Source organism: Corvus hawaiiensis, chromosome Z (genome assembly GCF_020740725.1).
Source record: "Corvus hawaiiensis isolate bCorHaw1 chromosome Z, bCorHaw1.pri.cur, whole genome shotgun sequence".
NCBI classification, from domain to species: Eukaryota; Metazoa; Chordata; class Aves; order Passeriformes; family Corvidae; genus Corvus; species Corvus hawaiiensis.
This window is the reverse complement of record NC_063255.1, coordinates 10,825,601-10,887,449: the sequence shown is the minus strand read 5'-3', so window position 1 is coordinate 10,887,449 and position 61,849 is coordinate 10,825,601. Positions and strand designations below refer to the sequence as shown.

Sequence of the window (61,849 nt, the reverse complement as noted above, 5' to 3'; positions counted from 1 at the left end):
GCTTGTTGCAAAGCTCTTGGGTTTCTTGCTCTCAATTTCACCATGTCCAAACATGTCATCAGAGATCCTGACAGTTTGTTTCAGGCAGTCTGAAGCCATACCGTAACTGCTCACTGAAGACTTCCATGCTCTGGTTTTCGGGTTTTGCAGAGCTTCAGTACACACAATCATTTCACACTGACATCACTTCCATGAGACGTCTTGGTTAAAAGCTGCACTGTACTGAGTGCGTTGGTGACACCCCGTGACATCCTGCTGAACTCTAACACAAACGGCTTCGAGGTCTTTGACATTTGTCTTCTTAGCACCAATGCCTGTCCTCACTTAAGACTAGCAGGCCCCAATAAAGTGCTACCTCTGTACCAAGTTTTGCATAGAGAACATTAAGTAGCAATGGTAACCAGCAAAAATTGATAGAAACTAATTACTATGGGAATGGCAAAAAGGTCTCAAGATTCCCACCTAATTTTAGAATGTATAATTCACATAACTAGATCATTTATCCAAGTGATAAACATGATGCTTTGTGCTCGTAGCACATTTATATTGTTAATAAGCTCAAGCAAGCCCTTGAAGAATTTCACTTAGGTTGCAAGTTATGCTCAACAGCAATCAGAAAATTTGTCAACAATATTGGATTTTTCATTTACCTCACAGGGTAAAACTTTGATTATCATTATCATAGTTTGCCACTTCAGCAGCTGTGGACCGTAACAGAGGAATTACCTGTGACAAGATTAGGTCTTCAAAATCAGTAGGTTTATATTTATTTTCTCATGACTACAAAAGATGGGGTATTTAGTTGAACATAGGCTCAAGAGGGTACTCTTGGCAGTCACACTTACAAGCAGCAGATTTCCAGCAAGCCAACCAGAACACCACAGACACTTCCCATCCTCCTCCACACTTAACATACAACAAACAGGAACTTGTTGCTCAAGCAAGAGCAGTGCATCAATTTGCATGGCTGAACATCCAACTGCAGTACTGGAAAAGGGGTAAGGAGGCTTTTAATACAGATGAGCCTTCCAGCCACATTCATGTGAAAGATACAATCATGTAAGCACAACTTCAAAGTAGGAAGAAGGGGCAAGAGAGCAGAGCAGCTGATTAAACTAATTTTCTTCCAAGAGTAATGCTTGCCAGACTAAGGCATGACACCTGTCTTGTGTATACCTCAGGTACACATTTTTTCTTAGCCATTGCATGATCCTTTCAGGAATGTTGATTGGTTGGTTTGGGTTTTTTTTTCCCTCAAGACAAACCCCAGAAGAGCAATAAAAACTTTAATGCTAAGTGCTATGTAGGTTAATGCAACACCCCACTTAGTGGATTTAATTTTGCTATGATCCAAGGGAATTAACTGTACAAAACCTCTTACAGAGGCAAAAAACTTCAGTAAAAGCCAAATAAAGGTTCTCTCAGGGTGCGCTACACAGAACAGTTTCAGAAGGAAGCTACAGTATCATTTTACAGGCATTCAGATCAGCTTGATGATTCAGCCGCACACTAGGTCTGTGCAAGAAACGGGCAGCATTCAGCCAAATAAGTGAGCTGACATTGCACACCAAACTAGCACATGACTCTAGAATTAATACAATTAAAGATGGGAACATGCAGTAACTGACAAGAGTCTGTTTGACTAAAGAACGTTACTTCTGTGTTTGCTTTAAGTTGTTGGGAAATAATACCATAAATTACAAACGTAGTGATCTGTAACATTTGGAGACTAGGATGAAGACTGATGTATGCAAGTTCTCCCAGAGCAACACTGATAGAAGCCAATAAATGATGTGGCTGGCACAGCATTCCCCTGGATGAAGGCATACAGAGTACACACCATTCTTCGTTCATTAACCATGTAATAGAAAAACTCAGGTTTCCTTGCCTGTTGAAAGTAAACCATTTCATTACTTATAGAAGATTGTACAGAAGGTTTATTATTCCTTTTTGAAAAGAACTTGCTTCAGATCTCCCTCAAACAGTAAGAAGTTCCTGTAAGTCAGTCTTTAATGCTTCCCTCTTCTAAGGACATCATTTTAGCAGAGAGCAGTTCCAACATCAAAGTTCAGTGAATGCCACTCTAATAACCAGAAATCAAACTGCTGAATCACCTTCTATGTTCAGAACCTATTTTGATTCTGGTACCACGCTGTGCCAGTAGCAGGCTGTAAGAAAGCAGCTGTTTTATATTTTGTCAGGGCACCACCTGAACTATAAACAAAGTAGAAAGCAGGTAGAACAAAGAACATCCATATAAGATCAGGCAAACAGAAATATGACACACCTGCAATTTCTACTAATCATTGGCATTCACATACCTCTCCAAAATAAATATATTTCACATATATTGACAATGAAGTTAAAATTCCATTACAGATCACACTTATCCTCTGATTTTACATTTGGCATTGAAAATATGGATATCAAATGCTCTAAACTCAATACATTTCAGAGTAAATACACAGCCTCATATTAAGAGGGCTGACTGAATTTGATACTGTCCTATATAATGTCCTGAATAATGACATTATGAATAATGCCATGACATTATTCCATATGACTCTAGATTCTGGAAATCATTTCATAGTCCTTAATCCCACAGACAAGAAGGAAATCTTTGGTAACTATTTTCCACTGTTTTAGCATTACTCTGAATAATTTCCAGTTTTACTCCCCTTCCCTGGTAACTGTAAAGTGACAAAGTGAAAGAGGCAGAATGTACATCTCCTCTTTTGAACTTGAGGAATGTCTGACAGGTGATTACCATACTGTTGACCATCAGATATTATTACAGATATTATTAGCTACAACAAATGCATGAAGCTCACATACAATAAATAAAGACCTCTGTTTCATATTTTCTGGGCATAAATACAAATATTTATTTTGCATATATTCAAGAGCAGAAATATCTACCTCAAACAATACAGTGATGAAAGACAGGTGGAAGACCAAATATTCTGCAACACATTTTAATAAATTTAGTTTCTCTCAAGTATTTTTATAACCTACACTTCCTATACTCCTCAACTAATTATTCATGCTTGCAAAATAAGGGCATATATTTTTGAAATCACAGTAATTCAGTGTCATTCTAAGATGCTGTACCAAATACAGTCTTATAACTTCTGCCAGTTTCTACAGGACCTGAAGCATGTTATACTTTCTTTATTTGCTACAAACTCAAGCTTAAACTAGCTGAATACATCTGTAGTAACACTCATGATACCATCCTTGTTAGCTTTAAACACAATTTTGACCACAGACTCTAAAACTGTTAGGAATCTGCTAGATAAGGGACAAGTTTAATCTCTTTTGAGTCTTGTTTAATCAGGTCTGATCTATTTTTTCTATCTCTGTAATTCCATTAATTTTTTCCATTACTAACTACTTCCAGCTCCACACATAACCATTTTTTCCCCTCTTTTTTTTTTTTTTTTTTTTTTTTTTTAACATTAGGAGTCAGTTTATAACCAAAGCAAGCAGTAAGAAATCCAGTGATCATCAGGCCTCATAATCTCTGGTCAGAGGACTAATTTGCTGGAAGCAAGTTAGCTTTCTTTCTAGAGATCAAAAGAGCCAGCAGTCACAAGTCTGAGGGGGACCTTCCAAGACTCTGCATTTTCCTTACCAGGTGAAGGAGGCAGAGGAGGGGAAGGTGCTGATCTTCCCTCTCTGGTGACCAGCAGCAGCAGGACATGAGGCAATGGAATAAAGCTGCATCATGGGAAGTTCAGGTTGGACATTAGAGAGTTGGACTTGCTGATCCTTACGGGTCCCTTTCAACCTGAGATATGCTGTGATTCTATGAATATATACAGTTCATTTGAGCCTGCCAAAATTTCTCTCTTGGCTACTTTCCCCAAGAATTTGTATGAGCTTATTATAAATATTATCTATTTTAAGTGTTATAGTTCAAGAAAATTTGCACAACCTGCACAACTCAAAAAGTCTTGAAGCTGTTAATAATGATAAAAAATTATCAATCTCTGGTGTGCAAAACTGCTTTTCTTAGACAATACTGTATTTTTGATTAAAGCTAAAGACATTTCCCTAGTTTAAATAACATTAAATACACAGAGGAACAACTCTCTTGTGTTTAAGAACTACTTCTTCAACTTTGAATATAAATAATAGATGTCTCAGAGCTACTAAAGCAGAGTAACTATGTGTATCCAAGACATTACTTATTCTAGTATGTTCAAAGTTTTCAGGTATTTGGAGATGTCAGGCTAGCACAGTTTCACAGTTACATATATCAGGGTAGTTAGCAAATGTTGAAGGAATACCACAGGTCAAAAATAATTCCGAAGTGTATCATTACAACCAGCCTGTTCTCCAGCAGCATACACACTTACGCACACATCTTACAAGGACAAAAAGAGCATGCGGTTTGAAGAAAAGAAGCAACAGAATCTACTGTAGCAACCCACAGAATCTATTTTACATTTGCATTACGTATACATATATGCACATACACACAGATATATTTATATACTAACCCAAACCATCAGAACAGTTGTGGCAGTGCCTCTGAAAGACAAAATCATATGAGCTTTCCCTCTTCCATCAACCACACTGTTGACACACAACACTCTTTCTGTTACTCTTCCATTAATTTAGGAACAGAGGCATGTCTCTAAACAGTAAACACCTTACCCCATCCATAGTGGTAACAGTGGCCTTAAAAACAGGTAGTGCTAGGCACTGAAAGAGCACAAATCCCACATGAATTCCTCCACCAGAGATCATTTTATCATAACCATTCCCTAGATAAAAAGTGAAACATTTTTTTGCTTCAACATAATTTATGGTGTCACTCAGAGTAAGTGTTTCTTTTTAAACATGGAAATATTCAGAAATATATTGGATGCACCTTCATGCGAAGTTCTAAAAATTTGAATGCTTTTTAAGTTTTCCAAGCCCTGAGAAGAACAGTGAGAGGTAGCACACCCCACACTGGGCCACTCTCCTTGAAATATCTGAGAGGGATTTTATTTAAACAGGTTCTAAGCAAAAGCAAAAAATAAGGAAATTGAGGTCACTGTTCCCTCAAATAATCAGATGCCTTGTCTTTCACCAGTCTTCAGACCAAAGCACTTTGCAAGGTGTGGGGAAAAGGCCAGCACAGCAGCCCCATGAACTACAGAACAGAGCTTGGGGGTTTAGTGCCCAAGGGAATACAGCTTGAGGAAGGGAAGGGCACGAGGCTGTTCAGAGGCCAATCCAGGCAGCAGAGAGGCAGAGGCTTCCTGGGCCAAGGGCTTGCCGACTGCAGTGAGGAGGCAGCACCCCACCCGGTTCAGCCCAGCCCCTCTTCCAGGCTCTGCAGTCTCTCAGTTACTTGCCCAGAAGTCCTGTCTTTTCTGTCCCTCACAAACCAGCTCCCAGTGAGAGTATGCAGAGTATGAGAGAAACAAATGACAAGAAAAATGCCACTAGGGATGTCTTCTGCTCCCCACATATTTCATGATAAAATCAGGTTGCGGAAAATAAAAAACCAAACACTAGAAATCTTCCAAGAGAAGCATGTGTCACCCCCTTTGTAGCAGCTTCTATTTTATCAGCTTGGTATTAACAGAAATACACCTGTTCCATCTCAGCAACTGATAAGGTCAAAACCGATTTCACTGGATATTTACAGAAAGAGTGGGTAACAATTTCTGGGAAAACAGTGACTACGTATACATCTAGCTTTTAAAACGGGTGCAACTAAAGTAAGCTGCAGCAGTGCCTGAAGTACAGAAATACAAAATACCATTTATTTTATCAAATGCATTAACATACAACCATTTGGTGTTTTGTTTTGGTTTAGGCTGTTCGGGGCTTTTTAATTTTTTTTTTTTTTTTACGGGAGACATCTTGAAGGCTGGGTGACATCTCCTTCACTATTAAAGGCTGATGCACCTGCCCACTTGACTAGGTCTGAGAAGAAGCAACACTTAAATCATAGCTGGGGGTTGAAAAGAAGTAAGGACCAAGCAAGCAAAGGATCTAGAGAAGGGGATGTCTCAATCTCACAAGCCTTTTTCAGTCCCAAAGCTGACAACATGGAAAGCATTGTATTTCACTCAAGGCATGAACCACCATCTCCTCCACTCACAGGTTAGCTACCAGAATACTTTTGGTATTCTTAACAGAGCGGTTCCTTTGATGAAAAATTGCATCTGACTCTCAACTATGCAGGAATGAATAACAGTACATATCCGATCAAAACACTGACTTCTTCTATAAATCAAACCATTTTGGGAAGAAAACACAATTTTGCTTTTTATGTTCTATTTTTTTTCATAAGACATAAGATACACAACAGCAAAATATTTTACTATCTGTAAGTAGACAGCTTTTCACTTCTAAAGTATTCCAGTAAATGACACTTTTTTTTTCTGTGGGGTGGGGATGGGGTTTGATGGGTTTTTGTTTTGTTGGTTGGCTGGTTTGGTTTGGGGTTTTTTTGGTTGGTTAGCCAGTTGGTTGGTTGGTTGGTTTGGTGGAACACAGTCAATGACAGAATGAACAGCCTATCATCTCAAAAGGAGAAAATGTCTTTAGTCAATTATTCTTTTAAAATATTCAAGCTAACAACATTCTGAATATTGTGTAAATTTGTTTTATTTTACTGTAATAGGCACTGAGGTACTAGCTTTTTCCAGGCAGGTAAAGAGATGAAGAAGGCTAGGGAAACAATATAGCGGAATGTAGCACTTTTATAACTAGACAATATAAAATACTTGATGATTGACTGTCAGATAGTAGCAAAATTTTGTTAAAGATAAAAGGAAAGCTTACTGTTTTCCCTTCATACATGGAAGCTCTTTATTATTTATGAAGTTCATGAAGGGTATTGCTGGACAAAATGTTGAAGCAAGTGCTTCATTTCTCTAACCAAAAGTACATAGTTTCAGGATGATTTAACTGTACTTTCAAAGCTGTACGTCTGCATTTTAAGTAATTAAATACTAAAATGTAGTTTAAAAAACATCTTTATTAAAATGTAAGTGTGGGTTTGATCCTTGCTGCCTTTGTTTCAGTTTGTTTTATGGGCAAAACCTATTTTGCAGTGAGGCGGAAAGCATCAACTGATAAGAGGCAAAACCCCAACAAAATTTTTGTAGCGGAAAAGGACCTGTGGGTGCTGGTGACAGCAGCTGAACATGAGCCACTGTGTGCCCAGGTGGCCAAGAAAGCTAGTGGCATCCTGGCCTGGATCAGCAATAGTGTGGCCAGTAGGACCAGGGCAGGGACTACCCTCCTGTACTCAGCACTGGTGAGGCCGCACCTCAAATCCTGCTCTGGGCCCTGCAATTCAGGAAAGATACTGAGGTGCTGGAGTGTGTCCAGAGAACGGCAGTGGAGCTGGGGAAGGGTCTGGAGCACGAACCCTGTGAGGAGCAGCTGAGGGGAACTGGGGATGTTTAGCCTGGAGAAAAGGAGGCTCAGGGGAAACCTTATCACTCTCGGCAACTGCATGGAAGGAGGTTGTGGCCACGTGGGGGTTGGCCTCTTCACCCAGGCAACCCGTGACAGGAAGAGAGGAAATCGTCTCAAACTGTTCCATGGGAGGTTTTGGTTGGACATAATAGTGTTTAACCAAGTATTTAACAAAATATTGTTTCAAATTACTTCATGGAGAGGGTGATTAGATATGGGAAGGGGCTGCCCGGGGAGGTGGTGGAGTCACCGTCCCTGGAGGTATTTAAGTGAAGACTGGACGAGGCACTCAGTGCCATGACCTGGTGACATGGTGGTGTTTGGTCATAGGCTGGACCCAGAGGTCTTTTCCAACCTGTAAATTGATTCCGTAAGTTCTGTAAACACAGGGTCACGCTAGGGACTCTTCCCGAGGACACACAGGGCTCTGCAGACGCCACACGCGTCTGTTATGAAAGACCTTTCACGCCCACACAACCCCAGAACTGCAGTCCCAGCCGTCAGTGGGCGCAGGGTGGGGTGGGGGTGTCCCGGGCCGGGTGTCCGAGCGGGGCAGGGCGGCGGCGGCACCGCCGGGCCCGCGGGCCCCGCTCCCCGGCAGCCGCAGCCGGAGGCGCGGCCGCTCCCGCCCCGCCGGCTCCGCGCCGCTGCGCCTGCGTGGAGGGGCCGCGCGCGGGCCGGCGATGGCGGTGGCGGCGCTGCGGCCGCGGGTGGCGGCGCTGGGACGGCGGCTCGGGGTGCCCGGGGCCCGCGGTGAGCGGCGCGGCGGGGGTGGCACGGGCGGCACGGGCGGCACGGGCGGCACTGGGACACGGGCGGCACCGGGACACGGGCGGCACCGGGGGCACGGGCGGTACCGGGACACGGGCGGCACCGGGACACGGGCGGCACCGGGGACACGGGCGGCACCGGGGGCACGGGCGGCACCGGGACAGGGGCGGTACCGGGGGCACGGGCGGCACCGGGGGCACGGGCGGCACCGGGACACGGGCGGCACCGGGGGCACGGGCGGTACCGGGGGCACGGGCGGTACCGGGGGCACGGGCGGCACCGGGGACACGGGCGGCACCGGGGACACGGGCGGCACCGGGACACGGGCGGCACCGGGACAGGGGCGGCACCGGGACACGGGCGGCACCGGGACACGGGCGGCACCGGGACACGGGCGGCACTGGGGACACGGGCGGCACTGGGGGCACGGGCGGCACCGGGGGCACGGGCGGCACCGGGGGCACGGGCGGCACTGGGGACACGGGCGGCACTGGGGGCACGGGCGGTACCGGGACAGGGGCGGCGGAGTAGAACATGTCCGCAAGCGGCGTGTGCGCTTGGGAGCATCAGACCTCCGGCCGCGGGTGGCCTTAATTTAATCGTGAAAGGTGCGGTCTGACAGGATGACCGGCCTGTTCAAGTTCTGTATAATTCAGCCGCTCTGGTAGGTGCCCCAAGGATGGATAAAACCACGTGGAAAAGGAGATTGAGTAAGGCTCCTGCTGACTGCTCATCAGCGCTAAGGGAGCATTGTATTCTTCCCTCAGATACCTTCTTAGCAAAAGGCTCTGCTACTCTGGACAAGTTGAAGGACCTCTGCAACGAAGGGAAAGAACATCCATCCACGCTTTTTCAGCTCTATACCCAGGTACTTTACTATGGACATCAAATTCCCTTTTAAGAAAATCTGTGTAGGGTTTTGGAGAGGGTTTGGTGTAATAAAAGGGTGGAGCAGAAAGGCATCTCTGCTTCTTGAAGTGTGTGGTGAGCGTCTGTGAAGCACAGGGCTGCTTTTGACTTGGATAACTTGGAGTCAATAATAATTGTGCTTTTACTTCAGGGACAGGAGGGGGTTTATCTTTACCAATCCTTCAATACTTCTAACTTGCACCTTTTGTAAACTAAATGTTAAAAAAACCTTTAAATTGTAATATGTTATAAACTAACGAGCTTTCTAAATTACAACACTCCACCATTTGATTGACGGTAGCATTTCTACTTCGTATATGTTCTTGTTTTCATAGGCTGTTCTAGACATTACATACTTTGAGGAAAACCAGCTTGTGGATGAAGATTTTCCAGAAGAATCTTCCCTGCAAAAACTTACAGAACTTATTTATATTCTTTCAGAACCAGAAGACCTAGTGAGGGAATGCAGCATAAATGAAGAAGTGAGTAGCCAGAAGGTGAATTATTTCATTATTTAAAAATAAAAAATCTGAAATGGAATAGTAGTGTTTGTATTTCTGGTGGGCAGAACTTTTGCATTAAAAATGCATTAAAAAAACATTTTCAAGCCTATTTGGTATTTAAATAGTGATTCCTGAAAATATTGTTTGAAATATCTTGTGTGCTCAGAATTTCCCTTGTTAACATCTCATGATTCCACTGGCAGTTAATGATGATTCCATTTCACCTACAATGTTAGGTTAGGCTAGGCTTGTCTCTCTGCATGTTGCTGTCAAGTACAGTCCCTAAAGTAAGAGATTTACACACTGTTTGCATACGTGACAGTGCATAGGTGTAATTCTGATTTATTTCTGTCTTAGACCAGTTTGTTGGATTTTATTTCAGCCCATCAACATCCTTGGTGCAGAGTTGTTAGAATGTCTTTACTGGAGAAAAGGAGCCCTGCTTTACATGTATTGCCATACAGCAAAAGAAAGGAGTGAATGGCTACAAGAAAACATTGCCACATTTAAAAAGGTAAAGGAGATGAAAATGTTCTATGAGCTTGTGAATACAGCTTTAAAGTTTGACTCTTCACTTTTAAAATATGGCTGTTTGGTTTGTTTTGTTTTTCTTTAATTAGGATTTTGGGGACTTCATAGAAAGAATTATTTCTGCCTATCATTAATTTAACTGGAACTTGTTTTTTCCTCAATTTTTTAACCATACTCAGTGTCTTAATGATGGAGTTCACTACTTAATGAAGATGCTTAGCTTTAGATGCCCTCTTCAACTAGACGAAGATGTCTCACTTCCAGATAAAGACACTGCTACATTACTCAGTGAAGGTAAAAAAAACCCAAAAAAACAACTCCAAAAACCCCCACAACCCACTCCTCTTAGTAACTGCTTTATGCAGTGCTTTTTTGCGTGTTTTTATTGTTTGACTTAATTTGTATCCAAGACCTGACACTCATTTTCCTGGTGTTTATGAGTGCACTGGAGGGAGGTGAACTGAGGCAACAAGTGTTTGATGCACAGCAGTGTTTTACGCTGGCAGTGTTTACACACAGTATTTTACAACCATCCAATTCAGAATTGACAGATGTTTAAGGCACAAATACGACTGCAGAGGGTGCCAGAGGTTGACATATTGGTCTTCCCTTCTAGTACTAGGGCAGCACAAACACAATTACAGACTTTGCGCCGGTACAAACATATGCAGAATTGGTTAGTTTTGGCAAATTATCTCTGTCACCACTTTATTTAGCTTTGCATAGGTTTCATTCCTTTTGAGCATTTACAGGAGGATCTTAGGCTGTATCAGTGTGATACAGGTAGGGTGATGCAGTAGGAGGGGATTTGTAAGGTAAAACAGCTGGTGCTGAGGACTCAGTGTCCATGTTGAGCATACTCAAAAACAGCTCTACCTACTCTGACTAGTGGGATGGAGCGTCTTGCTTAATTTCATCTGAAAGTGGCATTGTTCCTATATACTCCATAATGCAAACCCAAGTTGAGGATTTATTTAGCAGGATTTGTCCTTTTGTGAAAGACACACATGTGCCTTTCAGTTCAAATACTAAAGTTGCTGCTGGTTAACCTGAGTTAAGATGACCTCAAACAGTATCTTTTAGACTTAAATTGTGGGAGGCACAGAAATATTCTAAAGTAAATATGTACAGTCATGCCTGTGCTAAACAGACTGTAAAGAAATACTGAAATTCTATGAGATAAATAGGCAAACAAAATTACAGAAATAATATTTATATGGCAATCTTAAAAGATTTTAACATTATGGAGGGCCAAACTGGACAGAGAAATGAGCATGGTCTTGATCTAGGTTTTCTTCTGGGCATTATATATTTATATAATTATATACTTACACTGTCTTTTTGGAATTTTTTTCCCCCCAGTGTTACTGAAAGTTAACAAGCTGTGTACTTGCTTATTCCAGAACAGTAAAGTACTTGATCTAAATTATTTTTGCAGGTATATTTAGTGACACTCACTTACTGGCTATGATGTACAGTGGAGAAATGTGCTACTGGGGACTGAAACACTGTGGAGAAGGGAAGCAGGAAAACCTTGAGTCAATAGATCCTGTGTCCAGCAGTGACCTGGGCAGCGGATCACAGAGCATATCGCTGGATTTCCAAGAAACAGGCAGAAACACGTTAACAAAATATGTGGCCGTATGTGAGGGACCCTTAAAAGGTCAAGGGTGGAACACAACAACTGCAAAACAAATGCTGCGTTACTTTGTGAAGTCCCACAGCTAAGATCCACTGCATTGTCTGTGCCAGAAGAAAACTTGCGACATAAGAGCACGCTCAAGGAGGTTCTCTCTGCTTCAGTGTCTTACTTTCGTTTTCCAACCAAAATGTATACTTCCGTTGCATTAAAAACGCGCATTCAAAGGACTCCCGGACTCCCGGTGCGAAGTGCAGTGCAGTGCTGGGGAGCGGGTGCGGCAGCCGCCCGTGGGCCCGCAGCGGCCCGGCGCTGGCGGAGCGTGCGCGGCGCTGTGCCGGGCGGGGCGCGCCATGGCGGCGGGAGCGGAGCCGCGCGGCGCCGGCCTGGAGGCCGCGGTGCGGGGCGGGCTGCGCGTGCTCCGGGAGCGCTGGATGCGGGGCCCCCGCCAGCGCGGCGGGACCGCGCCGGCCCCGCTCCCGACGCCCCCGGACGGCGCGGAGGGAGAGAGCGCTCTGCGGATGCTGCCGGTGAGTAGGGCCCGGTCGCAGGGCGGGGCGGGGGGAGCAAAGCGCTGCGTCCCGCCCTGTCCTTCGCTGCTGAATTCCTGAGTCGTTACACCGCTGCTCTCAATGGTTTGCAGATCGACGTGCAGCTGAACATCATGTCCTTCCTCTCGCCCCAAGATTTGTGCCGTTTAGGAAGCACAAGTTGTTACTGGAGGGCAGCTGTGCAAGACCCGTTGTTGTGGAGGTATTTTCTCCTGCGAGATCTCCCCTCTTGGACATCTGTTGATTGGAAATCACTCCCAGATGTGGAGATTTTTAATAAAGCCTTTTCAGAGGTCAGCGACAATGCACTGTATGATTACATGGCAGTGTAAGTATCCCCGTATTCTCTTACATGACTCCAAGTGTGCCTGCAGCAGTAATAACTCAGCCCCCAGGCATCTTTCATATTTACAGCAATAAAGCTCTGCTGTAAGCTGCTGTTTAAATTGTGATGTGTCTCAAATTCATTGTTTAATTTGGAAACACAATTTCCTGTTGTTCCACGGTCTGGTCAGCTCTTTTTGTTTGGAACTCAAAAAGAATGTAAAACATTGTAAAAAAGACAAAGCTAGTGCTATAAAAAATTAAAGCTTTTTGTAAACTGCATGTCTGCTATGGCACAGAAATTCTGCATACCGTCGATCTTGATGAAGAAGTGTTCTTTACTGTCAGTGCTACGGTAAGCATTTTCATAAAAGTACCAGGAAGTCTTCAAACTACAGCAAGTGGAATGAATCTTCTTTTTTTTTTTTCCATCTTATGTGGAAGACCTAATAATAGAAAAGTGCACAGAATGTGCACAGAATAACAAGTTGTATTGTTTTAGCTCTGATTGTCAAAAGCTGTAAGACAAAGACTGGTTTCAGGTAGTATAGTTGAAAAGCATAGCAACACACTAAATGTGTTTAGATGACTGATAAGAGCTCTTAAGACAAGTAGATGATTCTGTGGTGATTTCTTTTCTAAACTTCATTCAGTCCCCTTAATTTGCAGTAGTGCTCTGTGGATTTGTTTGGGATTTTTGATCTATTTGCACTTATATTTTCCAAAGGTGGTGCTTAGTATGTTGCTTCGTGGTTAGTGCATCAACTTGTACAATTTCTGTGCCCTTCAGCCCCACTTAACAGATGGGAACAATATGCCCAGAATTTGAAGTGCAAAATATATACTGCTTTTGAAATTAGATTTGAATCTGTTTAGGTCTGAACCACCTATTTGAAACCACCTGTTACTGATTTCCACTGTGTCCGCATGCACTTAGCGATTTTGCTGATCTCAACTGAAGCATCTCAGTGTGGGTATTAAGTAGCACACATTTGGTATTTCCTTGAAGTGGTTTGTCCAGCAGCAGCCTGCCATGTCTACAGAAGCAGACTGAAGCTGCTTCTGTAGGATGTCTGTCTGTTACTCTTCGCCTCAATTACCAGTCTTTCCATGCCTTCTAGCATCCACACCAAACGAGGATTTAAGTTTGCAGAAAACACTTGTCTCCTTCCACAGCTTGCATGCTCTGTACCTACAGGGAAAATTATTCTTTTCAGGTGGTTACCTGTTGATAACACAAAAGCAGTCTAATTAAGGTTTAAAATGCACTCATAAGGTTCATTTTTTAAATTTAATTTTTAATGTGAATCTTCTGCTTTTATGTTATTTTACCTATATTGTGTATTCAGTGAGGATAGGGAATTTGTGAATTTTTTTTTTTAAATAAACTGAAAGATCTGTAGATAGAAGTGTATACTAAGGTCCAAAAAAGCAGCATTTGGACTTCAGAAGAACTGATGCCTTTGCCTGCTTTTTACTGGTGCTTGAAACCATCAGTTTGGACCTTTATAATTTTTGACCTATGCTTTGAGTTGTACCAGTACCGAAGCATGAGAGGTGTGGGACCTAAATCAATTTATATTGTTTGATTAATACCTCTTTTGTATTTTGTGTTTAATTTCTAGTTGCATCTATTTTACGCAGATATAAAAGGAGCTGTCCTCAGGGTAGAAGAAGTTTGAAATCGAGCCGTCCTCGGTATGGGGCTGTGACTTCCTTTTTGCATTCACTGGTCACTCAGGCAGAACCTCGCTTTGCTATGTTTGGGCCAGGTTTGGAAGAGCTGGATGACTCTTTAGTACAAAAGATGATGACATGCCCAGAAATTCTGCTAGTAGCTGGCCTACCTCATAGACAAATTCATGGTAATGATGGTTTTGGCTTTTGGCCTTCATATGTTGTAAATAGATACAACACAAAAAACTTGGGAGGAGAAATGAAAAAAAGGAATGATTTTTTTGTATCCTTAACATTCAGTAGAATCATGGTAAAAACAAACCATTTTCTCTCTGATTTGGTCAGAAGGATACATGCAGTGAACATTTGGGACAAACTAACAGCTTCAGTGGACTTACGATTAAATTTGCACATTGTCAGAAGAATCATTTTGCTCCCTCTATTTTAATCCAAAATTCTGTGTTACAGCTGCTGTTGTAATTGATAAATGCAGACAGGCCTTTCTTTCAGTATTGCTTGCAGTAAGTGGCTAAAAAACACATTTGTGATTTTATACAGGAACTCAAGGCTGATTCTTACAGGATTTGGTATTCTGATATCAAATGATGTAAATTTTATTTAGAAGAGTTACAAAAGCAGGTGAGGGATTTTTTTTTTTTATGTTTAAAAGAGTAGCTTTGAAAGTCTAATTTGACTTCAGTCCAAGCCAGAGACAAAAGTGTGTTAGTTTTTACCTAATGGTTACTTCAGCATAGCAGAATTAGAATAATTAAATTGTATTTATAGGGAGCATGAAAATTATTTTTAGTGGGTTTTTATTTCTCTCATATGTCCTTTTCAATGCAGCTTGTCATAAGCAGACTGGAGCCTTTTCTATGCCAGTTTCAGCTAATAAACACAAGTCTGGCTCCATTCTGATTTAGATTTCTAGGTTCAAGTCTAATAATCAAAAATATGGAAATGGTTTTCATACCATTGACTTGATTTTCATTAAATTAAAAGTCTGATCAGTTGGAGCATGTATAAAGTTTAATTGTAAAATAGTAAATCCGCTACTGCTAACAGCAATATCTAGGCTTGAATATATTAATTTTGTGGCAGCACTGGAATTTCTGAACTACCACTTAATTGTTTTCAGTAGCCAAATACTTGTAATCACATATATTCATTTTTTTTCCCTCTAGGAATCGGATCAGGAGTCAGTTTTCAGTTTAACAACAGTCAAAAATTCAATATTGTGACACTGTATTCCACCACGAGGTAAGATAAGATCTGTTCTCCACCAGATAAAAAGTACAGTTTCTCATTTGTTTCATACTTCTCTTTGTAATCTTGTCATGTGACTTTCATGTGCCCTTTCTCATGCATGGATATCCCTTATAAATTGAAGTTTCAATGCATGCCTTTGTTTTTCCTTTCTTTTTTCAACCTCTGAGTTTTCACATGGAAATAATAAAGCTTTTCCAAACTATTTACGTACCAAAGGTGTACGACAGGTGCATTACAGGTGCCTCTATCCCTCTTGATACCTTGGTTGAGTCCCTTTTAAAACATTCTCTACTCACCCTGGAGTGTTATTTTCATACACATCTTGCAGATTGCTAACCACCTCTATATGTGCACTCGGAAAGAAAGCAGGGCAGGAGGGGGCAGGGAGAAGTGAAACCATTTTCCTGGCTCAGCCCGTTTTCCTATCCTTTTCCTGTGCCACCTAGACTTTCAAAGACTCAGTTTTGGCATTCTCAGTTAACCTGACTACTGAAATACTGAAATATCTTTCAGTGTGGAAAGGAGGAGAGCAAGGGAAGAGCAAGCTGTTGCTGTGAATAAGATGTTTTACCAAGAGAACAGCATAGTAGGGAATCAGCAAGCTGTGCACTACAGTGTAATAGCTCAAGTGAGGAAGGTGTGCGAAGTAGTTGATGGATTCATTTATGTTGCCAATGCAGAAGCTCAAAAAGGTAAGGGGTTTCTCTTATTTATATTTCATGAGTAACTGGAGTGTTAGATTACAAAAAATATGCAATACATCAAAATCCATATTCTGATCTTTTCAAAATCTGCTATTTCATCATTGCTTTCCTGTTGAAGAGGTCTCCTGTCCTAGACACTCTCTTGTCCTAGGGGTTATGGCCCCTTGTTTTTTTTATGGCATATACTGATACTGCTGCTATCTACATTACATGTGGGAAATTATCTGGAATAAAAAACAGAACAATTCAAAATAAACAAAAACCTTGCGTATGTGTAGGAGAAACCTCAAAGTACATGGTTTGTGGTGTAATAGCCCAGAAACAACCTTCACCAGGAAAACAGTAAAAAATGCAGTTAGTCTAAATCAGGTTAGTCCTGTAAGATGGTAATCCAAATAATTATGGTAATTGTCTTTACATTCATCAGCTTTGAATGGAGGAAAAGGGCTAGCTCAGGAAAGAGGCAAGTGAAAAAAAATTTAAGGGATACACTAAGGAGAAAAGTGCATTCAGTAGGGAAGAGCTGCTAACTGTGCAGTGTATGAGTATTTCTGAATGTCTTGTTGAAATTTTGATCTCTGTGAGGTACTCAGAAAACATTCTCATGTTAGGACTGAAATAGGCTGCCATAGAGTCTGTGGAGATCTTTAAATAACATCAAATGTCATTAATATCTGTGTAACATAAGGGCAGATGAATCAGTCTTGTGATAAGCAGAACAAGATTATTTGGCCTTTCCAGCCCTCTGTCTCATCACCTCTGAAACAAAATAAACCCCAAAAATGAAAACACCTTGTATTTGCATATACTTAAGATTCATATATTAAAAATTGTTTCTTAGAGCATGATCGTCCGGAGGAGCTTGCTCGTATTTTGGCAATGATTGATCCAGCCCTCGGGCCTCCGAACAGGCCTCTCCTGGTTTTGTCCTGTGTGTCTCACACTGGTGTGAAAAGAATTCCGTGTGTTTACGTGGCACATCAGTTGCAACTAAATCTGCTACGTCAGCCCTGGATGGTACTTGCTCTTAAACCTTTATTTTCTGTTTTTCTGTCGTTGAAATGTAATTTAGGCTTTCATGTTCCTGAACCATACCTACCTAAGCAAGTGTGCAGCTTTCAACTCTAGTACACGAGCCCTCTGCTAAAGTGGAGGATTTAGTTTGTCTGGTCCTCTAAGGTGAATCATTAGCCTATCTGAACACAAAGAACTAAGTGACTTGCCCAAAAGCACACTAGAGACTTAGATGGAACCAGAATGTAAGGAAGGACAAATGATGGTCTTGAAGGGAGTAAGGAAGCTTCAGTTCATTTAAATCTAAAGTCTTCAGTTTTTGACAGATCAGTTTTTAACCTAGGATCTGAGGTCCAGAGGTCCTGAACCCGTTTTTTTATGCTTGTCAAGCACAGTATCTATCACCATGGTTCAGCCACACAGGATTAATTTTTGTTGATGTTGTGCAGCTGAAGAATAACTTAATCAGAAAAAACTCTGATTTGAGATAATTCCTTTGTTTTCATAAGGAAAATGTTTATAGGCTTCTTACACAACATACCATTTATAACAGCCTCTGGATGGGATATTACAAAATCGGAGTGTTAATAATACGCATAGAAGTCTAAAGCTAGCAGCATTTTTGCTCTAAGAGGTACAATAAAAATTTTCAAGTGGATTGCCATCTGTAAATAAAGTATAATGTTCCAGAATAGCTGATGGAACAATTGAAAAAAATTCACCCTGATACCAAGAGTGAAAGCTTTCCTAATAGGAGGGGGGTTTTTGTCTTCTTACTCTTATAAAACCTTTTTTGTCTAAAGGACCTTTACACTAGTGATAAAAATTTAGATTTGATTATGAGTGTTTCTGACTTTAGAGATAGACACACAGTGATACTAAAATACTGTTAGATCCTGTTAGTTGTTATCTCTAGTACTACATTAACTTTTTTTTTTCCCCCCACAGATGCAGGACACTGTAGCTGCAACTTTAGATGGATTGCTAAATGGAATTGAGTGGCTCTTGGAAGAAGCAAATAGTAAAAATGCACAGTAATGGAATTAGGCATTGTTGCACTGTATAAACCCTTTGGTGGTTTGCATTTCAGTTGAAGTGAGAATCTTGTCCTTCCTGCCAGAGTACTGTCAGAAGGGAAAATTAAAAAGCAAACCTGCATTTATTTCACTGCACATACTTAAATCCTTAACATTCTTCCAACTATAGTCCTGAATTAGAAGTATGAGTAGGATTGCCTGGATTCCAGTTGCCATGAAGAAGTGATTTGGAGGGACAATCTGAGTGGTTTGGTTTGCTTTGGTTTGGTTTATTTCTTTCAACCAGAGGCCTTTAGAGCACAATCTTTTCTCAATATATCTGATGGTCTAATATCTTCTGTAAATATATATGTAACACTACATTAGTTTATCAGCACAGCCCTATCACACATGTAGTAAATATATTCAGTGGAGATCTTTACAGTGACACTTCCTGACCAAAGAAAATATACTGTAGGTTGTACAGTAAAAGGCTGACAGAAAGACAGTAACTCCTGATTTCAAAAGACTGACTTCTCCTGTATTTTTCTAGAAAAAATGTCCAGACAAAAAATAGCAGGGAGGATTGTCAGCCCAGACCAAAATTCTAGAAGCAAACAAACATGCTGTGTATGAATTGTTTCTTTATTGTGATCTTACTTATTAACCAACCACGACAGACTTCAGCATCTTCTGCTTTCTTTTGCACTGAAATCATTAGCTTGAACTGGACGTGCCTCTGATACCTTGAACAAATGTTAAGTAGAATCATTAGTACTCCAGGATTTCATTGTATGCATACAGTATCAGTTTTTCAAATATTTGTGGCTATTTGCAGATGTGAATTGTACCTGTCTTGAAATTTTCCACACAGTTGCAAAAATTTTTATGAAAAGCAAAGCAACATTTTAAAACTGGAATTGTGTTTTCCATATTGATGTCTTTTGGGATAGTCATAGTCTTCTGCCTTTTCCTGTTTTTATTACTGAGGGAATGTTCAGAAACTTTGCTTGGATTTCTGTGCATTTATTTGCTTTATTCTGGGATTTTTTTTTTTCTCCTATCTTCATGGAAATTCAAGTGTCTCACAATTTTTTCTTGGTACCTAGATAAATGACTGCATGGTGCACATACAGGTGTAACTGCCCTTAATCTGGGATACATGATTGATGATCAACACAGCTATGTCATTCCATTTGAGAAGATGTTTGAAATTTTTAATGAACTAGAAAGTATCTCTTTTTCGTCTTTTTGCACAATTAATTCATCTTTCTAGATAATTGTTGTATGTGTTCTAATCAGGACATACGGGAGTTTCACAGGAAAATCCAAAGGAATATGCACAATGAAAATTCTGTGGCTTATCCCTCTTTTTTTTTTTAAGTGTACGTGTGTTTTGCCCTTTAAAATAGAGCAGACACAATGGATTTACGAGTATTTGGGTTAAAATTCCATGCTTTGTGACTGGGTGTATGTGTTTTTCCTGCTAGTCAGAGTAATTTCATAGTGGTTTATATGCAGGGGATTGAATGCAGCAACCTGATGCTGTATTAGCTGCTATGACTATGGGAGGGTTATGTAAGATCCTCATTCTACTTTCTTCATGAGGAATAAATGATTTTTTTAAACAATGTTTAGTCTTTCTGTGTGTGTTAAGCCCCCTCCATGTGTTCATGTGTGCTCACATACTGCAATCACACTGTCATAACAAATGACAATTGACATCAGTAGTCATTGATGAACAACATTATTGTATGTTACCAGTTTAATTAACAGATATTAACTCACTGTCATTTCAAAAGGTTAGGAAAACGTAGAGTACATAATTTTTCTTAACGTCATTTAGATTAACTTAAACCTAGGATACCTTTCAGAATTACAGGTTTGAAGGGTGCAGTCTGGAAAAAAACCAGTGGCAATGAGAACCCTCTGCAGTCGCAGAACTCCATGATGGAGTGCTGTGGTGGATCAGCACAGGCAAGGAAGATGAGCCTGTGCACTGTCCAGAGGAGCAGCTGAGGTGCACAGAGGCGTGCTGTGGAAGAGGCAGGCAGCCTGTTGAGCGTACATACAGTGAATAGTTGCAGAGATGCACAGCCTTTTAGATTTCACAATTCCTACTATTTAAATTCCTGAGTCTGCTGGATTTAGAAGCACAGTAATCAGTTTAGCTTGGGACTATCGTTAAAAATTCAAAAATAGTTGGGTATGGAATACTAGAACATGACTTAAGTGTATTTAAAAATTTTAATGTAAAAAGAAAATCACTTAAAATCTAATTGGTTTTGTATTTATCAGGGTAGATGCAACTGTGATGGGTTTGTGAAAAATTAAATCAGGATCTGAATCCCAGGAATCTTTCTTTCCTAGGGATGAAGGATTCTAACAGCACTAGAAAAAAATTGCTTTCCTGCCCATTGAGGCAGATTGTTTATCTAAATAGTGGTCCCAAAATAAAAGGTTAAAATAAAAGGTTAAAATAACAATACATGTGATTTATAAGAAAACTCAGTTAATGAAGCTTCACCTGAGCAGCTTTCCAAAAAAGAAAGTGGCTATGGGAATGCTAATTTTCTCATCTTTGAAACTTTGAGTAACAGAAATGCCTGCTGCCAGCTCCAGAGCAGTGGCTGGGGGCACCTGCCAGGCTGTTATGACAGAGGGAGCACACTGTCACGGATGACATGTCTCTCAGGTTGTGACGATGTTGGAGCAGCCCTGGGTAGTCACAGAGGGTCTAAGCAGGAGTGTCAGGACCCTTCTAGTTGCAGCGTCAGAGGGATCCAGCCCTGCAGGATGGCACTGCTGATACACCTCAGCCCTGATGCTGTCCAGACAGTGTCCCTAAACCCTTTGCCAAAATTGCTTCAAGTAATCAATTGCACTCCCTTCTCAGTGCAAGAAGCAGGTGCAGTTATAGAAAAACCTATGGGAAAATCAACATGCTTTGTAAAAGCTTGTAGACAGGGAATATGCTGCCTCTTAATCTGATGGGTATTGTCAATATCACTTTGTATGGTAGCATGAATATCACAGCTAAAGAGAATAGATGGAGTTGCTGTCAGGAAAACATACGGAAATAATTGCTGACATTATTGCAAAGTGATTGATGTCTATGATTTAGTGTGTTTTTTGCATGCCACTCTAGCACTAGTGGTTCTGGATAAATTACTTTCCTCAAATACACAAGTTGAGAAATAACACTCTTTGGTCAGTTACAGAAGGTGATACTATAGCTAGAGCCTGTGCTTAAACCTCAGGCCCAGAGGATGTCTGAACAAAGGCTGCCCTCAGTTCTTTTAGGAGGACGAAACTGGAATCAAGAATGTAGGTAGTAGGCATACAGAAGAGACCTAACAAACAATAAAACACAGTAGATCTGGATAAGGGGTATATTTAAGAAGCAGTGAGATTAGATACCTCCTGTGATATGCAGAAAAGACTCCACTACTGGAATAAGTAGTAAAGTAGGTATGTTTATTCCAGCGCTGGGACGCATGGGGGATAGTTCCTCCAAAGCCATGCGTACTGACAGCTGCATTCAGCTTGGTATTTATCGGGCTACAAGTTCCATATTCGTTGAGTTTCCCAATACACCTATACATATTCATCACCTAGCCCCTCCTAACCTCGCCTCATATTACAATGAGCCCAAAAGTCATTTACATCCACGTTGTGCTTGCGCAGTGTTATCTGGTGGTCGTGGGCAGGGGTCGCTGACATGGATAAGTGTCTTCCTCAGATGAAGTAAAGGGTCTTCCTCATTCTGAACTTTTCACCTTTCTTCCCTGCGCATGCTCTTTATGTCCTTGGCCCAAGTCCAAACTTCAAGGCTGGTTTAAGTTAGGTTGAAAACAGGATCTTTGGTCAAGATTCCTTCCCTTTATCAATAGTCTTATATCTTCTCATCCTGCTTTGGTAGGCACAATAAGTGTTGAGCAAGCTGTATGCATTGCTTCTAACAAACAACTTAGCAAATCATTTAAGCTCTGCTTCCCCATCCCCCTGATTCACCTGCATCAGCTCACTCCTGCTCCAGCATTACCCTGTCTGTGCTGAGAAGCTGTTCACAGGTGCCAGTCTGGGCAATACTGGCCAAGGTTCCCAGGCAGCCAACATCTTAAGGTTCCTTCCTCCAGCCTCTTAAGTGTCTTTAGTGGCCGTTTGCTGGATTCTCTCTGGTTTGTATCTCTCATACTGCAAGCTTAGAACTTGTTGCAGTGGGGATCCTGCAACATGCATATACCAAACCAGGCGTCCCGTGGAAAGGAAATATATATGGACAGACAGATTCTTGCTAGATGTTTCAGAGATGTTTATTTCTCCAGCCGCATGGCCGGGGCTCTGCCCAGGAACTGTCCCAGTCACGGGACCAAGGGTCCTTCTGCCCGCGCAGGGAACACAAACCAACCAATGGGAACGAGGCTGAGCAGGGGCAGGGAAACCCCGTGTCTGTGCCCTCAGGGCCCCTCTCCCAGGGCTACACGGCAGGGGAGGGACCCCAACACCTCACCCATTTTATTTTAATAAAAGGAGAATGAAAACAACTGGATAAACATAACAAGAACAGTTTCAAAACAAAACAAGCCACCCTCCTGAGTCTATAAATGTCCAATCAGATTCTGTGGAACATCTTAGGGCTGACAGAAGGGAGACAGAACTCTGAGCATGCTTTGTGGGGAAACTGAGGCAGGAGAGGGTTTAACTTCTTCCCTCCCCCTTTTCATCCCCCACTCGGCATTGGAAAGGGATTTTTGGGGAAACAACTGGCAAAAGCATGGTTTTGTGAGGGAAACCATGGATGAAAAAACGGATTGGGAATACACTGGGGGTAATAGGACATAGGGTAAAAGGGAAAGGTGGGATTAGGAAAGGGAGACTGTAGGGGGGACTTAAAATGGAGATATTGTCTAACATGACTACGATTTTTAGCATATATACTGCCTTTTACAGAAACACCATCAGGCCCAGTGACCTGCGATGCTTGTAACCCTTTTCTCCCTAGTACAATATTAAATTCCACCACCTCTCCATCTCCCAAGCTTGGGATGCATTTTTCAGGGTTATTCTTTTTAATAGCAGTTCTATGCACGAATATGTCTTGCTGGTTGTCATACCTTGTTATAAAACCATAATTTTGCTTAACATTATACCATTTTACTATCTCTAAGGTCTTAGTTACTATGATCTTTTCCTTTTTCCGAGTGGCTGCTGTTTTCTGTCTCGCTGCGTCTTTGCTCTCTCTTTCGGTCGCTCCCGTGTTGGAATTGTCGGGGCTGCTGGTGCCCGCGCGCTCTTCCCGGGGTTGCGTTCGGGGCTGCGCGGGCCGGGCCGGGCCGCGCCGCTCAGTTCTCCGTGCGTCGCCTCCTCTGGTCGCAGCTTCGCTGCCGCTGCCGGGCGCTGTACCCACGTCTCGGCCAGGCCCCCGAGCGACGACCCCCCCGCGCCCTGCTCCAGCGCGCGTCTCGGCCGGGCGCGGCTCCGTTCCACCGCCATCGCCGCCAGCCACCGCCCGCGTGCCGCCCCTCTCGGCCGGGCGTTCACGGGGCTCGCTCCACCACGCGCTGCGCGGGGCCGGGCGGGCACCGTCGGGTCCTGCCACTCCCGCCGCTCCTCGCTCCACCACCGACACTGCGGCTCGCGTGGCTCCGCCCGCGCGCGGGAACTGCCTCGCTGCTGCTCGCAGAGCGCTCGGTGCACGTGGCCTGGGCCGCACGGTCCCTGCGCCAGGCTTCCCTTCGCCAGGACACAGCTGACATTGCTCAACAGTCTCGGTAACTAAATAATATTCACGAAAATATTCTTCCATCGGCATATATTTTGACTCCAGTATTAACTGTGTCCAAACGGTTTTCCAAAAGCCCTTGGTAAGAATTAAATCCCAAGAAACATAGAAAAAGTTCTTAAGCAACCATGCCAGGAAGTGTTTCAGTTCTTTTTGAGCTTGAATCAAGATAAAATTTACAAATCGTTGTTCAAGAATCATTTTAAGTTTAAGATAAATGTCCATATGCGGCTCTGAGAGCCAAGAGTCTTCCCACGGTTTCTCCATAGTTTAGATATGGAATAGCAAAGCAAAACCAAGAAGAGGAATCCAAAGTTTCCAGGGTTTACTCACACAAATCAGTCGCTTAGAGATCGGGGATCGTTCTGCCCGCATTCCCCACCATTATGTTGCAGTGGGGTTCCTGCAACATGCATATACCAAACCAGGCGTCCCATGGAAAGGAAATATATATGGACAGACAGATTCTTGCTAGATGTTTCAGAGATGTTTATTTCTCCAGCCGCATGGCCGGAGCTCTGCCGAGGAACTGTTCCAGTCACGGGACCAAGGGTCCTTCTGCCCGCGCAGGGAACACAAACCAACCAATGGGAACGAGGCTGAGCAGGGGCAGGGAAGCCCCGTGTCTGTGCCCTCAGGGCCCCTCTCCCAGGGCTACACGGCGGGGGAGGGACCCCAACAAGAACTGGACACCCTGCTCCAGATTCAGACCTACCAGTCCTGGGCAAAGGGGAATTGAGCACTTGTCCTCAATGTAGCCTTTGTCACTGTGTGGGCACACTACTGAATCCAGGTTCATGGGTCTCCCAGGACCTCAGCTCGCCTTTGCAGAGCTCCTCCAAAACCAGTCACCTGTCCTGCACACATGCACAGAGTGTTCCCTACTGGAGGCAGGACTTTGCTTATCATCAGGAGGTTTCTGAATCACCCGTTAGCCCACCGAATGGGCTAACAGTATTCTCACTTGCAATATTTCTGGCTGTCCTTGCACAAGGAGCCTACTATCTCTGGGAACACCAGCCTGCGTGTGACAGCATGCAGAGTCAGTCACCTTATGGGAGAAAAATGCATTCAGTCTTTTCCTGAGGGCTGAAATCAATCAAGTCATTTGCTCCATCAAAAGAAAGCTGAACAATACTAGTCTTAGAGTCTCAAAATTAATTCCTCCGTAATATGCAAACTACTGGTAGACAAGAGCTCTAAGTATGAAACTCTGATACAGTTCCAGAAAACTGTATCCACCCAGCTCTGTAAAGTGTTTCACTGTGAAGTAATCCTGATGACAACCCAGAAAGACCTACTGTATTCAAGAAATTATTTCATATTACTCTTTACAAGGTGATAACAATAAGCCACACTTTTCCCACATAAGAATAAAGGAACTGAGGTAGTTATGTAGTAACTGAGGACTGAAGGCTGTACATCTTAATCCATAGTGCTCTGTTGATAAAGAAATATCATTTTGGTGAGTTATCTCTCATGTCTTCCCCACAGACTTGAATTATGAATGCCTGATGTCATGGGAGACACGTTCCATAAATGGGAACATAAAAGGGCTACTCATCAAGAAAAAAAACCAAGAACAAAAATTCTCTACTTGAATCAAATAATCTTTTATGAAAGGTTTTATACAAGTTTCCTAAATGTATCTAGAGACACCAGTTGCTTAGAACTTTCTCTCATAAGACTGGTGGCGTTAACAGGCAACTCCCTCAGTAATTCAGCTGGCTTTATCTTAAATTTTGTGAAGATTTAAAACAGTGTCCATACCTTTAGTTCATATGAAAGAAATAGGTTAAATTTGATCTGCATATATGCTGTACATTAAATTCTGTGGGATGAATTAATTTTTTTCTTGAATCTGAATCATGAGGATTTAAGTAAAAGAGTTACCTGGGAATCCTCTTCTAAGAAAACAACCTTCACTCATCACACACCCAGACCTTGGGCTGTATAGCATAGGATGCACTGACACAGTTACACATCAAGCTTCTTTGAAAAAGCACACACTATTTGCAACAAAATAAATGCAAATTACAAGTTTAACTAACGAACAATATTAAAATAATCTCACGGGGTTTTTTCCAAACTTAGAGACTCAAATTTTGTAAAAGTATATATTATTGAAACCAAAGAACCCAGTTTCCTGACTCCTGCTACATTCATCTAAAACAAGAGAGGTAACTCTGAGTATCATCAATACATGTTTGAATTATGTACTTGAATTCAAGCATTTTTCAGTCTTGTATTGAAAAGAATTGCTGCTGAGCCAGTATCAATATCCTTCTTTTCAGTTGACAGACTTGAACTGCTTTTAGGCTCACTAAAACAAACAAACAAAAATTCTACCAAGTTACTATGTTTTCTAACTTGCTTTTTAACACGGGAACTGAGTTGATATAAATCAGCTGGTGTACAGACACACATTTTGACCCCCCACTATTCTCTGATCACTTGTTCCAGTCACAAGTAGCTAATAAGATACAAATAAACTGAAAAAAAAAGACTGAAAGGACATACTGTTGTAAAGATTTTTAGGGGTGTCTTGGTATGCCTGAGGGGTTAAATAGTTTGAGGGCCCCAAGTGAAAAAGAGGCATTGGAAACCGCTGACACAATAACCAACAAGATTCATGGCAGGCAATTAAAACCAACAGCCACAGAAAATTCTGGCTAACATTCAATAACCTGATGCTGATGTTTCCACAGTGCCTATTGTCTATGGGTGTCTACTGCCACCTGAGTGACTCCCTCAAGCCTAACATGCTGAGCTAGATCCGGTCTTACTTTTCCCTCAATAGTAGCTTCCATGCATCTCCAGTCTTTAAGTATTCCAGCACAACAGTTTCCTTCCTGCCCTCTAGTCTGTGCACCAGATTAAATTCATTGGCCTGATTTGTGATTTGCCAAGCAAATCACAATTGTGAAGTCAGGTGCGGGAGAGAACACAGAGCTGTGCTTCAGCTGGACCACGTGAGATCCTGCACTCAGAGGGGCAGCTATATGCCAGGAATACTCTCCAAATTCTAACCACTTTCTGCATGTATAAATTTATCCCATATTTGAGCACACAGAGTTGAATACACCAGGAGAAAGGAAGGTCTTGGAATTTTGAAACATCCACAGAATTTCAATAGTTATGGCACAATATGCAGTGAAATCCATGAAGTCTGATCTTGTATTCTTAGTGAAAATGCTTCTTGGATATTTCTGTGCATTTATATGTTGCTAATTTGGTCTTGTTTTGTGCACATCAAAGTGGAATGAAGACAACTGGCTATTGGACTATCAATGTTGTCACAGTATTCCCTGCAATGGCCAGAAAGGTCAGGTTGCCCCAGTGAGGGGCTTGCAACGCACCTAGAGATTGTCAAGCTTCATATTATCTGAGTGCAGGTAGAAGTTGGCACAACAATTAGGGCACAACAATTACAGCATCACTCCTCAGAACGCATATCATTTTCCTAACACCTCTGAAATACCTAGCCAGACTGCCTACAATCCAAAGTTGCCTCCAATTAGATATTGAACTCAGAAAAAATAGCTGTACTTGAAAAACTGTAAGAAGGCTTTATTCCTACCCTTATTCCAAAATAAGAGTACTTTGTTCATTTGAAGTGGATCAAATTATGCCAGCAACACATATCCCTTTTCTGGGAAAACAGCATCAGCACACTGGATTTATACTCTGGGATAAAATACTGTAAAACAGTCCCAGAGTAAATTCACAGAAGGTACGCCTTAAATGACAATGTCTTGTAAGATAAACAAATACTGTGTTTCCAAAATAGAGATCCAATTCGCTAAATCTTTGAATGAAGTCTTTTTATTTCCCCCTGGATCACCGTTTGACACAGTGTAACTACAAGGGCTCTGTGAAACACACATCCTGGCCTCAGCAAGCTGCAGACCATGCTTAGACATGGCTGCTTAGACAGCAGATGCAGCACAACCCAAAGAGATGCACTGGGATAGTGTTTGCACCTTGACTGCACTGTATGGTTACAGCTCACACTGTCCATCCCAGCTGGCAGCAAGCCATAACAAGGAGTAATGCAGCCTCACCTCCTCTGAGGTTCCAGAGCACTGGACCCACCCAAATCCTGAAATTTACTCCCAGTCACATTGATAAAGAGTCGGAGACAGTTTTTAAATAGAGCATAGATGTAGCCTGAATCCACTGAAATACGTTCCTGCTGTCTCAAGTCAAGAGAGGATTGGGATCCTCTAACTCACTCATGTAGATCAAGGAATCAGTAAAAAATCCCCCCCGTATTTGTCCCCAAGGTTTTCATCACATGACTATTCAAGGATACTTAAGTAGGGTGTTGTTGAGAGTACCTAGAGACCCAAAGTCCCTATACAGAGACAAAGTGAGAGATCATCAGAGAGCATTTTGGAGATTTTGTGCTACTTTAGCATGTTGCAACACCACTGCTCCTAAGAATTTGGTTTACAATATTTAATTCTTTTGTTTGTTTTAGCTCTTTGAGACAGACTGAAAGTCTGGTGTAAAAAAGTGCTCAGTTTATACTCCCAGCTTATACTCTGCCTTTATCTGGATACTGGCAATATTCTGTTCTGTTTGTCGCTGTCAATCACACACCAAGGTCACAGTGCTGCTCCCTTGGCAAGTTGCTCCACTGTTTGCAGAATAATAAGATGTTCCTGTACAGACTGTTTATTTCAAAGTTTAGAACATAAGAGTGAAGTTTTGCCATAAATGTAATAAAGTCAGTGTTATTAGTCCTTTAATATGTTCAATGTGCTGTAGAATCTGACTACAAATTCAGACCCTTCAAGTACCACATGTGTGAGAAGGATCATCTAAGTCAGTAGTACTCATATGCCTGAAATTTAGCATGTGAGCCTTTGCAAAATGAGTGCCTTACTTTTCCTTTAGAAATTATGAAAGACATAGATAGATAGATAGATAGATAGATAGATAGATAGAATAATTCATTAAATTTGTTTCTTATTCAGTTGAAGCATTCTAGTCAGGCTGATGTTGAAGCTCTAGGTTTATTTGATTGTATGGACAACTGATTGTATGGCTGATTTCACTGTCAGAAACTGAGGCCTGCAATTCATCTAATACTGTGCTCACCACTTCACCTCTGGATAGAAAAAGAAACACCTTTGCTTACTTTCTTTGGGGTTGGTGGAGTGATTTTCCCTCTTTAGCAAACTGCTACAAGCCTGTAATTCAGCTACTGGCATAACTCAATCTACAGCATAATGAGGAATCTCCCTGACCAGGGTAAGCTAGAAGAACTTGGTTTCATAATTAAATAAAAAGGAATTAGCAGTATAATTTTCAGTCAAAAAGACATCAATCAATACCAATGACAGGGGCAAAGTCTGCTGTTTGATTATTTACTCTACTTACTTCGATTCAAGAACCAAATGCATTTTTATTGATCTGCACAGGGACACCTCTTCCAGTTGGTAACTGTCATTCTCCTCTTCCTTACTTCCAACCCTGCTTGCAAGAGGCTTGACCCGAATGAAGAGAGGCACACCTCATATGCTCCATATCCTGGTTGTTTTCCAGTTCTGAGTTTTTTTCACTTTCTTTTATTACCTGTACTTCTCAAAGTTGCACCTTCCATGGGTTTTCCAGGCTTTCTAGTCTTCTTTCCCTTCTCTGACTGCTCATCACATCTCTATTTCTTCAGCATCAGTCATTTATATAAGGTCTTTGGAATGGCCGTGGTGGATTAGTCTACCATCTCTAGCAGATAGATATATTATCTACAGTGACTGGACATGAAATATATTTTCCTGGCCCCCAAAAATTTGTTTTTCAGACATTCTGAAGCAGTCACGATATCTTTGCATTTATTAACACTAATAATTTCTCCTCCTTGTCCTTTTTTGTGTGTCTGTCTCTTTTCTGTCTGCACATTTTTAAAGCCCAGCTCATCTATCATCTCTTTATGTAGGTGAATCATGGTTTCTTTATCAAATTCTCTGTACTCAGATTTTATTTTTTTTTATTTCTGCAGCACCTACTGTTGTCAGCCAGAGGGGTGGGAGCAATTTGAGCAATGAACTGTTCAAACAAAAACCACGAAGATTGATCTTACTCCAGTGCAGTAACTACTTAACTATGAGGTAAGAAACACAGGGGGATAAAACTAAGTGGCACTGCTTGGACCGGATGAGAGTGGAAAACTCTGCACAGTGATAAAAGCATCGCCGTAAAACAAAACTTTTAAGACATTTTTCTGTATTTACTCACTCCCTTTCTGATGTTGCTTTAGGTAAACAGTGATCTTCCCTGTGTCTCAGGATTGTCCAACCTGAATGTGTAAACTCTCACTGCTGCTTCTTTCATTTTATTATGAAGAATCAAAGACTCTTTTTTCTATTACATCACTAAATCATGGGAAGTGAAAAGAAGCTGGAAAATCTATCACCTGAAAATATGATTTACTTAAGTCTGATAATTGAAAAATATATTTAGAAATGTTCTACCTGAATATCCCTTTTATGAATTCTAGGTCCCACTCTTTTGATTATCATCATTTTCATACACTTTGAAGAGTGTACTGCCCTTGAAAAGAGTTTGTGAGCTTCTGGGTCATGCAACAGTCTGCTGGGCTAACAGGAAATAATAAAAATTGAAGCTGAAACCTAAAGCAAAAATATGAGTTGGAGGCTGGGAGAGACACTGGATGGTCTAGATGTTTTTCTGTGGTGCTTCTCTTGGAACAACTGAATTCTTAGAATTTAAAAGGCAAAAAAGCCAGATGTATTTCAATGCATGTCCAAGCCTCTTAGTTCAGAATCAACTCCCATAAGAATACCAGAATGACAGTCTCAGTGTTTGGTCCATAGGTGAAAAAGGAAATTAATTAATTTTCAGGAAATTAATTCTCATTTCCAGAAAATCTGTGAGCTATTTTTAAAAACTGCATCAAATTCACTATTTTTGTACGGAAATAAGGAACTTTAGCACTGTCTTGAAGGAAAGTACTTTGTATTGTTAAAAATAGCTGTGATACTCTTCATGAAAACTACTCAGTAAAGAGTATTAAAAATTCATTCTTAAAAGTAAGACCCATTAATTTGTCCTGGGGTTTTGGGATTTTTTTTCTATTTATTTTGTAAAATCCAGAAAAAGACTGAATCAGTGGTTTTGTCATTTCCCCCAAAACTAACTAAATGGGACAAGTTTGCAGAAAAGCTTGGAAAATAATTTTAGGTATGTGGTAATAATTTCTTCCATCATATGCAGGCATTGCAATGGAAAGAATATGTGACTTCTACACTATGTATTAAAAATGTAGAATGGAATTGTTGGGACACCCTGTCATAGCATACAGAGTATCTCAAAGCAAGGGTCAACAGCCAGATTCACAGGCTTAAAGTTCTTTCTCTCTAACAGAATTCTACATATAATCCTCAATATTTCTCTCTTCAGGACAATGAGGGAGAGTGCCACTGCTGCCTAATTAGTTCTCTGCTGCAGAAATGACAGTGAATGTATTTGTCACTGAAAAAGAACAGAAGGCACTGAACTAAAGAGCTGCCACTGTAGTGACACGAAGCCATAGAATCACAGAAAGTTTGGGGTTGGAAGGGACCTTTAAAGGTCAGCTAGTCCAGCCTGCGTTTGAAAAGGGGATACTAATAAGCCTGAAAGTACACACAGGAAAAGTCTTTGTATTTCACATCGTCCTGCAAAAAACAGTCACAGCACTTGAGAAGGATCAACAGCAGTATGATAAGAATCTATACCATCTCTGCAATCAGCTATTGTCACCTGTTAGCCTAAGCATTTATCTAAAACTAAAAAGAAACTTGATATAGTTTGAAACTGATACGCCTTCTACTAAATGTAAAAATGACAGGGACTGCAGCAATGCTGGGAACATTTGGCATTTTTTAACACAAATATAGTTGCTCTTATGTGACTAGTAGAAGAATTTGCCACAAAAAGAGATTTAACTACTTTATGAATACTTTCCCGACACTTACTATTTCACCTTGATTAATGATTATGGTTTAAGCCATAAGCTGCATGGGTTCCTGTTGCAATCCAGTTTAGACCCAGGAAAGCAAAGCAAGCTAAGTCTCTGAGCATAAACCAGAAAGAACCTGGAAGGTTCAAAATATCCCCAGAAATGAGATTAAAACCAAACGAGGTTAGATGTTGTTGCCAAAAAATGGATGTATTTTATTTGATAGTAAAAGAGGCAAAGAGAAGGGAAGAGAAAAGAAAGAGAGAAAGAAAAAGAAGTGTGCGTGGGGGGTGGGGGAACAGGGAGAGGTGACAGGGGTTAGATGGAAGCATATCACCCATCCAAGGGTCCCAACGACGTCTCGTTGCTCCCCTCCATCTGGTCTGCTGGTGGTGAGGGTCCCCCGTTGCCGCTGTGGCCACGCCGCCACATGCTGCTGCACACCATGCCATGCTGCCATACCACACGCCGCCACACGCCAAAGAGTGCAGAATTCCGTGGATTAATATACGCTTTGGGCCAAGTGGGAATGCCCACGTGCCTCTCTTGCAGGGGCTTGACACTGTCCCTTGACAGTGTCACTTGACACTGGCTTGACACTGGCTTGACACTGTCCCTTGCAACACTGAGGGTCTGCTGCATCATGGGCAAGGAAGAACTAAAAGAATATCCTACCTACAGCAGGATGTTTGTTTGTTTAGTATTTTGTTATTCTGCTATTTTGTTCTGACCTTTTAGGCATGGAGATGCCCTGCAGCAGTATTACTGAGAAAGAAAATGCCTGCATATATCAGGCCAGAGGCCTGGTGGCTTTCTGCCCTCTCAAAAGGATCCTCCTTGTTTTATGTCTTTGGGTCTGTAAAGAAACTCATTACATCAATGTCAAAAGTCAGTCTACCAGGCATCCAGTTTTGTTTAATATCTTTATTGATGATGTGGACATATTGATGCGTGCACCCTCAGTTTGTGAATGACACCAAGTTGGGTGGGAGTATTGATCTGCTGCAGGGCAGGAAGGCTCTGCAGAGGGATCCGGACAGGCTGGATCAATGGGCCACGACCAGTGGCAAGAGGTTCAAAAAGGTGAAGTTCCAGCTCCTTGGGTAACAACCCCAGGCAACACCACAGGCTGGACACAGAGTAATTGGAAAAGATGCCCAGCAGAAAAGGACTGGGCTGGTCAACAGCAGCTGAACATGAGCCAATGTGTGCCCAGGTGGCCAAGAAGGGCAGTGGCACCTGGCCTGGACTAGCAGTAGTGTGGCCAGCAGGACCAAGGCAATGGTCATCCATCCCCCTGTGCTTCACAAACTTTAAGGTTCCCCTTCTCTCTCTGGAGGCCTTCAGAAATTCTGAAATAAAACTAGAAGAACAGCTGGATTTCTGTAAGGAAAATGAATTCAATGTAAAAAGGAAAGTAGATGTAAATTTTTAGAGAAGGAAGTGATATAGTGAAGCAAATGACCACTGCCTTTGTGAGTGCCGATATCAAAAGGAATGGCAGAAGGCTCTTGTGAATCGTACTGGAGAAGAGCTTCTATGTTCTAGGTGTATTTACAGATAAACCAATGTTCAGAAAGGACTGAATTCATTCAGAGATTTGCAAGAACACCATCTCCAGGAAGAAACCTCCAATACTATGAAACTCTTGGAACAACAAAGAGATTTTTGAATCAGGGATCAGAGCATTCCCAGAAAAGGGCAGTCAGCCCTGGTGGTCTCATGAAGTTCCTTTTTAGCTCTGCCAGTACAGCAAAGATGTAAACATTTTCTGTCTTTTTGCACATTGATGAAATGAAGATTTGAGATGATCAAGGCAATCTAAATGGTACCAGAGGATTTTGATTTTCTAATTACAAAGTGCAACTTCTTGGAGACCTGTGACTGGCAATCCCATCCAGAGCCCAGAGAGAAACAAAAGAGTGCCTGCATGTGTCCATTCCCTCTTTTCCACGGAACTCAGCACATCACCCCTCCATGAATCCAAGGCAAAACACACAAGTTCTGTTATGCAGGTTGTCGGGTCTTAAAAAAACAGTAACACAGACTGCAAAGATTGACATACAGGAAATATAATGCTATATATAAATATATATATGAAAAACATCTAGGTCACCTAGAACACCTGTGAAAAGGCACTGTCAGACAAATGGCAGCTGAGACAGGTAAGCAGAGGCGAGGGGTCTGCACACATGGTCTTCTACAGCTGGGTGAGCTCTGCCACAAAGATCTCTGGTGACAGGTGGAAGCTGTTGCTGAATTTGTTGCCTTGGGCTCTCCTGATCCCTCCTGGGCATTCTTCTCACTCTGCTTTGCCTTTGTTTTCACTCTAATATTTGCTGTCCAAAAAAGAGTAAGTACTGGATTCTGCTGATACTTCTTTGTCTCCCTGGGTCCTCCTGTAGAAACAGATTTCCGAGAAGACTCCTCAGATATGAGATGAAAGCACAGTTAAAGGATTGCATGGCGGAGGCTTCCACAGAGCACTGCCAGGAGTTGTCCTGGCACTCCAGCACTGTGCAAACACTTCATTGCCAATGGCAGCAATAAATAACTCAAGGGAAAAGCCAACTCACGTGTCTCTCTTCAGCAGCTGATACATGACTATATACCCAACCATTCCTGCAAGCAGCAGCACAGCCGAGACTGCTATAGACACTAGGATGTAGTTCTTGCTGAGCTTCCACTGTTCAGCAGTTTTGGCTTTCTGCCCAGCAGCTGACCCTGGCAGGAGAAAAGACAACGCAAGAGACAACGTTTGTGCTCTGCACCAGGGATAAACCTCACAGTGCGCTTCAGGTGCCCAAGGATTATTGTCTTCAGAGACCAGTTCCTCTGGCTCTGGTGTCTCAGCACAAGGGAACAAGAGGGATCCCATAAAGTTCTCATGGAGAAGAGCCCAGTGTGTGTCAGAGAGCAGTTACACCAGCACTGTTCCCATCGGCTCCTCCAGGCTGCAGGCACCTGCAAGTCATCCATGGAGAGCACTGCAGGGATACAGCAGAAATGCTCCTATTTCTCTAAGCAAACATCTCCGAAGCACTCACTTCCTGAATGTCCCTTAGGCTGAGCAAGTGATCTGGTGTCTTGCATTGCCTCTTGTTTTTCATCTGAGCCTGGCACGCTGTCACCTTCTCCCATTGGAAAGATCTCCTTCTGCACAATCTTATGATCTGTCTCTTAAGAAAGAACATGGGACATTTTAAAAAGAAGTCACTGTTCCTTACCAGGAGCACAGTAACATGGCCTGGACACTTTGACAAGTGGCAGTGAGGAGCCTTCTGTCCCCAAAGACAAGAAGCACATCCCTACAGGAACCAAAAGTTCAGCTTCCCAGGTCAACAGAGTGGGCTATACGAACCAGATGCAGTTTTCACCAATGCTCTTAGGAGACCCTTTGGAACTACAGGTATCTTCTGGGAATCCTTACCTATTTTAGATTTATAAAAAGACATTATCATATGAAGGTACATTTCCCATGAATACTACAAGAAAAAGAAGTGCTAATTCAGTGAATCCAAATACACACTAACTACTCACGTTTGAGATACCAGCTCGGAATCAGCATGGAATCCCTTTGAGGAGCTGGAGGTGGACCCTCTCTGTCCAGAACTACAATCAAACACCCACAAGAAGTTCCCATCACGTGCACTGCTCCCATGGTCACACCTCAAGACCTGGATGTGGAAGGTACTGACAGGGCACGCACTGGCAGGTTTGTATTCACACAGCTGCAGGGGGGTCTGGCTGCCCTTGGGACACTGAGCTGGCAGCTCTCACAGGAATAAAAAGCCATGGCATGCCCACACGACCTGGAGGCAGGTCAGCCCTGGGGCCTGGCCAGGAGGTTGGATAACCAGTGCCGAGTGATGGATAACCAACAACTCAGTGCCGAGGTTCTGGCCCTGAACTGCCACTCCCCATCTCCCTGCTCCTTAGGACCCCCTCTCCACGCCGCACCCTGAAGCAGCTGCAGCTCCTCACACCTCCCCTGGCGTGTCTGCCCCACTGCCCGCACCATGGTGGCTTCCTGGCTCAGCCAGCCCTAGCCCTGGCCCCACTGCTGCCACCTGGGGCTGGCTGCTGGTCCCTGTGTGCCTACCTGCTCCCTGGCCATGTATTGGAGCACTGTGGGCATTCTGGGCTTGCAAGGCCAAGAGAAAGAGGAGCAGGAGGTAGTGGGTGAGGACCATGACCCCCCCTGCTCGCAACATTCTGCTGCTGCTGCTGCTGCTGCTGCTGCTGCTGCTGCTGCAACTGCTGCTGCAACTGCTGCTGCAACTGCTGCACTGTTGCCCAGAGTGAGCACTGAAGAGCACAGTGGGGCTTTGGAACCTCACAGCAAACGGGGCTCTTTGACCTCATAAAAAGTGGAGTCTGTGACCTCACATCATCACTGGGCCCTGGCCCTCTGCCAGTGCTCCCCAACGTACTCCTGTTACCTGTGAATTCTTGGACCTTCCCCCTCTTGAATTTCCTCACTCTGCACAGGCCTGGAAGGAGCATGATAGAGAAGGGTGGATGTATTTTGGGAGGCAGCACTGTGAATAGGAATGCAGAGGCACTCTGGTCGTGCTCCCCAGAAATCCCTTTCAAAAGCCCTGTACGAAGGCTGCATAAGAAAAGCCAAGTGCACGTGCCTTTCTTTGGTACTATTTCTGTCTTGACAGCATTCTGGCAAGAAACCTGCTTTTTCCAGTAGTTTTGCTACAGTTTCATGACCTTTGAAGACAACACTTCTTCCCTCCTCTACTATCTCTCTAGCATGGCTTCTCCCAAATGAGCCTGGTTTATTCCCCGTCCGCTTCCAACCCCGATTAAAGCTCTCTCAAGAAGCTCCACTAACTCCTGAGCAAAGATCCTTTTCCCCTTTGAGGCAGGCGTAGTCCGTGTGCCCACCACCAGGCCTGGTGTCCTGTAGAGCGACCCACGGTCAAACCCCGCCAGTTCTGCTGGGAACGCCGGCCTCGGAGCCAAGGTATTCATTCACCTGTAGGATTTTCCTGTGTCTGCCCCGGTGGTTCACTGCAAGGGGCAGAAGAAAATACTCCGTGTGCCCCAGATCCCTCCAGCAGTCCTCCAGAGGCCCTGAGCTCCCTCTTGCTTGTCCTCAGACACCACGAGGTACTGCCATGGGACACACACAAAGGCGTAGCTAGGAGTTAACATGGGCGGCTCTTCAGCTGAGCAGCTCTTCTGGGAAGGAAATATTCATGACTTACGCGTGCACGGCCCCCAAGGCTCAGAATCTCTTGGAAGGCCTTACAGAACATCTTTGGTAATAATTGCCCAGGAAGCACCAATAAACCCCAGGTGTTTATAGCTGCAAGCAGACAGGCATTGACAACTTTCCATTGACAACTCTGGGGTGTCTCCAAGGCTCAGAAGCAGTCTCCAGTTGATCAGCTGCATAGAGTCAGCCAATGCCATCTTTTGGAATCAAGCACAGATCGTTGCCCACCATGACGGCTGAAGCGCGGAATGAGCAGAGGGCCGTACTAGGCTGGAGGAGGGTCTCTTGGTGACATCGCCTGCCCAGAACCCAGGCACACTGCCCAGTTGCCTCGGCGTTGGGTCTGGGTCTCGCGCCCTCCATTCCTCCGCGAAGGGAGGCAGCGATGAACACTACCTCTCTTTGTTCCCTAACTCGCTACACACCTAGTCTCTCCCTTAATCCACTGCGCGGCATTGTGCTGCTCGCCGGCTCCTCACCAGCTCTGCGACCAGTGTCCCCAGACCGCCGGCGCTGCTCCCGAAGCCGCTTGCCGCATGTGGCACGGCACGGAGGCGGCGCTGCCCGCGCTGCCGCCATTTCGCACGGGGCCGCGAGGGGCGGGCACGGCGCTGTGGGGCTGTGCCGGCCGCGCTTCACGGGCCGCTGCTCCGGCTGCTCCCGCGGGGTCGCAGCTGCCCCTGTCCCAAGGCCGACGTGCAGGTCGTGCCGGTGCAAGGGAGCTCCCCGCCGCATCCCGCCTGCAGAGAACGGCTGCCGGGGCAGTTCGCCTGGCAGTCTGGGCTGAGCGTGGCGCAGGGAGCGGAGCCGAGAAGTGAAGCCAGAAGAGACAGGGGCAGGAAGCAGACCAGGGAGACAGCGAGAGCAAAAGCGGGGCAAGGGACGGAACCAGAAGTGCAGGAAGAGGCAGCAGGGAAAGAGGACGAGAGGCAGAATGGGCAGGAGGGAGCAAGAAAATCAGGGCTGGGGGCAGGATGGAGACTGCTGAAGACGCTCTGGATGGGCAGCAAGCCTGATAGGGAGTGGGAAGGAACAGAGATCTAGCCAGAAACCAAGGGCCTGGCAGCTGGACAGAGCAACACACAAGATCAGGACAAAGAGAAACCCGGGGGCGGTTTTTGCTGCACGCCGTTGAATCCAGGGGTACTTTCCTGCTGCAGTGGCACGTAGCCGTGTCAGCTCCCTCGGAAGCAGCCGAGGCATTTCAGAAATGGCACTGCAGGGCATGACCCTGCGTGTGTCCCACGGCGCTCAGTTCACATGGGCATCTGCAGGGCTGCGGCTGCGGGTGTCTATGTGAGAAGGACTTGTGGGGCTTGACTCAAGGGTTGAGGCAAAGCTGTCTTCTGAAAAGAGCCTTGGGCTGCCCTCCCAGAGGTGGAAATTTACGAGGCTGCTAAGTTAGCCCATGAGAGACAGCTCAAAGCTGAAGCTGGAGCTGGAGCTGACTGTGGAGAGGAGAGGGACATGGGCGAGCAGCTCAGTGGTTCCTCTTCACCACTTCAAAGGGAATAGCACTGTCTTGGGACAATCTTTACCACCTGAGCCAAAAGTGTAAGAAACTCCGGCAAATCCTACAGCGTCCAGAGATGCCTTCAAGGATCCCTCTGGCAACTGCTGCTGGCAATATCCTCCCCAGACACTGCAGCCTCAGAGAGCTGTGCTGAGTTTCTTGGACAACAGCTTTGCTGCACTCACACCTCCAGCTTTGGCTGCTGATGGCCGAGCAGGAGCGGGCACAGGGAAAAGCCTGCAGGATCACAGTGAAAAGCCTGCAGGATCACAGTGAATCTGACTGGTGAGGCCAGGACAGCAATTCCTTGGCGTAGCTGGTTTCTTGCGGTACCTCGCTTTCTTTATCTGAGACTGCTACTCTGTCACTTCTTCCCACCTGGAAGGCCTCCTTCTTCACCATCTTACATTCCATCTCTTTAGAAATTGAGCAGGAAATACCCAGGTGTATTTTGTCTTCAATCATTACCCCGTGACCCAAAGTTAAGTAAAATCCCAAAGCGGCCACTAAAAAGACGTGCAAAACCTGCAACTGCCTCACTCGCACAAGCAAAACACCACGGCCCTCTTCCTGTGGGTTGCTACAGCAGTGGTTTCCCTACATTGAAGCTGGATGCCAGGCACCCACCAAAGCCACTCTGTCACTCCCCTTCTCAGCTGGGCAGAGGACAGGAAGTATAAGAGAGGTTCCTGAACTGTGAAAAGGAGCAGGGGAGATCACTTGATGAACACCATCATGAGCAATACAGACTTGACTCGGGGCTATTAATTGAATTTTATTAGTAAAATCTAATTAGTAAAATTAGGAAATCACAGCAGGATAATGAGGAGTAAAATAAATCTTAAAATACACCTTTCCTCCCTTCCCTTCCCTAGCTCTATCTCCGCCCCTCCCAGTAGTGCAGGGAGACAGCACATAGGGATTACAGTCAGTTCATCACACAGTTGTTCCTGCAGCTGCTCAGGGAAAAGCGTCTTTCCTCTGCGCCTCCCCGGGGTTCCTCCCACAGGAGACAGTCCCCTGTGTTCTTCTCCAACGTGAGTCCATCCCATGGGCAAATGTTCTGCACGAATTGCTGCAGTGTGGGTCACTCTTCCATGGGGCACAGTCCTTTAGACAGCATGGCAGATGAGCTGATGGGCAAGCCTTTGCACATCTCACCATCATCTCCCCATTCTGGTGCAGGAAAGCCTTGTTGATGGCCGCTTCCGGGAAAGAAGGCTGAGGCTGGCACAAACAGGTCCTGCACTGCAGTGCACGTCTCTCTCAGCTCCTCTCACCGCTCCAGCCCTGTTCCCGGCTCTGTGCATTCTACCCCAACAGAAACAGCTGCAACAGGCAAGAACTTTCTGCTTTTAAAAATGTATTTATTTAAACGCTATCACTAAAATAACCGTCATCCTCTAATATAAAGTATTCCTGCTGGTACTGGTAGCAGGAACACCAGGACGGCGTGGGCTGAGGTGAGTCCAGGGAAATCCAGTGGTCCCTTGTAGAGGCACCATCAGCCAGAGCACAGAAGGGACAGGTGGGCAGAGGTGAGGAGTCTGCGCCCATGTTCTTGTGCAGCTGGGCGAGCTCTGCCGCAAAGACCTCAGGAAACAGGTGGCAGCTCTCCCTGAACCTCTTGGCTTGGGATCTCTCGCCCCTTCCTGGCCCTTCTCCTGACTCTGCTTCACCTGTACCTCTAGGGTGATCTTTGCTTTCCCAGGAAGAGTCAGTGTAGACTTGTCCTGGTGCTTCTTTATCTCCCTGGGTTGTCCTGTAGAAACTGATTTCTGAGAAGACCCCTCATAGATATGATTTTAGAGCACAGTTAAAGGATTGCACTGCAGAGGTTTCCCCAGAGCACTGCCAGGAGTCGTCCTGGCACTCCAGCGCTGTGCAAACACTTCATTGCCAATGGCAGCAATAAATAACTCAAGGGAAAAGCCAACTCACGTGTCTCTCTTCAGCAGCTGATACATGACTATACACCCAGACACTACCACAAGCAGAAGCAAAACTGAGGCTGCTACGGTCCCTAGGATGTAGTTCTTGCTCGCATCCCAATTTCCAGCAGTTTTGGCTTTCTGCCCAGCAGCTGACCCTGGCAGGAGAAAAGACAACGCAAGAGACAACGTTTGTGCTCTGCACCAGGGATAAACCTCACAGTGCGCTTCAGGTGCCCAAGGATTATTGTCTTCAGAGATCAGTTCCTCTGGCTCTGGTGTCTCAGCACAAGGGAACAAGAGGGATCCCATAAAGTTCTCATGGAGAAGAGCCCAGTGTGTGTCAGAGAGCAGTTGCACCAGCACTGATCCCATCTGCTCCTCCGGGCTGCAGGCCACGGCTGTGTGCCGGGCACCTGCAAGTCATCCATGGAGAGCACTGCAGGGATACAGCAGAAATGCTCCTCTTTCCCCAAGCCAGCCTCTCCGAAGCGCTCACCTGAATGTTCCTCAGGCTGCTCAGGAGTGCTGGTGTCCTCTATTTCTTCTGTTTCTTCATGTGAGTCTGGCACGCTGTCACTTTCTCCTATAGGAAGGGTCTCCGGCACAGTCTCAGGATCCATCACTTTAGAAGAAACACGGGACACTTTAAAAAAGAAGTCACTGTCCCTTACCGGGAGCACAGTAACATGGCCTGGACACTTTGACAAGTGGCAGTGAGGAGCCTTCTGTCCCCAAAGACAAGAGGAAACCACAGCCAAATTTTCTGCACTGCAACAAGAAATGCAGACCCAAGCCACCCAAGACTGAATCAACAAAATGACCCGTATATGGAACCCCTTCAGGTTCACACTCCTGCTTGGGGTCCAGGTCCAACCCACCCCTGGCGCTGAGGTCTGGCAGGGGCAGCCAAGATTTCATGGGGTATCATTTCTGCCTCAGTGCTGTGCTGAGTGTGAGGCAAACACAAATTCAGCACAGGCCTGTTCCCAGCATCTGGATGCCAGTGTCTGCACACAGCAGCTCTGGCCAGTAATGGTACAAGTGGAGCAGCAGCAGCAGCAGTTGTCCCTGGCAGTCATCAGGAGGCACAACTGGGAGCAGGAGCTGTGCTGCACCATCTCTGTGGCTCAGCCCAGGAGGTGTGAAATGCAGTGTCCCTGCAGCAAGGCTCTGACTGAGAGCCCTTCTGGCTGCGTCAGATGCAGCACATCCCTACAGGAACCAAAAGTTCAGCTTCCCAGGTCAACAGAGTGGGCTATACGAACCAGATGGGGCTTCATCCACGGCTGTCAGGTAATCCTGTGGAGCTTCAGGGAATCCTTCAGGCAATTCTTCAAGGAACTTGGCGTAATCCTTCCCTATGTTAGATTTATAAAAGGATGTTAACCTATGAAGGTGCATTTCCCATGCATAACACAGGGGAAAGGAGTGCTCATTCTTGTGAAGGCATTAGAGACTGACTACTCACGCTTGAGATACCAGCTCGGAATCAGCACGGAATCTGGCTCTAACTCAGGAGCTGAAAGAGCACTCTCTCTCTCCACAACTACAATCAAACACCCACAAGGAGTTCCCATCATGTGGCACTGCTCCCATGGTCACACCTCAAGACCTGGATGTGGAAGGTACTGACAGGGCACGCACTGGCAGGTTTGTATTCACACAGCTGCAGGGGGGTCTGGCTGCCCTTGGGACACTGAGCTGGCAGCTCTCACAGGAATAAAAAGCCATGGCATGCCCACACGACCTGGAGGCAGGTCAGCCCTGGGGCCTGGCCAGGAGGTTGGATAACCAGTGCCGAGTGATGGATAACCAACAACTCAGTGCCGAGGTTCTGGCCCTGAACTGCCACTCCCCATCTCCCTGCTCCTTAGGACCCCCTCTCCACGCCGCACCCTGAAGCAGCTGCAGCTCCTCACACCTCCCCTGGCGTGTCTGCCCCACTGCCCGCACCATGGTGGCTTCCTGGCTCAGCCAGCCCTAGCCCTGGCCCCACTGCTGCCACCTGGGGCTGGCTGCTGGTCCCTGTGTGCCTACCTGCTCCCTGGCCATGTATTGGAGCACTGTGGGCATTCTGGGCTTGCAAGGCCAAGAGAAAGAGGAGCAGGAGGTAGTGGGTGAGGACCATGACCCCCCCTGCTCGCAACATTCTGCTGCTGCTGCTGCTGCTGCTGCTGCTGCTGCTGCTGCAACTGCTGCTGCAACTGCTGCTGCAACTGCTGCACTGTTGCCCAGAGTGAGCACTGAAGAGCACAGTGGGGCTTTGGAACCTCACAGCAAACGGGGCTCTTTGACCTCATAAAAAGTGGAGTCTGTGACCTCACATCATCACTGGGCCCTGGCCCTCTGCCAGTGCTCCCCAACGTACTCCTGTTACCTGTGAATTCTTGGACCTTCCCCCTCTTGAATTTCCTCACTCTGCACAGGCCTGGAAGGAGCATGATAGAGAAGGGTGGATGTATTTTGGGAGGCAGCACTGTGAATAGGAATGCAGAGGCACTCTGGTCGTGCTCCCCAGAAATCCCTTTCAAAAGCCCTGTACGAAGGCTGCATAAGAAAAGCCAAGTGCACGTGCCTTTCTTTGGTACTATTTCTGTCTTGACAGCATTCTGGCAAGAAACCTGCTTTTTCCAGTAGTTTTGCTACAGTTTCATGACCTTTGAAGACAACACTTCTTCCCTCCTCTACTATCTCTCTAGCATGGCTTCTCCCAAATGAGCCTGGTTTATTCCCCGTCCGCTTCCAACCCCGATTAAAGCTCTCTCAAGAAGCTCCACTAACTCCTGAGCAAAGATCCTTTTCCCCTTTGAGGCAGGCGTAGTCCGTGTGCCCACCACCAGGCCTGGTGTCCTGTAGAGCGACCCACGGTCAAACCCCGCCAGTTCTGCTGGGAACGCCGGCCTCGGAGCCAAGGTATTCATTCACCTGTAGGATTTTCCTGTGTCTGCCCCGGTGGTTCACTGCAAGGGGCAGAAGAAAATACTCCGTGTGCCCCAGATCCCTCCAGCAGTCCTCCAGAGGCCCTGAGCTCCCTCTTGCTTGTCCTCAGACACCACGAGGTACTGCCATGGGACACACACAAAGGCGTAGCTAGGAGTTAACATGGGCGGCTCTTCAGCTGAGCAGCTCTTCTGGGAAGGAAATATTCATGACTTACGCGTGCACGGCCCCCAAGGCTCAGAATCTCTTGGAAGGCCTTACAGAACATCTTTGGTAATAATTGCCCAGGAAGCACCAATAAACCCCAGGTGTTTATAGCTGCAAGCAGACAGGCATTGACAACTTTCCATTGACAACTCTGGGGTGTCTCCAAGGCTCAGAAGCAGTCTCCAGTTGATCAGCTGCATAGAGTCAGCCAATGCCATCTTTTGGAATCAAGCACAGATCGTTGCCCACCATGACGGCTGAAGCGCGGAATGAGCAGAGGGCCGTACTAGGCTGGAGGAGGGTCTCTTGGTGACATCGCCTGCCCAGAACCCAGGCACACTGCCCAGTTGCCTCGGCGTTGGGTCTGGGTCTCGCGCCCTCCATTCCTCCGCGAAGGGAGGCAGCGATGAACACTACCTCTCTTTGTTCCCTAACTCGCTACACACCTAGTCTCTCCCTTAATCCACTGCGCGGCATTGTGCTGCTCGCCGGCTCCTCACCAGCTCTGCGACCAGTGTCCCCAGACCGCCGGCGCTGCTCCCGAAGCCGCTTGCCGCATGTGGCACGGCACGGAGGCGGCGCTGCCCGCGCTGCCGCCATTTCGCACGGGGCCGCGAGGGGCGGGCACGGCGCTGTGGGGCTGTGCCGGCCGCGCTTCACGGGCCGCTGCTCCGGCTGCTCCCGCGGGGTCGCAGCTGCCCCTGTCCCAAGGCCGACGTGCAGGTCGTGCCGGTGCAAGGGAGCTCCCCGCCGCATCCCGCCTGCAGAGAACGGCTGCCGGGGCAGTTCGCCTGGCAGTCTGGGCTGAGCGTGGCGCAGGGAGCGGAGCCGAGAAGTGAAGCCAGAAGAGACAGGGGCAGGAAGCAGACCAGGGAGACAGCGAGAGCAAAAGCGGGGCAAGGGACGGAACCAGAAGTGCAGGAAGAGGCAGCAGGGAGAGAGGACGAGAGGCAGAATGGGCAGGAGGGAGCAAGAAAATCAGGGCTGGGGGCAGGATGGAGACTGCTGAAGACGCTCTGGATGGGCAGCAAGCTTGATAGGGAGTGGGAAGGAACAGAGATCTAGCCAGAAACCAAGGGCCTGGCAGCTGGACAGAGCAACACACAAGATCAGGACAAAGAGAAACCCGGGGGCGGTTTTTGCTGCACGCCGTTGAATCCAGGGGTACTTTCCTGCTGCAGTGGCACGTAGCCGTGTCAGCTCCCTCGGAAGCAGCCGAGGCATTTCAGAAATGGCACTGCAGGGCATGACCCTGCGTGTGTCCCACGGCGCTCAGTTCACATGGGCATCTGCAGGGCTGCGGCTGCGGGTGTCTATGTGAGAAGGACTTGTGGGGCTTGACTCAAGGGTTGAGGCAAAGCTGTCTTCTGAAAAGAGCCTTGGGCTGCCCTCCCAGAGGTGGAAATTTACGAGGCTGCTAAGTTAGCCCATGAGAGACAGCTCAAAGCTGAAGCTGGAGCTGGAGCTGACTGTGGAGAGGAGAGGGACATGGGCGAGCAGCTCAGTGGTTCCTCTTCACCACTTCAAAGGGAATAGCACTGTCTTGGGACAATCTTTACCACCTGAGCCAAAAGTGTAAGAAACTCCGGCAAATCCTACAGCGTCCAGAGATGCCTTCAAGGATCCCTCTGGCAACTGCTGCTGGCAATATCCTCCCCAGACACTGCAGCCTCAGAGAGCTGTGCTGAGTTTCTTGGACAACAGCTTTGCTGCACTCACACCTCCAGCTTTGGCTGCTGATGGCCGAGCAGGAGCGGGCACAGGGAAAAGCCTGCAGGATCACAGTGAAAAGCCTGCAGGATCACAGTGAATCTGACTGGTGAGGCCAGGACAGCAATTCCTTGGCGTAGCTGGTTTCTTGCGGTACCTCGCTTTCTTTATCTGAGACTGCTACTCTGTCACTTCTTCCCACCTGGAAGGCCTCCTTCTTCACCATCTTACATTCCATCTCTTTAGAAATTGAGCAGGAAATACCCAGGTGTATTTTGTCTTCAATCATTACCCCGTGACCCAAAGTTAAGTAAAATCCCAAAGCGGCCACTAAAAAGACGTGCAAAACCTGCAACTGCCTCACTCGCACAAGCAAAACACCACGGCCCTCTTCCTGTGGGTTGCTACAGCAGTGGTTTCCCTACATTGAAGCTGGATGCCAGGCACCCACCAAAGCCACTCTGTCACTCCCCTTCTCAGCTGGGCAGAGGACAGGAAGTATAAGAGAGGTTCCTGAACTGTGAAAAGGAGCAGGGGAGATCACTTGATGAACACCATCATGAGCAATACAGACTTGACTCGGGGCTATTAATTGAATTTTATTAGTAAAATCTAATTAGTAAAATTAGGAAATCACAGCAGGATAATGAGGAGTAAAATAAATCTTAAAATACACCTTTCCTCCCTTCCCTTCCCTAGCTCTATCTCCGCCCCTCCCAGTAGTGCAGGGAGACAGCACATAGGGATTACAGTCAGTTCATCACACAGTTGTTCCTGCAGCTGCTCAGGGAAAAGCGTCTTTCCTCTGCGCCTCCCCGGGGTTCCTCCCACAGGAGACAGTCCCCTGTGTTCTTCTCCAACGTGAGTCCATCCCATGGGCAAATGTTCTGCACGAATTGCTGCAGTGTGGGTCACTCTTCCATGGGGCACAGTCCTTTAGACAGCATGGCAGATGAGCTGATGGGCAAGCCTTTGCACATCTCACCATCATCTCCCCATTCTGGTGCAGGAAAGCCTTGTTGATGGCCGCTTCCGGGAAAGAAGGCTGAGGCTGGCACAAACAGGTCCTGCACTGCAGTGCACGTCTCTCTCAGCTCCTCTCACCGCTCCAGCCCTGTTCCCGGCTCTGTGCATTCTACCCCAACAGAAACAGCTGCAACAGGCAAGAACTTTCTGCTTTTAAAAATGTATTTATTTAAACGCTATCACTAAAATAACCGTCATCCTCTAATATAAAGTATTCCTGCTGGTACTGGTAGCAGGAACACCAGGACGGCGTGGGCTGAGGTGAGTCCAGGGAAATCCAGTGGTCCCTTGTAGAGGCACCATCAGCCAGAGCACAGAAGGGACAGGTGGGCAGAGGTGAGGAGTCTGCGCCCATGTTCTTGTGCAGCTGGGCGAGCTCTGCCGCAAAGACCTCAGGAAACAGGTGGCAGCTCTCCCTGAACCTCTTGGCTTGGGATCTCTCGCCCCTTCCTGGCCCTTCTCCTGACTCTGCTTCACCTGTACCTCTAGGGTGATCTTTGCTTTCCCAGGAAGAGTCAGTGTAGACTTGTCCTGGTGCTTCTTTATCTCCCTGGGTTGTCCTGTAGAAACTGATTTCTGAGAAGACCCCTCATAGATATGATTTTAGAGCACAGTTAAAGGATTGCACTGCAGAGGTTTCCCCAGAGCACTGCCAGGAGTCGTCCTGGCACTCCAGCGCTGTGCAAACACTTCATTGCCAATGGCAGCAATAAATAACTCAAGGGAAAAGCCAACTCACGTGTCTCTCTTCAGCAGCTGATACATGACTATACACCCAGACACTACCACAAGCAGAAGCAAAACTGAGGCTGCTACGGTCCCTAGGATGTAGTTCTTGCTCGCATCCCAATTTCCAGCAGTTTTGGCTTTCTGCCCAGCAGCTGACCCTGGCAGGAGAAAAGACAACGCAAGAGACAACGTTTGTGCTCTGCACCAGGGATAAACCTCACAGTGCGCTTCAGGTGCCCAAGGATTATTGTCTTCAGAGATCAGTTCCTCTGGCTCTGGTGTCTCAGCACAAGGGAACAAGAGGGATCCCATAAAGTTCTCATGGAGAAGAGCCCAGTGTGTGTCAGAGAGCAGTTGCACCAGCACTGATCCCATCTGCTCCTCCGGGCTGCAGGCCACGGCTGTGTGCCGGGCACCTGCAAGTCATCCATGGAGAGCACTGCAGGGATACAGCAGAAATGCTCCTCTTTCCCCAAGCCAGCCTCTCCGAAGCGCTCACCTGAATGTTCCTCAGGCTGCTCAGGAGTGCTGGTGTCCTCTATTTCTTCTGTTTCTTCATGTGAGTCTGGCACGCTGTCACTTTCTCCTATAGGAAGGGTCTCCGGCACAGTCTCAGGATCCATCACTTTAGAAGAAACACGGGACACTTTAAAAAAGAAGTCACTGTCCCTTACCGGGAGCACAGTAACATGGCCTGGACACTTTGACAAGTGGCAGTGAGGAGCCTTCTGTCCCCAAAGACAAGAGGAAACCACAGCCAAATTTTCTGCACTGCAACAAGAAATGCAGACCCAAGCCACCCAAGACTGAATCAACAAAATGACCCGTATATGGAACCCCTTCAGGTTCACACTCCTGCTTGGGGTCCAGGTCCAACCCACCCCTGGCGCTGAGGTCTGGCAGGGGCAGCCAAGATTTCATGGGGTATCATTTCTGCCTCAGTGCTGTGCTGAGTGTGAGGCAAACACAAATTCAGCACAGGCCTGTTCCCAGCATCTGGATGCCAGTGTCTGCACACAGCAGCTCTGGCCAGTAATGGTACAAGTGGAGCAGCAGCAGCAGCAGTTGTCCCTGGCAGTCATCAGGAGGCACAACTGGGAGCAGGAGCTGTGCTGCACCATCTCTGTGGCTCAGCCCAGGAGGTGTGAAATGCAGTGTCCCTGCAGCAAGGCTCTGACTGAGAGCCCTTCTGGCTGCGTCAGATGCAGCACATCCCTACAGGAACCAAAAGTTCAGCTTCCCAGGTCAACAGAGTGGGCTATACGAACCAGATGGGGCTTCATCCACGGCTGTCAGGTAATCCTGTGGAGCTTCAGGGAATCCTTCAGGCAATTCTTCAAGGAACTTGGCGTAATCCTTCCCTATGTTAGATTTATAAAAGGATGTTAACCTATGAAGGTGCATTTCCCATGCATAACACAGGGGAAAGGAGTGCTCATTCTTGTGAAGGCATTAGAGACTGACTACTCACGCTTGAGATACCAGCTCGGAATCAGCACGGAATCTGGCTCTAACTCAGGAGCTGAAAGAGCACTCTCTCTCTCCACAACTACAATCAAACACCCACAAGGAGTTCCCATCATGTGGCACTGCTCCCATGGTCACACCTCAAGACCTGGATGTGGAAGGTACTGACAGGGCACGCACTGGCAGGTTTGTATTCACACAGCTGCAGGGGGGTCTGGCTGCCCTTGGGACACTGAGCTGGCAGCTCTCACAGGAATAAAAAGCCATGGCATGCCCACACGACCTGGAGGCAGGTCAGCCCTGGGGCCTGGCCAGGAGGTTGGATAACCAGTGCCGAGTGATGGATAACCAACAACTCAGTGCCGAGGTTCTGGCCCTGAACTGCCACTCCCCATCTCCCTGCTCCTTAGGACCCCCTCTCCACGCCGCACCCTGAAGCAGCTGCAGCTCCTCACACCTCCCCTGGCGTGTCTGCCCCACTGCCCGCACCATGGTGGCTTCCTGGCTCAGCCAGCCCTAGCCCTGGCCCCACTGCTGCCACCTGGGGCTGGCTGCTGGTCCCTGTGTGCCTACCTGCTCCCTGGCCATGTATTGGAGCACTGTGGGCATTCTGGGCTTGCAAGGCCAAGAGAAAGAGGAGCAGGAGGTAGTGGGTGAGGACCATGACCCCCCCTGCTCGCAACATTCTGCTGCTGCTGCTGCTGCTGCTGCTGCTGCTGCTGCTGCAACTGCTGCTGCAACTGCTGCTGCAACTGCTGCACTGTTGCCCAGAGTGAGCACTGAAGAGCACAGTGGGGCTTTGGAACCTCACAGCAAACGGGGCTCTTTGACCTCATAAAAAGTGGAGTCTGTGACCTCACATCATCACTGGGCCCTGGCCCTCTGCCAGTGCTCCCCAACGTACTCCTGTTACCTGTGAATTCTTGGACCTTCCCCCTCTTGAATTTCCTCACTCTGCACAGGCCTGGAAGGAGCATGATAGAGAAGGGTGGATGTATTTTGGGAGGCAGCACTGTGAATAGGAATGCAGAGGCACTCTGGTCGTGCTCCCCAGAAATCCCTTTCAAAAGCCCTGTACGAAGGCTGCATAAGAAAAGCCAAGTGCACGTGCCTTTCTTTGGTACTATTTCTGTCTTGACAGCATTCTGGCAAGAAACCTGCTTTTTCCAGTAGTTTTGCTACAGTTTCATGACCTTTGAAGACAACACTTCTTCCCTCCTCTACTATCTCTCTAGCATGGCTTCTCCCAAATGAGCCTGGTTTATTCCCCGTCCGCTTCCAACCCCGATTAAAGCTCTCTCAAGAAGCTCCACTAACTCCTGAGCAAAGATCCTTTTCCCCTTTGAGGCAGGCGTAGTCCGTGTGCCCACCACCAGGCCTGGTGTCCTGTAGAGCGACCCACGGTCAAACCCCGCCAGTTCTGCTGGGAACGCCGGCCTCGGAGCCAAGGTATTCATTCACCTGTAGGATTTTCCTGTGTCTGCCCCGGTGGTTCACTGCAAGGGGCAGAAGAAAATACTCCGTGTGCCCCAGATCCCTCCAGCAGTCCTCCAGAGGCCCTGAGCTCCCTCTTGCTTGTCCTCAGACACCACGAGGTACTGCCATGGGACACACACAAAGGCGTAGCTAGGAGTTAACATGGGCGGCTCTTCAGCTGAGCAGCTCTTCTGGGAAGGAAATATTCATGACTTACGCGTGCACGGCCCCCAAGGCTCAGAATCTCTTGGAAGGCCTTACAGAACATCTTTGGTAATAATTGCCCAGGAAGCACCAATAAACCCCAGGTGTTTATAGCTGCAAGCAGACAGGCATTGACAACTTTCCATTGACAACTCTGGGGTGTCTCCAAGGCTCAGAAGCAGTCTCCAGTTGATCAGCTGCATAGAGTCAGCCAATGCCATCTTTTGGAATCAAGCACAGATCGTTGCCCACCATGACGGCTGAAGCGCGGAATGAGCAGAGGGCCGTACTAGGCTGGAGGAGGGTCTCTTGGTGACATCGCCTGCCCAGAACCCAGGCACACTGCCCAGTTGCCTCGGCGTTGGGTCTGGGTCTCGCGCCCTCCATTCCTCCGCGAAGGGAGGCAGCGATGAACACTACCTCTCTTTGTTCCCTAACTCGCTACACACCTAGTCTCTCCCTTAATCCACTGCGCGGCATTGTGCTGCTCGCCGGCTCCTCACCAGCTCTGCGACCAGTGTCCCCAGACCGCCGGCGCTGCTCCCGAAGCCGCTTGCCGCATGTGGCACGGCACGGAGGCGGCGCTGCCCGCGCTGCCGCCATTTCGCACGGGGCCGCGAGGGGCGGGCACGGCGCTGTGGGGCTGTGCCGGCCGCGCTTCACGGGCCGCTGCTCCGGCTGCTCCCGCGGGGTCGCAGCTGCCCCTGTCCCAAGGCCGACGTGCAGGTCGTGCCGGTGCAAGGGAGCTCCCCGCCGCATCCCGCCTGCAGAGAACGGCTGCCGGGGCAGTTCGCCTGGCAGTCTGGGCTGAGCGTGGCGCAGGGAGCGGAGCCGAGAAGTGAAGCCAGAAGAGACAGGGGCAGGAAGCAGACCAGGGAGACAGCGAGAGCAAAAGCGGGGCAAGGGACGGAACCAGAAGTGCAGGAAGAGGCAGCAGGGAGAGAGGACGAGAGGCAGAATGGGCAGGAGGGAGCAAGAAAATCAGGGCTGGGGGCAGGATGGAGACTGCTGAAGACGCTCTGGATGGGCAGCAAGCTTGATAGGGAGTGGGAAGGAACAGAGATCTAGCCAGAAACCAAGGGCCTGGCAGCTGGACAGAGCAACACACAAGATCAGGACAAAGAGAAACCCGGGGGCGGTTTTTGCTGCACGCCGTTGAATCCAGGGGTACTTTCCTGCTGCAGTGGCACGTAGCCGTGTCAGCTCCCTCGGAAGCAGCCGAGGCATTTCAGAAATGGCACTGCAGGGCATGACCCTGCGTGTGTCCCACGGCGCTCAGTTCACATGGGCATCTGCAGGGCTGCGGCTGCGGGTGTCTATGTGAGAAGGACTTGTGGGGCTTGACTCAAGGGTTGAGGCAAAGCTGTCTTCTGAAAAGAGCCTTGGGCTGCCCTCCCAGAGGTGGAAATTTACGAGGCTGCTAAGTTAGCCCATGAGAGACAGCTCAAAGCTGAAGCTGGAGCTGGAGCTGACTGTGGAGAGGAGAGGGACATGGGCGAGCAGCTCAGTGGTTCCTCTTCACCACTTCAAAGGGAATAGCACTGTCTTGGGACAATCTTTACCACCTGAGCCAAAAGTGTAAGAAACTCCGGCAAATCCTACAGCGTCCAGAGATGCCTTCAAGGATCCCTCTGGCAACTGCTGCTGGCAATATCCTCCCCAGACACTGCAGCCTCAGAGAGCTGTGCTGAGTTTCTTGGACAACAGCTTTGCTGCACTCACACCTCCAGCTTTGGCTGCTGATGGCCGAGCAGGAGCGGGCACAGGGAAAAGCCTGCAGGATCACAGTGAAAAGCCTGCAGGATCACAGTGAATCTGACTGGTGAGGCCAGGACAGCAATTCCTTGGCGTAGCTGGTTTCTTGCGGTACCTCGCTTTCTTTATCTGAGACTGCTACTCTGTCACTTCTTCCCACCTGGAAGGCCTCCTTCTTCACCATCTTACATTCCATCTCTTTAGAAATTGAGCAGGAAATACCCAGGTGTATTTTGTCTTCAATCATTACCCCGTGACCCAAAGTTAAGTAAAATCCCAAAGCGGCCACTAAAAAGACGTGCAAAACCTGCAACTGCCTCACTCGCACAAGCAAAACACCACGGCCCTCTTCCTGTGGGTTGCTACAGCAGTGGTTTCCCTACATTGAAGCTGGATGCCAGGCACCCACCAAAGCCACTCTGTCACTCCCCTTCTCAGCTGGGCAGAGGACAGGAAGTATAAGAGAGGTTCCTGAACTGTGAAAAGGAGCAGGGGAGATCACTTGATGAACACCATCATGAGCAATACAGACTTGACTCGGGGCTATTAATTGAATTTTATTAGTAAAATCTAATTAGTAAAATTAGGAAATCACAGCAGGATAATGAGGAGTAAAATAAATCTTAAAATACACCTTTCCTCCCTTCCCTTCCCTAGCTCTATCTCCGCCCCTCCCAGTAGTGCAGGGAGACAGCACATAGGGATTACAGTCAGTTCATCACACAGTTGTTCCTGCAGCTGCTCAGGGAAAAGCGTCTTTCCTCTGCGCCTCCCCGGGGTTCCTCCCACAGGAGACAGTCCCCTGTGTTCTTCTCCAACGTGAGTCCATCCCATGGGCAAATGTTCTGCACGAATTGCTGCAGTGTGGGTCACTCTTCCATGGGGCACAGTCCTTTAGACAGCATGGCAGATGAGCTGATGGGCAAGCCTTTGCACATCTCACCATCATCTCCCCATTCTGGTGCAGGAAAGCCTTGTTGATGGCCGCTTCCGGGAAAGAAGGCTGAGGCTGGCACAAACAGGTCCTGCACTGCAGTGCACGTCTCTCTCAGCTCCTCTCACCGCTCCAGCCCTGTTCCCGGCTCTGTGCATTCTACCCCAACAGAAACAGCTGCAACAGGCAAGAACTTTCTGCTTTTAAAAATGTATTTATTTAAACGCTATCACTAAAATAACCGTCATCCTCTAATATAAAGTATTCCTGCTGGTACTGGTAGCAGGAACACCAGGACGGCGTGGGCTGAGGTGAGTCCAGGGAAATCCAGTGGTCCCTTGTAGAGGCACCATCAGCCAGAGCACAGAAGGGACAGGTGGGCAGAGGTGAGGAGTCTGCGCCCATGTTCTTGTGCAGCTGGGCGAGCTCTGCCGCAAAGACCTCAGGAAACAGGTGGCAGCTCTCCCTGAACCTCTTGGCTTGGGATCTCTCGCCCCTTCCTGGCCCTTCTCCTGACTCTGCTTCACCTGTACCTCTAGGGTGATCTTTGCTTTCCCAGGAAGAGTCAGTGTAGACTTGTCCTGGTGCTTCTTTATCTCCCTGGGTTGTCCTGTAGAAACTGATTTCTGAGAAGACCCCTCATAGATATGATTTTAGAGCACAGTTAAAGGATTGCACTGCAGAGGTTTCCCCAGAGCACTGCCAGGAGTCGTCCTGGCACTCCAGCGCTGTGCAAACACTTCATTGCCAATGGCAGCAATAAATAACTCAAGGGAAAAGCCAACTCACGTGTCTCTCTTCAGCAGCTGATACATGACTATACACCCAGACACTACCACAAGCAGAAGCAAAACTGAGGCTGCTACGGTCCCTAGGATGTAGTTCTTGCTCGCATCCCAATTTCCAGCAGTTTTGGCTTTCTGCCCAGCAGCTGACCCTGGCAGGAGAAAAGACAACGCAAGAGACAACGTTTGTGCTCTGCACCAGGGATAAACCTCACAGTGCGCTTCAGGTGCCCAAGGATTATTGTCTTCAGAGATCAGTTCCTCTGGCTCTGGTGTCTCAGCACAAGGGAACAAGAGGGATCCCATAAAGTTCTCATGGAGAAGAGCCCAGTGTGTGTCAGAGAGCAGTTGCACCAGCACTGATCCCATCTGCTCCTCCGGGCTGCAGGCCACGGCTGTGTGCCGGGCACCTGCAAGTCATCCATGGAGAGCACTGCAGGGATACAGCAGAAATGCTCCTCTTTCCCCAAGCCAGCCTCTCCGAAGCGCTCACCTGAATGTTCCTCAGGCTGCTCAGGAGTGCTGGTGTCCTCTATTTCTTCTGTTTCTTCATGTGAGTCTGGCACGCTGTCACTTTCTCCTATAGGAAGGGTCTCCGGCACAGTCTCAGGATCCATCACTTTAGAAGAAACACGGGACACTTTAAAAAAGAAGTCACTGTCCCTTACCGGGAGCACAGTAACATGGCCTGGACACTTTGACAAGTGGCAGTGAGGAGCCTTCTGTCCCCAAAGACAAGAGGAAACCACAGCCAAATTTTCTGCACTGCAACAAGAAATGCAGACCCAAGCCACCCAAGACTGAATCAACAAAATGACCCGTATATGGAACCCCTTCAGGTTCACACTCCTGCTTGGGGTCCAGGTCCAACCCACCCCTGGCGCTGAGGTCTGGCAGGGGCAGCCAAGATTTCATGGGGTATCATTTCTGCCTCAGTGCTGTGCTGAGTGTGAGGCAAACACAAATTCAGCACAGGCCTGTTCCCAGCATCTGGATGCCAGTGTCTGCACACAGCAGCTCTGGCCAGTAATGGTACAAGTGGAGCAGCAGCAGCAGCAGTTGTCCCTGGCAGTCATCAGGAGGCACAACTGGGAGCAGGAGCTGTGCTGCACCATCTCTGTGGCTCAGCCCAGGAGGTGTGAAATGCAGTGTCCCTGCAGCAAGGCTCTGACTGAGAGCCCTTCTGGCTGCGTCAGATGCAGCACATCCCTACAGGAACCAAAAGTTCAGCTTCCCAGGTCAACAGAGTGGGCTATACGAACCAGATGGGGCTTCATCCACGGCTGTCAGGTAATCCTGTGGAGCTTCAGGGAATCCTTCAGGCAATTCTTCAAGGAACTTGGCGTAATCCTTCCCTATGTTAGATTTATAAAAGGATGTTAACCTATGAAGGTGCATTTCCCATGCATAACACAGGGGAAAGGAGTGCTCATTCTTGTGAAGGCATTAGAGACTGACTACTCACGCTTGAGATACCAGCTCGGAATCAGCACGGAATCTGGCTCTAACTCAGGAGCTGAAAGAGCACTCTCTCTCTCCACAACTACAATCAAACACCCACAAGGAGTTCCCATCATGTGGCACTGCTCCCATGGTCACACCTCAAGACCTGGATGTGGAAGGTACTGACAGGGCACGCACTGGCAGGTTTGTATTCACACAGCTGCAGGGGGGTCTGGCTGCCCTTGGGACACTGAGCTGGCAGCTCTCACAGGAATAAAAAGCCATGGCATGCCCACACGACCTGGAGGCAGGTCAGCCCTGGGGCCTGGCCAGGAGGTTGGATAACCAGTGCCGAGTGATGGATAACCAACAACTCAGTGCCGAGGTTCTGGCCCTGAACTGCCACTCCCCATCTCCCTGCTCCTTAGGACCCCCTCTCCACGCCGCACCCTGAAGCAGCTGCAGCTCCTCACACCTCCCCTGGCGTGTCTGCCCCACTGCCCGCACCATGGTGGCTTCCTGGCTCAGCCAGCCCTAGCCCTGGCCCCACTGCTGCCACCTGGGGCTGGCTGCTGGTCCCTGTGTGCCTACCTGCTCCCTGGCCATGTATTGGAGCACTGTGGGCATTCTGGGCTTGCAAGGCCAAGAGAAAGAGGAGCAGGAGGTAGTGGGTGAGGACCATGACCCCCCCTGCTCGCAACATTCTGCTGCTGCTGCTGCTGCTGCTGCTGCTGCTGCTGCTGCAACTGCTGCTGCAACTGCTGCTGCAACTGCTGCACTGTTGCCCAGAGTGAGCACTGAAGAGCACAGTGGGGCTTTGGAACCTCACAGCAAACGGGGCTCTTTGACCTCATAAAAAGTGGAGTCTGTGACCTCACATCATCACTGGGCCCTGGCCCTCTGCCAGTGCTCCCCAACGTACTCCTGTTACCTGTGAATTCTTGGACCTTCCCCCTCTTGAATTTCCTCACTCTGCACAGGCCTGGAAGGAGCATGATAGAGAAGGGTGGATGTATTTTGGGAGGCAGCACTGTGAATAGGAATGCAGAGGCACTCTGGTCGTGCTCCCCAGAAATCCCTTTCAAAAGCCCTGTACGAAGGCTGCATAAGAAAAGCCAAGTGCACGTGCCTTTCTTTGGTACTATTTCTGTCTTGACAGCATTCTGGCAAGAAACCTGCTTTTTCCAGTAGTTTTGCTACAGTTTCATGACCTTTGAAGACAACACTTCTTCCCTCCTCTACTATCTCTCTAGCATGGCTTCTCCCAAATGAGCCTGGTTTATTCCCCGTCCGCTTCCAACCCCGATTAAAGCTCTCTCAAGAAGCTCCACTAACTCCTGAGCAAAGATCCTTTTCCCCTTTGAGGCAGGCGTAGTCCGTGTGCCCACCACCAGGCCTGGTGTCCTGTAGAGCGACCCACGGTCAAACCCCGCCAGTTCTGCTGGGAACGCCGGCCTCGGAGCCAAGGTATTCATTCACCTGTAGGATTTTCCTGTGTCTGCCCCGGTGGTTCACTGCAAGGGGCAGAAGAAAATACTCCGTGTGCCCCAGATCCCTCCAGCAGTCCTCCAGAGGCCCTGAGCTCCCTCTTGCTTGTCCTCAGACACCACGAGGTACTGCCATGGGACACACACAAAGGCGTAGCTAGGAGTTAACATGGGCGGCTCTTCAGCTGAGCAGCTCTTCTGGGAAGGAAATATTCATGACTTACGCGTGCACGGCCCCCAAGGCTCAGAATCTCTTGGAAGGCCTTACAGAACATCTTTGGTAATAATTGCCCAGGAAGCACCAATAAACCCCAGGTGTTTATAGCTGCAAGCAGACAGGCATTGACAACTTTCCATTGACAACTCTGGGGTGTCTCCAAGGCTCAGAAGCAGTCTCCAGTTGATCAGCTGCATAGAGTCAGCCAATGCCATCTTTTGGAATCAAGCACAGATCGTTGCCCACCATGACGGCTGAAGCGCGGAATGAGCAGAGGGCCGTACTAGGCTGGAGGAGGGTCTCTTGGTGACATCGCCTGCCCAGAACCCAGGCACACTGCCCAGTTGCCTCGGCGTTGGGTCTGGGTCTCGCGCCCTCCATTCCTCCGCGAAGGGAGGCAGCGATGAACACTACCTCTCTTTGTTCCCTAACTCGCTACACACCTAGTCTCTCCCTTAATCCACTGCGCGGCATTGTGCTGCTCGCCGGCTCCTCACCAGCTCTGCGACCAGTGTCCCCAGACCGCCGGCGCTGCTCCCGAAGCCGCTTGCCGCATGTGGCACGGCACGGAGGCGGCGCTGCCCGCGCTGCCGCCATTTCGCACGGGGCCGCGAGGGGCGGGCACGGCGCTGTGGGGCTGTGCCGGCCGCGCTTCACGGGCCGCTGCTCCGGCTGCTCCCGCGGGGTCGCAGCTGCCCCTGTCCCAAGGCCGACGTGCAGGTCGTGCCGGTGCAAGGGAGCTCCCCGCCGCATCCCGCCTGCAGAGAACGGCTGCCGGGGCAGTTCGCCTGGCAGTCTGGGCTGAGCGTGGCGCAGGGAGCGGAGCCGAGAAGTGAAGCCAGAAGAGACAGGGGCAGGAAGCAGACCAGGGAGACAGCGAGAGCAAAAGCGGGGCAAGGGACGGAACCAGAAGTGCAGGAAGAGGCAGCAGGGAGAGAGGACGAGAGGCAGAATGGGCAGGAGGGAGCAAGAAAATCAGGGCTGGGGGCAGGATGGAGACTGCTGAAGACGCTCTGGATGGGCAGCAAGCTTGATAGGGAGTGGGAAGGAACAGAGATCTAGCCAGAAACCAAGGGCCTGGCAGCTGGACAGAGCAACACACAAGATCAGGACAAAGAGAAACCCGGGGGCGGTTTTTGCTGCACGCCGTTGAATCCAGGGGTACTTTCCTGCTGCAGTGGCACGTAGCCGTGTCAGCTCCCTCGGAAGCAGCCGAGGCATTTCAGAAATGGCACTGCAGGGCATGACCCTGCGTGTGTCCCACGGCGCTCAGTTCACATGGGCATCTGCAGGGCTGCGGCTGCGGGTGTCTATGTGAGAAGGACTTGTGGGGCTTGACTCAAGGGTTGAGGCAAAGCTGTCTTCTGAAAAGAGCCTTGGGCTGCCCTCCCAGAGGTGGAAATTTACGAGGCTGCTAAGTTAGCCCATGAGAGACAGCTCAAAGCTGAAGCTGGAGCTGGAGCTGACTGTGGAGAGGAGAGGGACATGGGCGAGCAGCTCAGTGGTTCCTCTTCACCACTTCAAAGGGAATAGCACTGTCTTGGGACAATCTTTACCACCTGAGCCAAAAGTGTAAGAAACTCCGGCAAATCCTACAGCGTCCAGAGATGCCTTCAAGGATCCCTCTGGCAACTGCTGCTGGCAATATCCTCCCCAGACACTGCAGCCTCAGAGAGCTGTGCTGAGTTTCTTGGACAACAGCTTTGCTGCACTCACACCTCCAGCTTTGGCTGCTGATGGCCGAGCAGGAGCGGGCACAGGGAAAAGCCTGCAGGATCACAGTGAAAAGCCTGCAGGATCACAGTGAATCTGACTGGTGAGGCCAGGACAGCAATTCCTTGGCGTAGCTGGTTTCTTGCGGTACCTCGCTTTCTTTATCTGAGACTGCTACTCTGTCACTTCTTCCCACCTGGAAGGCCTCCTTCTTCACCATCTTACATTCCATCTCTTTAGAAATTGAGCAGGAAATACCCAGGTGTATTTTGTCTTCAATCATTACCCCGTGACCCAAAGTTAAGTAAAATCCCAAAGCGGCCACTAAAAAGACGTGCAAAACCTGCAACTGCCTCACTCGCACAAGCAAAACACCACGGCCCTCTTCCTGTGGGTTGCTACAGCAGTGGTTTCCCTACATTGAAGCTGGATGCCAGGCACCCACCAAAGCCACTCTGTCACTCCCCTTCTCAGCTGGGCAGAGGACAGGAAGTATAAGAGAGGTTCCTGAACTGTGAAAAGGAGCAGGGGAGATCACTTGATGAACACCATCATGAGCAATACAGACTTGACTCGGGGCTATTAATTGAATTTTATTAGTAAAATCTAATTAGTAAAATTAGGAAATCACAGCAGGATAATGAGGAGTAAAATAAATCTTAAAATACACCTTTCCTCCCTTCCCTTCCCTAGCTCTATCTCCGCCCCTCCCAGTAGTGCAGGGAGACAGCACATAGGGATTACAGTCAGTTCATCACACAGTTGTTCCTGCAGCTGCTCAGGGAAAAGCGTCTTTCCTCTGCGCCTCCCCGGGGTTCCTCCCACAGGAGACAGTCCCCTGTGTTCTTCTCCAACGTGAGTCCATCCCATGGGCAAATGTTCTGCACGAATTGCTGCAGTGTGGGTCACTCTTCCATGGGGCACAGTCCTTTAGACAGCATGGCAGATGAGCTGATGGGCAAGCCTTTGCACATCTCACCATCATCTCCCCATTCTGGTGCAGGAAAGCCTTGTTGATGGCCGCTTCCGGGAAAGAAGGCTGAGGCTGGCACAAACAGGTCCTGCACTGCAGTGCACGTCTCTCTCAGCTCCTCTCACCGCTCCAGCCCTGTTCCCGGCTCTGTGCATTCTACCCCAACAGAAACAGCTGCAACAGGCAAGAACTTTCTGCTTTTAAAAATGTATTTATTTAAACGCTATCACTAAAATAACCGTCATCCTCTAATATAAAGTATTCCTGCTGGTACTGGTAGCAGGAACACCAGGACGGCGTGGGCTGAGGTGAGTCCAGGGAAATCCAGTGGTCCCTTGTAGAGGCACCATCAGCCAGAGCACAGAAGGGACAGGTGGGCAGAGGTGAGGAGTCTGCGCCCATGTTCTTGTGCAGCTGGGCGAGCTCTGCCGCAAAGACCTCAGGAAACAGGTGGCAGCTCTCCCTGAACCTCTTGGCTTGGGATCTCTCGCCCCTTCCTGGCCCTTCTCCTGACTCTGCTTCACCTGTACCTCTAGGGTGATCTTTGCTTTCCCAGGAAGAGTCAGTGTAGACTTGTCCTGGTGCTTCTTTATCTCCCTGGGTTGTCCTGTAGAAACTGATTTCTGAGAAGACCCCTCATAGATATGATTTTAGAGCACAGTTAAAGGATTGCACTGCAGAGGTTTCCCCAGAGCACTGCCAGGAGTCGTCCTGGCACTCCAGCGCTGTGCAAACACTTCATTGCCAATGGCAGCAATAAATAACTCAAGGAAAAGCCAACTCACGTGTCTCTCTTCAGCAGCTGATACATGACTATACACCAGACACTACCACAAGCAGAAGCAAAACTGAGGCTGCTACGGTCCCTAGGATGTAGTTCTTGCTCGCATCCAATTTCCAGCAGTTTTGCTATCTGCCCAGCAGCTGACCCTGGCAGAGAAAAGACAACGCAAGAGACAACGTTTGTGCTCTGCACCAGGGATAAACCTCACAGTGCGCTTCAGGTGCCCAAGGATTATTGTCTTCAGAGATCAGTTTCCTCTGGCTCTGGTGTCTCAGCACAAGGGAACAAGACGGGATCCCATAAAGTTCTCATGGAGAAGAGCCCAGTGTGTGTCAGAGAGCAGTTGCACCAGCACTGATCCCATCTGCTCTCCGGGCTGCAGGCCACGGCTGTGTGCGGGCACCTGCAAGTCATCCATGGAGAGGCACTGCAGGGATACAGCAGAAATGCTCCTCTTTCCCCAAGCCAGCCTCTCCGAAGCGCTCACCTGAATGTTCCTCAGGCTGCTCAGAGTGCTGGTGTCCTCTATTTCTTCTGTTTCTTCATGTGAGTCTGGCACGCTGTCACTTTCTCCTATAGGAAGGGTCTCCGGCACAGTCTCAGGATCCATCACTTTAGAAGAAACACGGGACACTTTAAAAAAGAAGTCACTGTCCTTACCGGGAGCACAGTAACATGGCCTGGACACTTGAACAAGTGGCAGTGAGGAGCCTTCTGTCCCAAAGACAAGAGGAAACCACAGCCAAATTTTCTGCACTGCAACAAGAAATGCAGACCCAAGCCACCCAAGACTGAATCACAAAATGACCCGTATATGGAACCCCTTCAGGTTCACACTCCTGCTTGGGGTCCAGGTCCAACCCACCCCTGCGCTGAGGTCTGGCAGGGGCAGCCAAGATTTCATGGGGTATCATTTCTGCCTCAGTGCTGTGCTGAGTGTGAGGCAAACACAAATTCAGCACAGGCCTGTTCCCAGCATCTGGATGCCAGTGTCTGCACACAGCAGCTCTGGCCAGTAATGGTACAAGTGGAGCAGCAGCAGCAGCAGTTGTCCCTGGCAGTCATCAGGAGGCACAACTGGGAGCAGGAGCTGTGCTGCACCATCTCTGTGGCTCAGCCCAGGAGGTGTGAAATGCAGTGTCCCTGCAGCAAGGCTCTGACTGAGAGCCCTTCTGGCTGCGTCAGATGCAGCACATCCCTACAGGAACCAAAAGTTCAGCTTC

The 61,849-nt window shown here is 47.4% G+C and overlaps 2 protein-coding genes across 5 annotated transcripts; both read left to right on the top strand.

Moving 5' to 3' along the window:
* The first annotated feature begins 8,117 nt into the window (after positions 1-8,117).
* On the top strand, positions 8,118-12,018 carry RIMOC1 (RAB7A interacting MON1-CCZ1 complex subunit 1). Its single transcript, XM_048291947.1, has 6 exons — positions 8,118-8,187; positions 8,973-9,073; positions 9,450-9,596; positions 10,000-10,131; positions 10,328-10,442; positions 11,587-12,018. Exons 1-6 carry the CDS (start codon positions 8,118-8,120, stop codon positions 11,874-11,876), a joined length of 855 nt encoding a protein of 284 aa, XP_048147904.1. The 3' UTR covers positions 11,877-12,018.
* Positions 12,019-12,131: 113 nt separating this feature from the next.
* Positions 12,132-33,084, top strand: FBXO4 (F-box protein 4). 4 transcript variants are annotated; one of them, XM_048291945.1, is made up of 7 exons: positions 12,132-12,317; positions 12,431-12,666; positions 14,307-14,527; positions 15,524-15,599; positions 16,122-16,300; positions 30,135-30,243; positions 32,835-33,084. In XM_048291945.1, the coding sequence occupies exons 1-7, from the start codon at positions 12,141-12,143 to the stop codon at positions 32,863-32,865; spliced, it is 1,029 nt and encodes a 342-aa protein (XP_048147902.1). In that variant the 5' UTR covers positions 12,132-12,140; the 3' UTR covers positions 32,866-33,084. The 4 variants fall into 4 exon arrangements, with proteins under 4 accessions (XP_048147902.1, XP_048147901.1, XP_048147903.1 ...); XM_048291944.1 differs by lacking the exon at positions 32,835-33,084 and adding an exon at positions 30,633-31,185; XM_048291946.1 differs by lacking the exon at positions 32,835-33,084 and adding an exon at positions 30,393-31,185.
* The last annotated feature ends 28,765 nt before the right edge of the window (positions 33,085-61,849 follow it).

Bases quoted from the DNA above. Each gene is read 5' to 3' on its own strand.
- RIMOC1 (XM_048291947.1), top strand. From the start codon at position 8,118: ATGGCGGTGGCGGCGCTGCGGCCGCGGGTGGCGGCGCTGGGACGGCGG. The intron at 9,074-9,449 runs GTACTTTACTAT...TTGTTTTCATAG, and splicing joins TTTTTCAGCTCTATACCCAG to GCTGTTCTAGACATTACATA. The intron at 9,597-9,999 runs GTGAGTAGCCAG...ATTTTATTTCAG, and splicing joins AATGCAGCATAAATGAAGAA to CCCATCAACATCCTTGGTGC.
- FBXO4 (XM_048291943.1), top strand. From the start codon at position 12,141: ATGGCGGCGGGAGCGGAGCCGCGCGGCGCCGGCCTGGAGGCCGCGGTG. The intron at 12,667-14,306 runs GTAAGTATCCCC...TATTTTACGCAG, and splicing joins CTGTATGATTACATGGCAGT to ATATAAAAGGAGCTGTCCTC. The intron at 17,330-18,274 runs GTACTTGCTCTT...TTCCCCCCACAG, and splicing joins TGCTACGTCAGCCCTGGATG to ATGCAGGACACTGTAGCTGC.